Source organism: Gekko japonicus, unplaced genomic scaffold, assembly GCF_001447785.1.
Source record: "Gekko japonicus isolate JY-2015 unplaced genomic scaffold, Gekko_japonicus_V1.1 scaffold591, whole genome shotgun sequence".
NCBI lineage: Eukaryota > Metazoa > Chordata > Lepidosauria > Squamata > Gekkonidae > Gekko > Gekko japonicus.
Window position 1 is genome coordinate 425,315 of NW_015171521.1, and position 63,157 is coordinate 488,471.

Genomic DNA, 63,157 nt, shown 5'->3' on the forward strand with positions numbered 1-63,157 from the left:
CTAAGCTCACCTCAAAAGCAAAAGATTTTGAAGTTTAAAAGACTTCAGGTGCTGACATGGCTTATTATAAGAGACCGGCAAACTATAAAACAAAGAACAAAATAGCTCTTTTAAAAGTGGACGCTGCTTTCAGCTTTTGTATTGTCATAGTCCTGAGAAGCACTTCCCAGAGAAAAAAGGTGATGCCAGTCTCTCTTAAAACCTTTTCAGTTCCTTGAAGTGATAGTTATAACTGGGAGACAACCAACCTGACAAAAAAACACTGCATTGTTAGCTGTTTGCATTCATACAAAATGGCTGACCGTCAGCCATTTTGTCGTTTAGATTTGTCTATAGGAAAGGCTGCAGCAATTTAATATCAATTTATTTTTTCTGATTACCCACAATAGAAGGAATAAATATCTGAAGCTTTAAAAATTATCATCGTTGTACTATTACTGTGTGCCTTTTGAGTATTTTATAGACCATATTCCTTAGATAAGCTTTGGTTTAAAAGCCACATTAGCACTGAAACCATTATGCATTTCCTTCTGTGTGAGCCCAGTTGAAGCATTACACCGATCCCCCTCCTTTGCTTCCTAATGAGACAAATTAAGTCAGATAATGCCAAATTGAATCCTTTATGGCCAGGGTGAAAATTCAAACCATGGAAGTTCTAAGATAGAAAAAAGGGGAAGTATCAGTAAAACATTTAGGTCCTTTATAGAAAACAATAAAAAACCTATATATATATAGGCACAACCATATAAACACACACAATTTAAAATAATTATATCTGTCCTCACAAAATAAATATCTTTAAGTTACTTACAAAATAAAAGAAACTTCAAATATATCCAGTTGTTTATTCCTAATAACCATATCACAAAATGCATGTAGGTAAAACAGCCAAATCACCAACATTGTCTATTAAGCAGGGGAAAAAGTAAAAATGAGCATGAAGCAACACGAACAGCTGGAAAATAAGAGTAAGATGCTCCATTATAGAGATATAATACTGTGTCTTATTAGGTACCACTTTGGTGGGAAGGTAACAGCGTTCCGTGCGCCTTGGTGTTTAGTCATGCCGGCCACATGACCACGGAAACGTCTTCAGACAGCGCTGGCTCTTCGGCTTTGAAACGGAGATGAGCACCGCAACCCTAGAGTCGGATTCGACTGGCTTTCGAGCAAGGGAACCTTTACCTTTACCTTTAAGAGCAAGATTGCACCTTTAATTCCGTTGTTCTATGTACAATGACAATAAAGTATATTATTATTATTAATGATAATGATGATGATGATGATGATGATGATAATAATAATAATAATAATAATAATAATAATAATAATAATAATAATAAGCCTTTGGGTCTGGCAGTGGTAATTATCTTTGTTTTGGTGCGTTTGTCAATGAATTTAGCTATTATGTCCCAGGGGAAGTTGCTTTGGCGCGCGCGGGCATTAGCTGCTTTGAGAGCTTTTTTGACTGGCAAGTAAGGTGAAAATATGTAAAAACAGAAAGCAGATCACAGCCATGCTCTCCCAACTATGTTAAGTGATTGCATGAATACTCCTGTGATGGAGTATTACACCAGGAAGTATAAAATAAAAACAAAAACTGTCAAGGAAGTTCATAAATGCCACTGGCCCTAGTATGAATGTGGGTGCGCTCTCTCTCTCTCTCTCTCTCTATGTGACCAATGATATCACTAGCTTTATCCATTAAGAGCCTATGATGCTTGCACAATTCCATTCCACATAGGGTCGCCAAGTGTATCTTCGCCGGGAGCGGGGGGCTCCCGGCTGGCGTCTTGTGCGTGCGCAACGCACGTCACCCGGAGGTGACAGGAGGACGCCAGGCACGCTGGGGGCAGGACCACGGCCATAGAGTTTTCCCTTGTATGGCCGTGGCCCCGCCCCCAGCGTGCTCGGCATGCCCACATCACTTCCTGGTCACGCACATGCCAGGGTGGGGTTTCCCCCGGGGCCTGATTCCGCGGCGGCAGAAATTGGGCCTCCAAAGCGGGGGTTTACCCGCCCCCACTTGGCAGCCCTAATTCCACATGGCAAAGGCAAAAGCAATTAATGCAGATACTTCCCAGAAACATGGCATGGTAATCAGACAGATGGGAAAATGCAACATCCCTGCAACAGAAACAGAAATCTGGAAGGAAAATATCTGGATTACCACAACAAGCAAGCGTCAACTGCACATTTCTTGCACTAATAAAGGCCCTCAGAAGTCGCCCATAGACATCATTTGGGATGCCTTTAAAGCAGGGGTCCTCAAACTTTTTAAACAGGGGGCCAGTTCACTGTCCCTCAGACCGTTGGAGGGCCGGACTATAGTTTAAAAAAAAACTATGAACAAATTCCTATGCACACTGCACATATCTTATTTTGAAGTAAAAAAAACAAAATGGGAACAAATCGACTTGGCAGTGGTTGCTAACTGGGCCTCCATTGTTAAGGTGACATCCAGGAGCATTCCCAAACTCCTGACCTCTGGCACTGGCACCAATAGCGCCCCATCAAAGGCTGGGAGAGGGATCCCTACCCCCCGGCCCGCCCCGACTCAGGCACAGGACCTCCGTCTTCGTCGGATTCAATTTCAGCCAGCTCAGCCTAAGCCAACCAGCCACGGCTTGCAACGCCAGGTCAAGATCTTCCGATTTGGAGTTGGACCGGCCGCCCAATAGCAGATAGAGCTGAGTGTCATCCACATACTGGTGACAACCCAGCCCATACCTCCAGGCAATCTGGGCAAGAGGGCGCATATAGATGTTAAAAAGCATTGGGGACAACACTGCTCCTTGAGGCACACCACATTCAAGTGGGTGCCTTCGGGATAGTTGGTCCCCTAGCACCACTCTTTGTCCCTGACCTTGGAGAAAGGAAACAAGCCATTGCAAGGCCAGTCCCTGTACTCCAATGTCGGCGAGGCGGCGGGTCAGTAGCTGATGATTGACCATGTCGAACGCAGCCAACAGATCTAAGAACAGCAGCACTGCCAATCTGCCTCGATCCAGGTGCCTCCAGAGGTCATCTGTGAGGGCAACCAGTGCCGTCTCTGTCCCGTGACCCGGGAAGAAGCCGGACTGGAAGGGATCTAGAATGGAAGCGTCATCCAGAAAGCCCTGTAACTGAATTGCCACTGCCCTCTCTATTATTTTGCACAAATAGGGCAAGTTGGAGACCGGCCAACAGTTGGCCAATTTGGCCAGGTCCAGTGATGACTTTTTCAAGAGGGGGCGTACCACTGCTTCCTTAAGTGCATCCGGGAATAGCCCCTGAGCAAGGGACATGTTAATTATCTCCTGCAGTGCACCTTGAAACCCTTCGTGGCCTGCTTTAATTAGCCACGAGGGGCCCGGATCAAGGGAGCATATGGTAGGGCATACAGTTAAGAGCAATCTGTCGACTTCCTCAAAGCTGAGCGGGCCAAAATAATCCAAGATGTGACAAGAAGACGTGCATGGAGCCTCGAGTTCCTTTACTGTATCAACTGTGGCGGGGAGGTCACGATTTAATGCTGGGATGACGTGCTTTTGTTTGGTACCAAAAAAGTGGTAACCAAAAGTATTTCAAGCAACATATTCTGAGAGCAGCATTAATTAAGGAATGGGAGCAAGTTCAGAAATTGTATTATAATAAGATACCAAAATGGGTCTCCCCATTAGAAGCCTTTACAAATCCAATGACATTGACAAAGCAACAGTTGTGGAGATACCAAGACTTGTTAGATAGCCAACACAAATTAATTCAGCAAGAAAAGCTAAAAGAAAAAGGTATCAACCTGAAGTGGTGGGAAAGAGCACAAATAGATTCTAGACATGTGGAAGTTAAGATGATGGGATTTTGTGATGTACCTGTATAAATAGATAAATTTTTGTGCTATGTTGAAGGGAAATACATAAAATTATTTTATAAGTTGTTATTAGAGAGGTGGTAAAAGAAGCAATTATTAAATGGGCACAAAACATAGGTCATAACATACAACTAGAACAATGGGAAAAGGTATGGAAAGTTAACATAAAGCTCACTAAAGCTGTGTCTTATAAAGAAAATATATACAAAATGTTTTATAGATGGCATATGACACCTGAAAACTTAGCTAAATGGTATCCAAGTATGTCAAATGTATGTTGGAAATCTAAACGAAAAACTGGCTCTTTTTACCATATGTGATGGACATGTGATGTTGTTAAAAATATTGGATATGGATACATGAGATAGTACAAAAAATACTTTACACAAATGTACCATTCATACCAGAATTGTTTTTATTAAATACTGTCACACAAAATTTTAATATACAAGATGTATATATGATTATACAAATTGTAACTGCAGTTAGAATTTTATATGCAAAATATTGGAAAAAAGAAGAGACACCGGCAAAGGGAACTTTGAAAGAAAATGGGCGAGATTTTATAATTGGATGCAAAATTATCTTGGAGAACTCAAATCATGGATCCCAACAAAAACCTTATAGACACAGCGTAGAAAACTTAGAGTCTATAATTACATTGTAACTAAAGCTGATTTATGAGTATCCATTCTGTTAGATGTTTTCTATTCTATTTCTTATGTTTTTTCTTTTCGTTTTCATTTTTCTGTAGTATCTTTCTATGAAACTAATAAAAACTGTTAATAAAAAAGTCACCCATTAGCTATCACTGTAGGAAAATAAATAGAAGAAGAAGAGAAGAAGAGATTGGATTTATACCCCGCCCTTCACTCAGAGTCTCAGAGAGGCTTATAGACTCCTTTCCCTTCCCGTCCCCACAACAGACACCCTGTGAGGTAGGTGGGGCTGAGAGAGCTCTTTCCAGAACTGCCCTTGAGAGAACAGCCCTGACAGAACTATGGCTTGCCCAAGGTCATCCAGGAGTGGGAATCAAACCTGGTTCTCCCAGATTAGAGTCCACACACTTAACCAGTACACCAAACTGGTATATATCCGATTCTCTAGGCTTTTCAACAATTCAACAACAAAACAATGAGACTAATCTCCATTATGCTAGGTTTAAAAACAGGACTTGGTGAAAGTGCATAATCAAATTTACTTCACATACGAAGTTAATTTTACATTTCTACAGGTAAAAAATCAGAAACAATTTGAACAGCTGATAAACTGAGTTAAATATATTGTGGGAATTTCCTGTATCATTTTCAGAAGCTTTAACTTCAGACATCCATACCACATTAATTAATCCTTCATTTGTCATGCACAAGCTATTTATAAGTGTAAATGTAGCACAAATAATAGTTGTAAACTAGATGTACTCACTGTACCACATATTTCAAGTATTTATTCTATAAGCTAACTTCCCCTGCTAAAGAGGCATTTAGAATGTAATTTCATGGTACACACAGCTGCCTTCTACTTAATCTACTGGTCTATCAAGGTCAGTATTGTCTATTTTGACTGGCACTGGCTCCCCAAGATCTTAGGCAGAGGTCTGTCATATCACCTGCTATCTGATCCTTTTAAAAATTGAAGATATTTTGGATTTGGGACCTTTTGCATGACAGAAGCTCTACCACTGCACCAGTGTCCCTACCCAGTAGTCACTGGCAATTATGATAGAAATAAGAGCTCAAAAGGAAGCTTGCTATATACTGTATGAAACACATCTGGAGCATTTTAATTATTGTTCACCTTTAGTATTTCATGTCCAAACACACAGAGTTTTGCACCTCATAATCCAGGGCCTCCCCTATTCTGGAAAAGCAGCTCTTGTAGTCAGTGTTATCTTCTTTCCCCATTTCCAGGTATCAGTATATTCTATTGCACACCAATTCATTGCCCAGTTATAGGGACAGAGAGGAATTTTCCATATTCTCATTTGCAGGCATTTTCCCCCCCAATCCAGAGCAACTATTCAGATGACAGATATCAGAATTGCAATTGCTGCAGTGGTTACAAATGTAGTGCCAGACATAGTCATTTAGATAGGGAAATAAAGATATTCTTTGAAAGAGCCCCTTGTTTCTGTTGCTAAAGTAAGTTATTAACATTGTTTAAATTTAAACATTTTCCAGCAGATATTCACAAGAGAAACATGAGTTTGTGTCTTCTCTAACCCAAGTTTGTTTGTTTGTTTGGCCAGCAGTTGACATCGCTCCATTATATAGCTGAATAGACACAACCCACACTGCTATTTACAGTGCTGCAGACATTGCACTGTACAGAGACACTCAAAGATCATAACTTTTCCTTAGGTAACTCAGATTTTCTTTATATGACACATGCCACAGAATCTCATCAATGATAAAAGGACATGTAGATATTACTATAGGATTTTTTTCTTATGATGCCCTTTCCACTCTGACCATAAGCTGCTCTAAAACGGTGGCACCTGAAAAGACACAACAGCATTTTTTAAAAGTAAAAAACTGGATCTCTCCCAAGCAGAACTCTTTGAAAGGAAAGAAGTATTTATAGATAAACAGTCTGGTCAACAGGCTTAGACCAGCAAACGGAAAGGCTGTTGGCACAGAGATATAATCAAATCCTGTTTTCAGAAATGAATAACAAGAAAGGAAGTGGGATAAATTAAATCCTACCCTATGGTATGGCCCATTATAATCACATTGACCAAGCACACAAAATTGTTTGCAATTCTAGTACTTAAACAGCAATTGATGATACAACATTCAAGAAACATATAAGACAAACCGTTTCCTTTGATACTGTGAATAACTCTTCCCAGCCGGTTCTGGGCAAAGCCCCACAACCCTGGCCGTACTGAGTAACGTTACACCGATAACACAATAGCTCAGTTTGGCAACCCAGCCAATTTGCAACACTCAGCTTATGCCAAAACTACCCACACTGTGTCTACAACTCTGGTCTTATTCCAAACTGGCTTTCTTGTTTTTTTTACAGATGGTGCCACGTAGAGATGAAATAGTTAGGCTCAGCCATGGCCACAGATACCCAAAAGCACCACGCCCCAGCCCTTTCGCTTCCCTGTCCAGACAGAAGCCGACTTGGCCAGGCAGCAGCCATTTTGCATGCCTCGGAACAAGGAGGGGAAAACGAAAGGGGGGGGAGAGAAGGGCTCTGTGAGACTGGCCAGTTAGAAAGGAATCAAAGCTCCACAGAGATACCTTGTTACACGGTTTCCTTCTTGCTCTGAGGGCAGAAGAGCTAAGCCTAAAGAAATCAGTTCCTGAGGCTTCTAATATGCTATTGCTGATGAAGTTTGAATATTCTGATCTTAAAGGCGAAACGCATCTTTCCTAGGTCTAGCTTGTTGCTGGCACAAGCAGAAGCATGACTCAGCTTGTACTTCTTGGCCAAAAAGGGACACACACACACACACACACACACAAATTCTGTGGAAAATTTCCCAATGGGAAGAGAGCGTGGTAATGGAAACCACCTGGCAGTAGACTTTACTGACCTCCCCCTGGTAGACTGCACAAATAATATTTGATTTAAGGCACAGTAAGGGTCTCCCTCAGCAGAGGTCTTTGGCCAGTTTCTAAATGGCTTCTAAAGCCACTTGGAGAAGGTCATGGAAAGGAACCCCCCCCCCAACAATCATTGTAAAGACCATGCTATGCTGCCTTTCATAAACAACCATTTCTAATGCAGTAGCAGTAATTACTAGTTCGGCATAACAAACATTGTGGCTTTGCTGTTAGCTGCTATCTTGTTTTGGAACTACAGACTTCAGTGTATCATTAAAAGTACCTGCAGTTTCATAATGAAATAACAAAAGGAATTAATGCATGGAGACGTTTGAAAGTGACAGATGTGCCTGACACAATCCTCACTGTGCCAAATCTCTGTGCAGATCTCATTAAGCCCAAATGGACTGCCTAGCTCAGGTTGGATAGCTCACAACTGTGGCACAAAAGCAATGGTAGTGACAACCTCTCAAGATAATTGTTGGTACTTCTGGAAGTGCTTTAATTTTCTTTTGAACATAATTGTCAGTGCTTGGGATTAGTCCTCTGTTAATTGTCCACCCACATACAGATAAACAGACATCATCATATGGAGTCACAAATTATGAAAACTCTATCCTATTGTTATGGTTAACCAGTCATTTAGGTACGTTTGCAGCCAAAGAAGCAATTACCCAAGATCTTAATGACTGTTTGATGGCACAAGTCAGAAAAGGATGAAGGAGGCCATCCATGTAAAGGCAGATCCCAAGACTGGAAAGTGGCAAAGAAAATATTACATGAATTGTGAATTCCTCTAAACTAAAACCCAAAGCCTCAAAATACAAGATTAGGTCTTATTAAAGTGAACAGAATGTGCTGGATTCAAGAGAGTCACTGCATGAAACTTTTGCTATCCTTTGGATCTAAACTATTATGCAGAATTAGTCTCATTTTGATACTGAAAAAATGTGACGTTTTAGCAGTTAATACTCCAATAACCCATAAAGAGCTCTTCTGTGAGACGTGTAGCTTGTTTATTGACTACTTACTAGATGCTACATTGACTACTTGTTAATGTGTCACACTGGAGAGAAGGTGATCCATGTACTGGGGCACTTAAATGCAGCGGTAACTGGGAATGACACCTTGAAGTCACTATTCTAAATGCTCTCTGGCCACATGTCTATAAGGAACAGCCTTGATGCTCACTGAAAACAAATTCAGAGGACATTTTTACAAGCTATCACACCCTTTTATTAAGGTGGGTAGCCGTGTTGGTCTGAAGCAGCAGAACAAAGTTTGAGTCCAGTGGCACCTTTAAGACCAACAAAGTTTTATTCAAGGTATGAACAAGCACACTTCTTCACATGAAAGCTTATATCCTGAATATGACTTTGTAGGTCTTAAAGGTGCCAACAACTTTGTTCTACCATGTTATTAATAACAGATGAAATCCTCTAGACCTGAGGTATCAAACTAATTCGTTATGAGGGCCAGATTTGACACAAATGTTACTTTATTGGGCCAGGCCATGTATGCCATAAAATGTAATACCAGGTACTGGAGATATAAACTTTATAAAGGACACAGGCAAACCAATTTATTGATCGATCAAGATGGGTAGCTGTGTTAGTCTGTCTGTAGCAGTAGAAAAGAGCAAGAGTCCAGTAGCACCTTAAAGACTAACAAAATTTGTGGCAGGGTATGAGGTTTTGTGAACCGTGACTCACAAAAGCTCATACCAAAAACCATATTTTTTTACTCAAAATACAAACATGTTTAAAACATTAATATTCTTACAGTATTTCCTTACAGTATCTCTCTGATGCCCACCCTCCCACTGGCCGTTACACATTAGCACTAGGACAATATACAGGGACATAATGCACATCTGTCAATAAAGGTAATCAGTTGCTTACAGGCTGGATAAGAGTCCTGGAGGGGCCAGTTCTGGCTTGCAGGCCGTATGTTTGACAACCCCTGCTCTAGACAAAATTGAGTAAAACTAAGTTCTTTCCAATAGCAGAATTAACATAGACTGTATGTGAGATTGCCAATCTCCAGGTGGTAGCTAGAGATCTCCTGGGATAACAACTGATTTCCAGACAACAGAGATCAGTTCACAATGAGAAAAGTAGAAGGTGAACTCTATGGCATTATATCCCACTGAAGTCCCTCATAGAATCATAGAATCACAGCATTGGATGGGCCATACAGGCCATCTAGTTCAACCCCCTGCTCAATGCAGCATCAGCCTAGAGCATCCCTGACAAGTGTTTATCCTCCCCTCCCCAAATCCCGCCCTCCTCAGGCTTCACGCCCAAAATTTCCAGGTATTTCCCAAACTGCATCTGGCAACTTTAACTGTATGGCAAGTTATGTTACTGAATAAGCTGATATATTTTATGGCCCTTGGAGAAAGAAACAAACCATGCATTACTGGGCCAAGGCCAATCCTTTCTATCTTGGACTGAATGAGAATCTGCCCTGCCTGTTAACCTGCAGGATTCTTGAAAGTGGCTTTACATATTCACTTGCAATTAATTATTAGATAGTTTTTAGCATTGTTGATGCTATTTTAATTTATACTGTAATAAAATATTAATTTAAAAGGCCACATCTCTGATAAAGTCTTCTGGCTTAATCCAAAAGAAGGATGGCTTGATAAGGTAACTCTTCCAAATGACCTTATTTAGCTGCTTATTTATTTAGCTAGTTCTGCCACTGAGGCCTTTCCTGAGCTAGAGAGAACCTTGTATAGCTAATGGTGGATTTATTATAAATGAGGAAGTGCTTGCTCTGGGAGTAATCTCCCGGTTTCATCACAGCTGTGTGACAACATAACCCAGATTAACTCTTATTGTAGCTTGTTTGGCAGGGAGGGAAGTGAGATGCAGGGATAATATAATGCTTCAGAGCCTGAAATGTTTCAGATTTAGACCTTGGCAGAACAGGTTTTTTTTTTTGGGGGGGGTAGAACCAAATATTTAGTGATTTGGATCCAAATATAACCCTGGAGATGAAGTCTTAATCCATTCGTAGGGTTCCATTGATGCAGAATTGAGGAGAATGGCCATTGCAAAGACCATACTTTGTACACAGAAGGTCCCAGGTTCAACCTTTAGCACTCCACCCAGTTAAAAGACACTCTGTTTGGTGGGAAACGCACACACACACTCTGCCTGAGTCCCTGGAGAGCCATTCAGAGTAGACAACACTAAAATAGATGGACCTATGGTCTGATTCAGGATAAGGCAACTTTATATTTAGAATTAAGTTGTTTGCTTTTTCCTAAGAAGATGTTATGGGCCTGCTCATCTCTTTTGGAAACAGAACAGACAAGGGCTATGTGTCATGTGGCATAAAGCAGTGAGTCTGGCTTGATCTTGTAAACAATATTAACTGGCTCCTAAACCCTAGTCTGATACTCGATATTACATGTATTTGGCTCTGACTTGTTCTTATCCAAGATTGACTTCTTGCAATTTGCAAGCTTCATTAGCCAAAGTCATCCCAAGTTCGGGCGAGACGGGGAGTTCCAGACGAGACCTCGAAGACTGGATGTACGAACCGTTGGGTGAGGGAGCCGGTGCTGGCCTCCAGGGGTCTGAAGACTATGACCCGCCACCCGACTACCAACCTCGAGAGCCGATACCGGAAGAGACTACCGGGGAACGGTTGGATGAACTGGAATGCTCGGTGAGAGACCTGATGAGGACGGTCCATGACGTGATGGAAGCCCTGCCGGGGATGTTGGACGTCCGGATGGCTAACTTTCTCGCTACTCAAGCCGCGCAACAGCAGCCGGTCCCAGCACCGGGAGTTCCTGCGCCGCCTTTGCCTGTCCAGCCACCGGGAGTTCCCGCGCCGCCTTTGCCTGCTCAGCCACCGGCCGGACCTCAGCCGCCAGCAGGGCCTGCACACCCGCCGATGCCGGGAGGTCCGCCGGGACCGGGTCTGCCGCCACCGATGAGGCCACTGCCAGCGGGACCACCGGCTGGGCAGGGACTTCCTCTCGGGGGAGTTCCGGGCCAGCTGGGGCCGCTGGTGCGAACTCCACGGCCCAGACCCAAGGACTTACTGGAAGCTACTTTTGACGGCAACCCAGATGAACTCGCTTTCTTCACGGTGAGGGTGCATAAATTCGTGGAGGAGAGCCGACACCTCTTCCGCAATGAAGGTGCCCTTATCGATGTCATCTCGGCAAGGCTGAAGGGGGATGCCGCCACATGGTATGTTGGACTGCACAATGATCGCGGTCCGGAACTTTTTAATTTACGGGCATTCATGTGGGCGCTTCGGGCTCGGTTTGAAGATGTCAACGCGAGCCAAAGGGCGAAAGCATTTCTCCGCACCTATCGTCAAAACCGGAAATCGGTCCGCGAATACACGCTGGAATTCCACAAGCAGGCAGCCAAGCTCCGCAACTGTCCGGATCATATCTTGGCTGAGATGTATCGATTGGGGCTCAACGCGGAAATCCGAGAAACAGTTTTGAGGACTGTCAACCCCATCTCCCTGATGGCCTGGACTCAAGAAGCGGAAAACGCAGAGGATCGCCTCAACACCATCAAACTCGACTTGGCTGCTACGACCGGCAGACCCGCTACTTCCAGTGTCTCCAGACCCAAGACTCAACGCCTATCGGAATCGGCACGAGACCTACGCATGAAGATGGGACTTTGTCTAAAGTGCGGGGAGAAAGGGCATTTCGCCGTGGATTGTGGCAGTAGTCAAGCAAAAGACAAGCCTCCTACTCCGAAGCCAAAAACTCCACTGCAGGGGAAGAAGGGAATGGCTAAACCAAGATTCTCTAAAGCTCTGCAAGCAGCCCAAGGTCTAGAAGGAACCGAATCAGCGACTGCCGAGTCAGGGGAAGAAGTGGAAGCTGAACCGGCGGAAAACGACAACGGCCTGTTGTGAGGGGCGCAAAACGACACGGCCGTTCTAACACTGCGCCTAAGGTGGTGAGAGAAACCCCTTCCCTGTTTTTCGTGACTGTCTCTTTAATGAATCCGCTCCTGGGTACCCACGTCCGGGTGAGAGCGTTGATTGATTCTGGGTGTGGGAGGGATCTCATCAGCCCTAAAGTACTTTTGTCTCTGGAAGCTGGGATAGTCCCCTTAAAATCCCCCATCATTTTTACCCAAATGGATGGGGCACCCATGGAACCGTGTACGCACGAGACTATGGCTTTGCGGTTGGGGGCTGGCGATCATTGGGAATCCAGAACCTTCATTGTTACCCCTAAATCGCAGTTCGATTTGGTGCTGGGGAGTCCCTGGCTTTTTAACCATGACCCTTACATCCTTTGGGAGGAAGGGGTTGTCAAATTCGTGTCTCCGAAATGCGTTGAACACTGCTGGTTAGATTCGTGGGGAGACCGGCCGGCCGCGCAGTTTCCTTGCGGAGCTTTGCAGCCGGAAGAGTTAGCATCTTTGCCCCGGGAGTATAGAGACTTAGCGGGGGCTTTTGGCGAAGAGGAAGCTAACGAACTTCCCCCCCATCACTCTACTGACTGTGCTATTGAACTGTTGCCTAATTGTAAATTGCCAAAAGGTAAAATCTATGCGATGGGACCAGCTGAGAAAGTTGAACTGCGGAATTTTATTGACAAAAACCTGGCCCGCGGTTTCATTCGTCCGGCTTCCTCCCCTTTCGCAGCACCAGTACTCTTCCGGAAGAAGAAAGACGGGGGGCTCCGATTATGCACGGATTATAGGGGTTTGAATGCTGTTTCATTGTCCAATGCATACCCCCTCCCACTCATCAAAGACTTGGTAGCTGAGGCCACCAAAGGCAAAATCTTCTCAAAACTTGACTTACGGGATGCATATTTCCGGGTACGCATTCGGGAGGGGGATGAAAGCAAGACTGCATTTAATACCCCCTTGGGGCAGTTCGAGTACCTCGTTATGCCCTTCGGACTTCAGGGGGCTCCGGGGGTCTTCATGAACTTAATCAATGAGGTCCTACATGAATTTTTGTTCAAAGGGGTGGTTCTTTACCTTGATGATGTGTGTAGGGTTCCATTGATGCAGAATTGAGGAGAATGGCCATTGCAAAGACCATACTTTGTACACAGAAGGTCCCAGGTTCAACCTTTAGCACTCCACCCAGTTAAAAGACACTCTGTTTGGTGGGGAACACACACACACACACACTCTGCCTGAGTCCCTGGAGAGCCATTCAGAGTAGACAACACTAAGATAGATGGACCTATGGTCTGATTCAGGATAAGGCAACTTTATATTTAGAATTAAGTTGTTTGCTTTTTCCTAAGAAGATGTTATGGGCCTGCTCATCTCTTTTGGAAACAGAACAGACAAGGGCTATGTGTCATGTGGCATAAAGCAGTGAGTCTGGCTTGATCTTGTAAACAATATTAACTGGCTCCTAAATCCTAGTCTGATACTCGATATTACACGTATTTGGCTCTGACTTGTTCTTATCCAAGATTGACTTCTTGCAATTTGCAAGCTTCATTAGCCAAAGTCATCCTAGATACCTTGCAGACATTACCTCACAAACTAAAGTCTAATAATTTTAGTAGTAGGAATAATAAAAATCATATTGTAAATACTTCCCACTCAAATGTAAAGCACTGAATGGATATAACTGTTCCCCTTCAAGGCACAACAAGGAGAGAGAGATTCAAGGTGTGTCCACCAATTTTAATTCTATTGGCTTAAACACTGCTTGAAAGACTATTTTGCGATATTATCGATTTTATGTACTGGTTCAAGAAGCACCACACAGATGGCAATCCTTATGTGTTCTATTTCTTACAGAGAGGTAATGAAGAGCACCCCTCACATTCTTCCTGCTGCAAATGGCCAGGTGGCCAGCAGGCATAATTGCCTGATTTTTATACTCATTGTTGGAGGGAAAGCCCTTGCTCCTTATTTCATTCATTATAATTATTTTCTAGGTAGAAAATGATCATATAGGAAGCCAAACTAGATCTTTTTGCACCTCAATGCTGCCACTGTTTCCCAGCAAGTTGAATCCCCAACTGATGCTCCAACTCTGAGGCACCCCTTCCACAAAAGGGCATTTATTTTGGGGATTTTTCCCCATAAATTAGGATCTGACTCTCCCCATGTGTTCTGCACTTCCTCTGAAAAGGGGTTGTGAGGCTGTGTCACCATGTACTTTGTCAGTAACAGAACCTCCTTTTTCGTGCATGTACAGTAACATTATAACATCACAACACTGTAAAAAAAAAGGCTGAATGTATGGCAGGGAACAGCATGGTTGCTGCCATTTCAAAGGTCCCCCCCCTTAGTTGCCAACTAAGAAAATGGCTGACAATCATCAAACTGGATACACGAATTCATAACAGTGTTATTCAGTAATTATGAAGCACGCTAAATGTGTCCTCATGTACTTCATCAGCAACGGAACCTCCAGTTTTTGCATATGCAGTAATGTTATAACATCGTAATATGGAAAGAAAGAAAGAAAGAAAGAAAGAAAGAAAGAAAGAAAGAAAGAAAGAAAGAAAGAAAGAAAGAAAGAAAGAAAGAACACTTGGAGCTGGTGTCAAAACCTATCCACCAAAAAAAAAAAGAAAAGAAAAAAAAAGAAAGGAAAGGAAAGGAAAGGAAAGGAAAGGAAAGGAAAGGAAAGGAAAGGAAAGGAACTTCATGGATGGGTAATTGAATGGAGAAAGCTACATGAAACCTCACTGCATGTTTTGTCCCAACATTATAACGTTGCTATATTATAATAAAAAACATTTGCATTGTAACACAATCAACAGTATGCTTTAAAAAATTCGCAGATTGCTCAGGTGATAACCTGAGGGGGTGGGAGGGGGGTGAACACACAACACTGATGACAGAAAAGGATGGAAGGAAACAAACTTTTATATCAATTCCTTACTGGAAAACTGCGAGTTCAGATCCAAAGGAAAAAATTGCTGGAAAAGTGCATTTGGAAAACACTGGGTTGTGGGACACTAAATTTGAATCTACTCCGGGGAAGGCAAAACGTTTTGCCAAAAGTTTTACAAACTTCAATTATTTAAGAACGCCAATGCGGATGTTTGCACTTGTGCAGAAATGGTCCTAGTTATAAACAGAGCACTTTACAGCATCCCAAATTCCATTTTCCTCAAAGAACCTTCTACTCTGTGAGAGGATATTAAAAAGAGGAGGAGGTGCAGAGTGCTTGTTTTTCCCCTCACACAGTTTGATTGTTTATTTGCTTATTAGATTTTTAGACTTCCTTTCCTCCAAGGAGCTCAGGAATACATATATTACAACAATAATCTTCTGATGTAGTTTAGGATGATAGCAACTGCTGGCCCACAGTTATCAAGTAAGTTTCATGGCAGGGTGGAATTTGAACCTGACATTCTGGCCACTATACTACATGAGCTTGGCCATGCCTTATTGTTACCTAAGACTGGCTTCCTCCTGTTCATCCATTAGTAAGTGGACACTTGAGACACCCAGTTAAAGAAGTTAAAGATGAAAAGGCATCATACTGAGTACTTCATTCCCTCATGTGTGTTGATCAGAGAAACATGTATACCTCAACTATGCTAAAATAGCTTGGGATAAATACACTGTTTCTTTTCATATGTAAATCTGCAAGTTAGAAAGATATAGAAATATCTATATGTTCCTATATCTGTAATAAATATGGGAATTTATTAGTATGTGAATAGAAGAGGAATGGGCATGAACTGGGAAAAATTCTGGCACGAACCACCATGAACCTCCCCATTTACTGAACTGGTTTGGTTTGTGAGGTTCGAGGGAAGATCTCAGATCTTCCCTCCCTCCTTTCTGCTGGGACAGCTCCCCAAGGCCAGCAGAATAGAGGGGGGGATCTTGGGGGATCGTCCCTCCCTCCTTTCTGCTGGTGGTGGCTCCCTGAGGCCAGCAAAATGGAAAGGGGGAAGATATTGCGAAAGCCATTGAAAGGGAACATTCCCCTTATATGGCTTTTGCAAGAGGGCACCACACGCGAGTGAAGTCTAAGCAGCAAGTTCACCACTTGGGTGAACTTGCTACTTGCACTTCACTCATGTGTGGCGTCTGCCTGCAAAAGCCATTTAAAGGGAATGTTCCCTTTAAATGGCTTTTGCAAGCCATTTCAGTGAGCCCTCTTGCTCCTCCCATGCTTCCCACCATGAACCCCATGAACCTCTGAAACCACGTGGAAGGTTATGAGAGGGTCATGGATAGGGATGGGCACAAACCTCTGTTTTATGAACCACAAACCAGCTATGTTTGTCATGAAATTAGGTTCATGCCCATCCCTAGAACAGAGCAACAGTGCAGAACCTTGCTAAAGGTCAGCTTGGGTTATATACCACACAGGTAGCATCCTTTCTGCCTAGGTGCTGTGAGGAGTACAGAGACCAAAGAATTCTGAATGACACAACTATGGTTTGAGAAACTCATACATTATAATAAGAATCAACTTGTCATAGAACTTTTTATCTGCTCAGCATGTTTTGCGAAATCAGAGCAGTTAATTCAAGTGGCTATGTGCACAGATATTTTAGAATTATTGATGTACATAAACAAATATGAACAAGAAATGTAGAAAGGAAATGTTCAAGAATCAGTGATGGACACCATATACTAATGAATCTTCAAATAATTAATGAGGTTTAGAATCCAAGAAGTGACTGAACCCATGAAAAAGATGTTTAAGGTGAGATATGGGAGTAAGATCATATAAATGCCACTGTAATCAAGAGAAATACTGAATTTCTCACATTTACTTCAGACTGTGTCATACTAGGAGAGGGTAAATCAGGCAGAACAAAGATTAAATGGCATATGGCAAGCAGAAATAGACCCTGGTCCAGTTGACAAATTATAGATGGGAGAACTGGAATCTAATCCTAACCTTGTCATCTATTACTAGAAACCAAATTAGGAGACTATGCAGACATCCTAAACCCCTCATTAAAAAAGCGAGATGAATAAGCCAACTGTAAGAAGCGGCATGCAAAGGGACTCCATTGAGTCTATTAGAAGTTATGTTCGGATAGCAATCTATTCAGAAGTGCAATAAAAATGTAATTCTTAAATACGCCAAGACATTTTTACAAGCCTCTCAAACCCTGTATGCGAAAATGGGAATTTTATAAGTAATAAGATGTGAGCGTGGGAACTCATTTTAAGAAATGCCCAGGGCATAACACTTCACTGATGTAACTATTGCCTTCTGTGTTCTTTCTGAATCTTTTGCTTTCCCAAATAATTTCAATAGCACAGCAGCCAGAAGGTGGCCATGGCATGGTTACAGATGGAAGCTAGTGGTCCACCAGTTGATCTTTCACTACGTCTTGAGCTTAAGAAACCTGGCTTTGGCATGGTCTTTACTGATACTAAGACCAATGTTCCCTCTAATCCCTCCCCCCCACTGAGCAGAGCAGTTCACATCCTGAGCAGAATACAACTGCTGTAACCTTAAAATGGGCAATGGGTAGTGCAAGACCCTGCGTGGCTCCAGATTGCTGCTGAGTGGGGCTTCCTGTGTTAATGGGTGGTCGCTCAGGCACACAGTTTACAGGGAAAACTGATGAAGACACCTTCCCGTTATCCACAATAACAGCCATGGTCACTTTTGCACCAGCAGCTGTCTCCTGCTGTGATGTTGTGCAAAGGGTCCTGTATAGTGCCAGTAGGTGCAAAGGCAAGGACAGCACCCTTACTCTGCTTCCTAAGACATCAATATTTGAAACAACTACTCGCCTTTTACCTTATGAAAAGGTATTATGTTCCCCTTCTTGAGAATGGGATTATGCTTTGGATGCAGTGGTGGGTTCAAGTTCTTATTTGTACTCTCACAGCTAAAGCTGATGACTAGGATTAGGCTGGAAATATATCAGTTAGGGGCACTTGAGCTATAGAATTTTCTGTCCCATTGTGAAAAGGGTCAAACAGATGACCAATTAGTGGTCTTTACATGTCTGTGATCAGAAACAGAGTTCCATTCCTTTATGCCCTGTGGAGTGGAAGAAGAATGAGATAAGCATGCAGAACTGATGAGAGGCCTTGAAAGAGTGAAGAATACACCTCAACAACTGTTATTTCCCAGGAGACATTAAAGTTCTCCAGTTGGGTCTTGAAGAAGTGAAGAATGCACCTCAACAACTGTTATTTCCCAGGAGATATTAAAGTTCTCTGATTGGGTGGAAGATGACAAGAATTGCTGTGACACCTTGGATTCTAATTGGTTTATAGCAGAGGTCATTTCGGGGGGGATTGCGGGGGATCGCAGTTCCCCCGGATGAGGTACGGGGGACGGGGCACATGACGAAGCCCCGCCCCCTGCTTCCGGCCGCCCCGCCCCCTGCTTCCGGCCGCCTCGCTTCCGGCCCTCATTCAGCCAGGAGGAGGCAGGAGAAGAGGGAGGGTAAGTTGCTTCCCCCCTGCCTCTCCCCACCCCTGCCTGCCTGGGGCCAGGGAGGGCCTTCGCGGGGCTTCCTTGCACTCCCGCCGGCCTTGCAGGTCCACCGCCGGGCCCCTCATGGGGCTCGGCAGTGGAGCTGCAAGAATGACCCCTGGTTTATAGACAAAAGCCTATTTTATCAGATGCCTAGCGATTGCTGGTGTGATCACGCTGCGCCGCTTTTTTGCCATGCTTCAGGATAGCCATGTGATCGGCACGTAACGGCCTAACCACGGGAACTCGACGGGACCAGGCCTCAGCTTATAGCAGTGTACAGATGGAAAACTGCAATAAAGAGGCCAAGGACAACACAAAGGTCTATTTCACACTCACTGAAAGCATATGAAAATAAGTCTTTCAACTTGCTGCCTAATAAATAAAAAGTAGGTGCCATATGGATCTCTCTAAAGAGGGCGTTCCATAACTAGGGTGCTACCATAGAGGTCCTGTCCCTGATAGGCACCCAGATAACCTCAGAAAGGGGTGCTTTAAGGACAGCTTCAGATGGAGGATCTCAATAAATAGACAGCTCCACACAGAACAATGCTGGTATTCAGATGCCCAGGCCCCAGTTTGTTTAAGGCTTTATGAGGAAGAACAAGTGGTTTATAATACACCTGGAAACAGAGTGAAAGCCTGTGAAAATCTTTTAAATTGTGGTGTTCAGAACTTCTGACTCTAGTTAACAATCAACTAAAAATAACTTTTTTAAGATCAGTAGAGATCATCCATGAAGTTGTGTTTAGAACAAGTCACATTCCTATTTTTAAAATACTAGTCAATGCCAGCAGTTAGGGACACTTTCAAGGAGACTGAGTAGGTGGTTAAAGCAATAAATGTTCAAGCATGCACCAAGAGTGGCATCCACCTTTGGGTACCCAATCTCAAGAATGCCAGCAGCACAGGTGCACGACAACACAGCATATGCACATAACACAACTGAATATGGAAATATACAAAAATTCTTATTTCAAGCTTGCTGTGCTTGAATTTCAACAGGAATTTTTTTTAAGAAACAAACTGCTATTTTGCTCCTTTTCATTTCCTTTAGCCTTATTTTCACTGAATTTTTCTTCCCCATTCCGTCTCTGCAATTTTATTGCAGTCATTTTTCACTTTCCCTCTTTTTACATATCCTTTTCCCTCCATTTCCCCCCCAACAGCTGTAACTGGAAATTGACCTTAATCTGAACTAGAGTTGCTCAAGGCACAACTCCAGAACCTTTCTTACTGCAGACATTCAGCTCTAGCACTTATGTAGTAGTACTAAAAGTGTCTGTGAGCTTGTATAGAGTTCCTTTTATTCAAAAATGAGTAATTACAAGCAGAAGTCACACAGTAGAGAAGGAGCCTGAAGGCAAAGGCTATGCTCTCCAGAGTAGACTTGAGCCTTGAGACATCTGGATTAAGAACTCTCTGAAATGGGAGGTGGTGCAAGAACTGGACAGATTTTCTAGGAACCATCTTAAAGAGATGGAGATCTAAGCGTGCATGAGACAAGGTCTGTTTTTCTAGCTAGTACATTCTGAATCCCACCTCCCCTTTCATTTATTGCTTTAACCACCTACTCAGTCTCCTTGAAAGTGTCCCTAACTGCTGGTATTGACTAGTACTTTTAAAAATAGGAATGTGACTTACAAGAGAATACCCTGATTCCCAACCTATAGGATCAGTTGGCTAGGAATTTCAAAATTAGAGGGGGGAAATCACATATGCCTAAGGGACATGCAAACATGGCTTTTAAAAGAAACAAATCCCAAGTGTTGTGTGGCTGCCCAGGTAGAGCTTCCTTCTTCACCCTGTTCCTGCACTACAGTCAGTGTAAGAATGTGCATGCACAAAAAATGCAAGCCAGTTGAGAACTCTAGAAAAGCAATTTTGATGTATAAAAGAAAATATTTAAAGTTGTGGAAAAATAATATTAAAATGCATATGAGGAATGATAACAAAGGCAAGAATCAGGATGAACCAAGATACTAGGGTAGGATACATTTCACTCCTCCCTCTAAACACCATTGGAAGTGGTACAGTATTCTGCTTCAGCAACAATTTAGTGGGTCAGCAAAACAGGGCAAAAAAATTCTCCCTGAATGAAGCCAGGAAGCATTTTTCTCACTTGAATTTGACTTTCTGATGTTGACATGTAGCTTTACCTGATTGGCTATGTGGAGCCATGATGACATTACATAGGCTACATTATTCAGTTGTTACCAAAGTTGTGCCAAAATTTCGTTAGCAAACTTTCCAAGGGGAAAAAAGTGGGGAAAAGGCAAAAAAGCAGAGGTGGTGCAAATAGCAGTGAAATCGTGGGGAAAGTGCAAGATTTGAGTAATAGGCATGCAGAGAATATTTAAGGCCCCTCAAACCTCCCTTTGTGTACTGAAAATATTCACCTATGAAACTTTAGCTCACTCTTGGAAAGTTCTGTGGAAGAAGAAATACATGACAAGAGCCAGTCAAGCCTTACATACTACAGCATACATAGAACAAATAGAAACCCACTTCTTGCAGCTCATGAGTCAGTCACCAGTCCCAGTTTTTCAGCTGCCAGTGATACCTGGATTTTTGCACCTCTGATTTTGACCAGGTTAGGCAACAGGCCCACCTGTCCCTCTCTGATCTAGCCACAGTAATCCATGGCTGGACTACTATAACTGTACATGGCTGGTCACCTCCAGGCTGGACTACTATAACACGCTCTATGTAGGGCTACCCTTGAGACTGATCTGGAAACTCCAACTGGTCTAGAATGTGGTGACATGGATCCTTATGGGGACCCTGTGAGCAGCACACATTTAACCTGTGCTGCGCGAGCTGCACTGGCTCCGGGTGTAGTACCAGATCAAGTTCAAGGTTTTGGTGTTAACCTTTAAGGCCCATAACGGTCCAGGAGTGTCTTTGGGACCGCCTCTCCTGGTATACCCCCCGAAGAGCACTGTGCTCAGTAGATAAGAACCTACTGGTGATCCCCGGCCCAAGAGACATCCGCTTGCCCTGGTGGATCTCTCTACCAACATCCATGCCTTGTGGGATTTAATGCAGTTCTGTAGCGCCTGTAAGGCAGAGATGTTCCTCCAGGCATTTGGTTGAGGACAGTGGCAGTTTCCATCTGCCTGGCACTCGTCTCTCGCCTCTCCCCCCTGCAAGGTAGTGGCACAATCAGAATGTTTAGCACCATCTATGTAGGTTAATGTATTATATTTCACTGTTTTTGTTATGAATTATTATATGAGTGTTGTTTATGAATGTTGTACAACACCCTGAGCCCTGTTTTCATGGGAGTGCAGTCTAGAAGGTGAATTAAATAAATAAATAAAATAATAAATATATTCATTGGAGGGTATCTAAATATGTGGATCAGAGGAATATAAATGGTTAGATTATTTTTAGGGGTACTGAGTGTCCTGTCCTGCTCATCAAGTTCAGCAGTATGTATGCACATTCATTACTGCAGTCCCATAAAACATCATGAAATGTTTTATGCATCTGCATATATTATGTTATACCAGGCGTATGATCTCAGGATTTTACTTTTTTTTTTTTTTAATGGCCATAAAGAAGCACAGGCAAGCATAGGAACAGAAGTGTACGTTTGGAGGGAAGGTACACATACCAATGGGAAGGTACATTTGAGAAAACTGCATGCCACTTTGCACACTAGATAGGATGTGATATAATTAAAACAAATGGCAAAGAATGATCAAATGTAGAGTGAGATTGTTGCCACTTGTGTGTATACTCAAGTACAGCATGCGCAGCTAACTGCATTCTCTGCTATAGCTTACAACCAATGACATCCAGACATAAGTTGGTTCCTCCTTTGATTGAAGCAGGAAGAGGAATGAGGCAGCCAAGGTACAAAATGGTAGACTTATGACAAACATGCAAGACATGAACCTGCTACAGTAGCAATCGGAGCTCACAAAGAGAGTACTATCTTGATCTCAATACCCCAAGCTATAACGAAATAAACAAAAATCAGTGACCTAACCAATTAAAAAAATCCTGCAGACAACTAGCAGGCATAGAGAAATTGAAGGTTCCATTTTGCTAGTTCCTAATGCACAACCTGCTAGGTTATAAACAGCGTGTGCAGAGGAACAAGGGATTTTCTTGCACAGTTGCTTTTGATAAGGCTGTAGAAAGAAGGGAACAGTTATACATTTTGTGAAGGGTTTATCCACTACTTAACAGGACATAGTGAGCAGTAGCACTCTCCTTGCGAGGGGCCGAGAACCAAAGTATGTCTTCAAAGCCAGAATTCCATCTTTCTGGCAATGGGAAGCAGGGAATCTAAAAGACCAAGATTCTGTGAAAGGCCCAGTTCTCCCAGAGCTGCCAAATTCACATCTAGCAGCCAAAAAAAAAAAAAAAAAGCCCCATTGAGGCTGCAGCAGTGCTGGGTCACACTGGGTTTGTTGGTTTGCATTCAGTATTTGCATTTAGCAGCTCATGCTAAAATTTCCTCTTTGTTATTATAGGTAGGAAAGAGATTTCCACCTTTTGGGGGAGGGGCTTTGATGATAACAAAATGTCTAGAAGGAAGCAGTTGTATGTAGGAGGAATCCGTTACTCTCAGGGAAACAACATTCTTTTATTACAGAAAACAAAGGCCTAAATTAAGCATGACATAAAGAGGCCAGACTTAACACAATGGCTCCTATGCCTCATTCCAACACTGTAAGGGACTCTGTTCAGTACAGTGGAGTCTATTAAAGTTTACACCAGTGGCAAGTGGAGGGAGGGGCTATCCTTAAAAGGGACAAGCCTCCCAAAATGAAGGAAAGTGGGCATCATGAAAAGGCATCCTCTTTAGTCTTTCCCGATACCTCCATGATGTATCTGAATTTCTCCCAATTTACCAGTAGCGATGTCACTCTCCAAACCCTAAGGGACATCAGGACCCCAAACTATCCTCCCAACACCTTATAAGCCTCAAACATGCCCAAGGAAAGCAAAACAAGAAGATAAATTAACCAGCATCTAAATGATAAGTCACAGAGCAGCTTCTAAATGGTTAACATTTTACAAAATACCAAGATGAGGATACCATGACCAAAACTCTTCTTCAGATAAAATCCCTCCAAATTATTCCCCAAGGGAATCATCATTTCCCTATTAGTCTAGCACCTCAGCGCTGCCACATCTCATGTCTTCCAGGGACACTGCTTGCCACGTCTTTCGACATTGCAAAGCCATACTCTCTTAGTTAGGGCTGCCATGTTGAATTGCAAGTCTGACATGATTCAACACTTTCTACTGCGTAGAGTGGCAAAAATCCAAAACACCCCAGCCTCGTAACACCCATAAGCAACACATATTAAAAGCCAAAAGAATAACCTAGTCTATGGGTGGGCCAGGGAAACAGATAATAAAATCCACCATTCAGTTTTGCTTTTTTTTTAAAAAAAAAAGAAATGGCATGTTTTAGCACCGAGGAAAGCGGGAAGGTCGGGGCAGGGAAGCAAGGATGTAGCAACAGCAAACGCCCAGAGCATTTGGACAAATAAAATGGCATTTCCAAACATTTTTAAAAAGAGCTACATTTGATTTCGTACCAAAAAGATGTACCGTGCAGGAGAAGGGTTTTGTTGTTCAGTAGCCGCTGGCTTTAGTTCCGATTATCTGGACAATCATCAGCAATGGTTTCTTTTTTCGAGAAAGGCCACTTTGAGTGAGACAGCTTTCCCCCCTCTCTTGCGTTCCCTTTTCCTTCTCATAGCAGCTCAGTGCCAAGAAATGGGCGGTGCCTGCATGCCAGGCTTCATCTGAATGAGACGCCAAGGCCGACAAGAGGCTGGCACAAAGGGAAGCTGGCAGGAATTCCAGCACTTGGAACCATTGGTTAGCATGCCCCTGGGATGGTTTCCCTTTATCAACATGGTGTTTAAAAAACCCCAAAAACTTAAAATAATACCTCATGTACTGCACCGACTTTTTGGAAGCCCATGCAGGGGAAAAGTTTCTTAGCCTTCATGAAAATACTCAAAGGAAAAAAAACAACCCCCCAACAAAAAAACCCCCACACAACACAAAGACACCACAAACCTACCAAAAGCCCTTGCTTTGGATCAATACTAGTTCAAAACAGCTGATTTTCCCCCCTTTCCTTGTATTAACAGCCCAATAAGACATATAAAACAAATCTTGGCTCCCAGTGTCCTGAACTTGAGATGCTGGAGGCGCCAGAATTCTTTAACACAGCCAAAGAGATAGACGACGAAAAACTAAAAAAAAAAAATCTTAGTTACGCAAGAAGCATTTTGCTTTCGTGAAATGCCTCATTTGCCGATTGAAAAAAACGGAGCTCAGAGAAAAACGGAGGCAGGTGAGGATGCTTTAAAAAAACAAAACAAATCAGGATATGCCAGAGAAGAACAGACAAATCCTCCCATTTTCCATTTTGTCTGTGCCAGCTAAAGAGAGACAGAGAGAGAAAAAGAGAGAGAGAAAGGAAGAGAAAGGGGCACACAGTGAATAGCTGCCTCATTCGGAAATGGGCCTACAGCCACTTCCCACTTTGGAAGCCTCGGCAATCATTCTCTCACTCGCTCTCTTTGCGTTCTCCCTGCCCACTCTGGCTTGGCTGCCAAGTCAGAGTTGGCACAGCTTCCCAGGCAGCGCGGAACAAAGCCGTCTCCCATCCCTGAACAGGCACTGACAGTAAGCAAAGTGACAGGCGCATCTTCTGCATGTTAATCCAAACGGAGGGGAGATACTGACAAGAAAATTCAACCTCTTTCACCCCTCCAAAAAAGAAATTAAAATTAAAAAGCTTTCATCAGCCCTGCAGAAAAGGATCATTTAAAAATACAGCTGGCTGCAATAAGGACCTGGGGTGGGGGGGGGAGGGAAGAAGAGGATTTACCCACCAGCACCCTGGCAAACAAGGCTGCTTTGCATCTGTTATACCTGTTCCTGTTGCCTTCCTTGCCTCTTGGAATCGTGACAAGAGAGAAAAGTCGCCTCTGGTGGGTTGCTCAAAGCTGCGGGTCTGCAGCCCTGTGCAGGAAGTTGGCACCGATCCCAGGTAGGACTTTACTCCCACATTGCTACCCTCCACCTCCTCCCGCTCGTTCCCTCCCCTTCTTCTTCTCCACCCACCCACCCACCCACCAGCTCCCTTGGCAAACCTCCCCCTGCTCTCCTTCAAGCCTGTTCTTAACTTACCTCTTTCCACTGCACCAGTGAGCGTGTGGGTACATTATGGATCCATCAGATGCATCGAGTCCAGAATTCAGGCTAAGATACATGCACACACACACACACACCCTTTAAGGGTGACCCGGGCAGCAAAGACGGCAATAGCTTCCTGCCAGCACTGGCTCCCCTAAATGCCTGTTTCAACACAAGGGTTGGGTAGTTGTTGGGTTAATTTTTTTTAATGCTACCAAGGAGACTGGACAGAACACAAGGGGGGGGGGAATACTCTGAACTCTGTACAGGGCAATGAAAGGAAAATGTTGAGCTTCGTGAAACTCCAAATCCTATCCCTCCCTCCCCCTCCTTCTTTTTTAATACTGCCTGGCTCCTGAATTGTTTGAGCCCACAATTGGGAGGGAATGTACAGTATAGACTCCCTGCAACTGGCAAGAAGAGAAAGAGAGAGAGTTCTCACAATCAAACAGCGATTCGAGCAAAGAGAAATTAACATCCAATTAGTGCCATGTTTAATGAAGGAGACAGAGGCAGCCGTTGTTTTATTGCCCTGTTCTTTTCTTTCGGCTTTGACAGGCAGTGCGAAAGGCACCCCCAGATTGTGGTGACGTCATTTTTTTAATCTCTCTTCCAAGTTTCTCAGAGGTTGCCCATCAATTTAGCTGGAAAAGTTAATTATATTTATGTCTGAAGTTCATTAAAAATAAAAATTTCTATTCTGCACAAGAAGCCAAACATTAAAATAAAAGGAAGATTTCTTCTCTCTCTCTCACCGCGTTTGTCTGTATGCCTTGCTTGTTTTCCTGCTCACTCAGCTTGTAAAAGTTTGAGCTGTGTGACACTCCACCCGGCCTCCTTTGGCAGCGTGACAAGAACTGCTTTGGTGTATCAAAGAGAACAGGCAGCTTTTAAGGAAGAAACTCAATTCAGAGAGATTAAAGAATTATAATGTTTTAATCAAGGGAGAGCAAGAGGATGAGGGGGAGGCTTTTCCTTACATCTGGATCAACATAAGTGGCCCTCTAAAGGCTGCTACAGCAATTTGGAATTAAGAATGTGGGTTGGGGGGAGAAAGAGGAGAGATACACTCAGAAGCAGGAATCCAGCATTAAAACAGTCCCACTCTTTCTCTCTCTCCACACACAACGTGAACTTCCTGGGCTGCTGTGAGGAGATGAAGAGACGCCATGACTGCAAGGCCTTTGTATTCTACTGCAGAATCCTACAGGGTGCTTAGAAACACTATTGGGCTTTTTCTGTCCAGAGTAAAACCTATTCCCATGACACATAGGATTTTCATCCATCACGGATGCCTTCCACTGCAGCTGGCTTGGGAAAATCCAGCTGTTTCCTTTTTTACCTTCGTATTATAGCTATTCCCTCCTGTCTAGCACTCTTATTTTTCCTGTCAAGAAGGAAAACAATCCTTTAGCAAGGTGTGTTTAATCCTTCAATGCCATCCTGAGCTTCTTCTTCTTTTTCTTCTTTTGCCTCTTGAATCCCATCCAAACTGCTCAGATTGGATTTCTCTAGCAGCTAGAAAGAGAGATGCTTAGGAAGAAACTGCCTGCCATATCTTAATTCAAATGATGTCTACCTATGGTAGCGGCCATTTCGGCTTGCCATTCTGTCTGGAACCAAGTCAGGGCCCCCTAGAGGCAGACAGATGTATCTTGGTATTTCAGGCTTAAGACCCTAGTTCAAATTTACTAATTTTATAAGCCCCGCACTCTTAATCAATGCTCCCACTAAGCTGTGGAGTCTTGTGAGCAAAAATTCAACTTTGTGAGCTACTGGCATTAAAGTTGTGAGCAAGCGATGTGGTTACTGCATAAATCAGTTTGCTCTAGAGCCATCCGTCCTGAGCTAAGAAAAAAAATGTGTGAGCCGGAGGCTAAAAAACTGTGAGCTAGCTCATACTAACTCAGTTTAGAGGGAACACAGCTCTTAATTTAAAAAAAAATGCTTCCAAGATGGCATACAACATACTATAACACTAAGCAATTAAATGAAAGGAAAAAACCCACCAGCATAAAAGGCAATTAGTAAGGTTATATTCCTTTTGGCAGATTTCACTGTGATGGAAACCCAACAAGACTTGATACTGCAAAGTACTGCAGACAGTGGGACGAGCAGTGGTGAGATTCAAGCAAGCCCCAGTGCAACTTCTCAGTTCATTACATCCTCCAGGCTTGGATTTTTTGTTAGTCACTGAGGTACACCAAGATGGAGTACTCTAGTAAGTAACACCTCCCACAAACAGCCAGATACTATAGAGCTGCTATTGTTAAAGTGGAGAAATATGAATGATGCTAAATATGATACATTTCTTACCAGAGCAGTGGTAAGCCAAAAAAAAAAAGAGAAGAGTCAACAGGACCATGCCAAGGTTCCTTTCCAAAGCCTAAGAGCCCTTATCGCCCATGGTATATATTCACCTTTTCTGTAGTCCTAGAGTCTTTGTCATTCAGGTTTTCTTGGCACTTCACAGAGTTTCTTGGAAAAGCCATAATTAGGTGCGAGTCAACAGGACCATGCCAAGGTTCCGTTCCAAAGCCTAAGAGCCCTTATTGCCCATGGTATATATTCACTTTTTCTGTAGTCCTAGAGTCTTTGTCATTCAGGTTTTCTTGGCACTTCACAGAGTTTCTTGGAAAAGCCATAATTAGGTGCCAGCAGCATGACCTGTGCTACTGCAATAGAAGTCATGAATAATATCATTATCCTCCATTCCATGCTTAAAGCATCTTTAAAAATTTTGTTCTTACTAAAGCTAGTCCGAGGAAGGGCACCTGCCTGCTCCAGTATTTCTCCAGCCAGTGCCAAGCTTCCGTTAGGAGTGAAATTGACTAGACTAGAAGCTGTTTGCAATTTGATCATATATTCCAGTTTCCTATCTCCTAGAATTCTGTGGGACTGGAGGGCTGATTGCAATTAGAAAAACGGAGCAAACAGGGTTTTCCCTTCAGAAAGGCTCTCCTCTCTACTCTCCAACGCTACTTTCTTGAGGGGCTTACAGGAGCTACCTATTGCTAGATAACGGCTAGTGCCACCAATGTAGTAAGAAAAAAAGTTCAGAAATAATTGTCCGTACACAGGCCAGGGCAGCTGAGCTTGCTCACTCAGGTCAGTTCTTGCATGTTCCCACTGCTACATGTTCCCTCCTTGTCTTCCTGTGCTATTACCAATCGTCCCAGCACAGACTGCCTTTTCTGTATTTATTGCTATTTGCACCACAACCAATTTCAGACAATTTCTAAGCAGAGTAGGATCACAGCAAACAAAACTGCGGAGATAAATCATTACCCAACAGCAGCCAACTTACTGGCCCTGATCTTGATAGGGCTCATTGCTTTTCACAAGTTCTTGTTAACCACTAAAATCTTTGAAGATGGGCTATTTTAGAAAAGTACTAAAATGCACTCTGCCTTCTCTCATCATTAACTGTTCATTTTAGACACCCGCTACCCTTTCCAGCTGAGTCCTAGCCCTCTTTTGAATCTGCTGTCTTTGTTCCCACATCCCTTACACTTCGTCATCTTCTGTGTACAGCATGTATCTGGGTTTGTTTGTTTTTTAGGATACCGATATGGTGGCCATGATGACCACCATTCACAAAAGCCAAGATGAATTCAATTTTCTTTTAGCAATAACATGCTGTGGAATTTATGTAAGATAAAGAGCATGTATTTTTGGACTATATACAATTCACAACAACTTTTTTCACATGCAAAAGTCCATAAATAAAGATTAGAGAGGGAAATTCTGAAAAGGCAACATTGTTTTAAAATTACTGCTACAAAAGGAACTTAGATTTACTGGAGACAAAGCCAGAGAGATCAAGAAGAGAAAGTATGAACATGGATCCAAATATTATATATTATTATTCTGAAAGAAAATACAGAATGAACTAGTTTCAGTGCTATTGTAACTGCAAAGATAGTATCAAAAAACCAGAGAGTCAATAGATGGACGAATGGTTCCATAGTCTGAGTCGAAACAGATGAACTACTGGGAGATGTACAGTTTAAAGCTTAATTACAGCTGTGTGCAATCTTGATTCAGAATTGGGACATCTGGAAAAGGAAGGGGCTTTAACCCTTTCATCCCTGCATGATTTTGCAAGTGAAAACTCGGCTTCCCATACAATTACAGCTCCATAAAGGAGAAAAAAGACTGCTACCTGTCTGTTTTCCTTTAAAAGTTTAGTAGTTCAGTTGAGTTAGTTCCATTTTGCAAAAATGTGTGGGGTGAAAAGATTAAAACCCTGTTGTCTCTGTGCAGTCACAGTCCAAATTGGGTTTTTGCATGGCTATAGCTGAGGTTAAAAAAACTTGAAATCTGTGATTTCTGTCACATCTAGTTCGACCCTGTCACACTGCAGTGATGTTCAAATTCAGAAGTCATGTGCATGTTCAAGTAAGAAAACAAAGAAATCCTTTTAGTACAAATGGATTCAGGTATATGGGGGAGAGTTAAAGCATGAAGCAAATAGGCTTCTTTTTCTCATATAGTTGGAACATGGTTTTGCAGTTTTGTCTACATTAGCCAATTGCTTTCTTTTTTAAAATGCCAGTTTATTTGCCAGCTGTACAGATCAACTAAAGTTTATTCTTCAGAAGACTAAACTCCTTGAGAGAATTTAGGTCATACTGTAGGACCAGGTGCAAATTAGCTTTCCTTTACAGTTTCCCTGACACCTTCTTCTATAGGATTTAGGAGCCTTTTACCCCCAATGTATTATTGCCAATTTGACTTGGCCTGGATTATTGATTGCCTCCTTTATAATTCCTATCCCCAAGGAAAACAGTTCCTATTAAAAAAAAGGAAAGAAAAACAATGGCCTTACAAGCTGCTGTTCATGCCATGTGCTGTTCTATTCCAACTATGCCCTTCAAGCTGCTCAGTGGGAAAGTATCAGGCCTGACCCCACCCTCCCCCTCCAGCTGGGATCTGCTGTCTTCTTGTCTACGTGCTGCCTGTTCTGGCACAGTACAACAGGAACAGAGAAAAGCAAACATTCCTATCGCTCTGGGCCAAGGGTGTGCTCCATAGCCTCAAGAATGGCTCCCCTGTTTAGCACAGGGCAGTGCGTCATCCTCAGTCCTGTTCCAGGGCTGGATATAGAATAGGCTACATAGAATAGCACATAGGTAGCTAGGGCACCAGGCAATCAGTTTTGAGCTAACTAGGTACTTTCCCCTCATTTGCTTAGAATGCAACTTTAAAGCAAGAGGGGAGACTGGGATCGAACTGAAATTTTACTCCCTGAAACTTTTGCTTAGTGAATGTTGATGTTGAATAGTCACCAGATAGTTTCTAAATATTCAGATGTTTGTGATATGTCAAAAACATCTGACCATACTTGAAAATTTGATGTTGGCTTGTCAGTGATATTTAGCTTTTAATGGTATTTGATAATTAGTAGGGCATTTTCATAAAGCGATAGGGCCACATTAGAATGATTCAGGAAGACATTTCAGTAGAGAGAATAGGACTGTGTACTACTATGTATTTTGTTGCTGTACATTTTTACTTGCTCTCATTGCATTACATTTCTACCTGTGTAATACCACTTCTTACATTAACATGTGATGTTTAATACTCCTGTCTTGTTTCAGATTTCTGCAGTCCGAGTCCTATTGCATTGTTTATTAGATATCTCTGCATTCTATTGGTTATATTCACATACATTTCATAATCTGACTTGAATCTCAGTGAGAAAGCAGACTATAAGTAACAACTAAATAAATTACTAGAGGCAGCTGAGGTAAATGGGGCAAGTAAAAAAAACAACCCTGGAACATTTTGAAAAAGGCTGAGCCTCCAGATTATACAGATTTAGAGTATAAGCAATTCTGGCACAGCACCTGTGACCTGAAAATGCAAAAGTACTCTGAGTGGTCATATGGATCAGCACATGAAGTTACTTGCATACTATAGCTGAAGACTATATATAGGAAGCACCTAAGGTGCATCTGGTTCTAGGTTATAAGCCTATGACCAGGGACTGTTTTCTCCTCACCATTTGTACCTCACCAAGATTTGTAAGCATTTTACTAATAATATGAGAGCCAGCTTGGTGTAGTGGTTAAGAGCATCGGGCTCTAATCTGGAGAACCAGATTTGATTCCCCACCCCTCCACGTGAAGCTAGCTGGGTGACCTTGGGTCAGTCACAGTTCTCTCAGAACTCTCTCAACCCCACCTACCTCACAGGGTGTCTGTTGTGGGGAGAGGAAGGGAAGGTGATTGTAAGCTGCTCCGAGACTCCTTCAGGTAGCAAAAAGTGGGGTATAAAACCAACTCTTCTTCCAACTCGTCTAATAACTGGCCTGCCCTGCAGTGCTATGAGGATATGACAACACACAACAGCATTTAGTATTTCATCCATGATAGCTTGTAAAAGTCTATATATACAATAGCTGTTCAAAATGGGGGTGGGGGGGGGGGGATGCCAGTTCTTAGATGTTGAAGTTACTGTCACAATCAGATTTTAAGTTTTCAACTGTACATAGCAAAACTGGAAATGTGGGAAATTTCAAATATTCAGTTCCTCTCTCCTCTGGCTACTGGGCATGAAAAACAGAAATCTACCTGTGCCTATTTGGTTTTGTACAGGCCTAGTAATTACCATGATGGCTAGTCATTTGACATATATATGTATTGGCCAATCATATGATACATGTATATTGGCTATACCCTTAACATCCTTTTTAACATGTACAGACAGAAGCTGTCAATGGGAGAAATACTGATTCCAGATAAGCTTCAGCATGGGGGCTCTGAAAAAAAGATGTTTACTAACCTGCATATTTTTGACAGTTAAATGAATGAGTTAATGTTTGACTTTCTGTGAGCAACTAACATGTGCATCTTCCATTGTACACTAGGCCCATTTGAAACTTTATCACCTGCACAGAATAAAAGCACATCTGTTGAACTGTGCACTGGAAGTTACCCATGGGCAGTTCTTTGGTCTCTAACGCTGGTTAAAAACAAAAGAACTGCAAGCTGTCACAACTGCAGCAAAAATGGTGAAGTGCAATATTTCTTAGCTCCAGCCTCCCACAACACAGTTACTCTCGTCACACTGGGGGTGGGGGAGAAGAGCGAGAGAAGCCATTTGCAGTGCAAGATGATCTGCCATGTCCTTCGTCACCAGACGGAAGTGGCTGCCAGAACCAGATACAAAAGGGGAAGGAAGCAGATACAAAAGGAGAGGAGCGGAGGCTGCTGCTGTTGTCCCCAGGGGCAGGTCATAGAGGGCCAACATTAGGATGTGCATATGGAAAGAGAAAATTGTATGCATTCTGTTGCATCAGTCCCACAAACTTTAGGTCAATATTAGGGAGGGGAGGGAAAAGATGCTTTCCTTTTACCCTGCTCCCTAGTAAACATGTGGGGATAAAAAGTAAAGTACTGAGCAATTTTGTTAGAAAGGGATCTCTTAGGGCACTCAAGCTGAGTCACCAAGCTCAAAAATATGAGACGAAAAGACTGCCTGGAAACAGCATTTTAGAACCGCTGAGTATGTCCTATTTCAAGGGATCTGATGCACCATTTTAGCTCTTTCTGTGCCCCTTTATTCCAGAAGTATCTGTTCCATCAATGCATAGGTGGTTTTCTACAACAAAGCTATGGAAAGGTACTCTAAGGAAAACAGAAACCAGCCTTCTCCCATAACATTTTTCCAATTTTTGGTTGTAAATTATAAGAGAACAGCCATCGCACTGAAACAGTTGTCTACACCATTGACAGAGAAGATCTGGAAATAATGTGTCATTATAATGGTTTTAGAAAACTCATACAGAGAATCTGCTTACTATATAGATAGGAAAAATTCACTCTGTGGACTGTAATCTGGGAGAACTGGGTTTGATTCCCCACTCCTCCACTTGTACCTGGCTGGATGACCTTGGGCAAGCCGTAGTTCTGATAAGAGCTGTTCTAGAAAAAGAGCAGTTTCTGTCAAGAGCTCTCTCAGCCTCACCTACCTCACAGGGTGTCTGTTGTGGGGCGGGGAAGGGAAAGGAGTTTGTAAGCCGCTCTGAGACACCTTTGGGTAGTGAAGTGCGGGGTATAAATCCAATCTCCTCCTCTTCTCTTCTTACTACTGTGCTGTTCTATTAATATCCTAATCAGTTTCTCAGCAAAGCACAGCCAGCGGTTAAACATCTAGCTGATATCATACAAATTCTTCTTCCTGTCTTTTGGAAGGTAGAAAGTGAACTACACTCTTATGGTGTCAAAAAGCAGAGCATGGTGAACAGAAGCTGTCACAATGAAAATATAAGAAGAGGATATTGGATTTATACCCCGCCCTTCACTTGGAGTCTCAGAGCGGCTTACAAACTCCTTTCCCTTCCCCTCCCCACAACAGAAACCCTGTGAGGTGGGTGGGGCTGAGAGAGCTCTGACACAAACTGCTCTTTCAGGAACAGCTGTGCCAGAGCTTGTGACTGACCCAAGGTCACATCAGCAGGTGCAAGTGGAGGAGTGGGGAATCAAACCCGGTTCTCCCAGATTAGAGTCCGCACACTTAACCACTACACCAAACTAGCCTTACATGTAGATCCTTGGACTACTGAAAGAAAGGGAGAATATATAAAATGGCCTTATTCCTACAGTCCATTTGAAGCAGAAAATTATTGTCAGATTTCCTGACCCCATGATCCTCTGACTGAAGATCCCAGGGACTGAACCTAAGCACTCATTGATGTAAAGCACTGAGCTACGGATTGTCTTCAACAAATTCAGGAAATTTAAAAGAACAGAAGGCTATCACCACAATGTTAACGATTTAGCTGACTAGCTAACTCACAATCAGTCCACCAAGAAAGTAACATGGTAGCAAAGGAGCTCTGGAAGTTTAGGTCAACTACTCATGAAAAGTTGGCAACCCTTGAACAAACACATCCCTGGCCACCTAGATTAATGACAGTAACACCAATACTAGCCGCCTGTAATGCACTCTACAAAGGTCTCCCCTCAAAATCAATTTAGAAAACCAGTTGGTGTAGAATACTACAGCTCAGTTGTTATCAGGAGCTAGGCAGAGCACACATATTAGCCCTATTCTGCAGTAACTTCTTTGGCTGCCAGTTACTGGGTTCAATTCAAGGCATTGGCTATCACATTCAGTGCTCTACATGGACTTGGACCCTCATATCTGCAGGACTGCTTCTTCCCCTATGCTCTTCTGTGACAAGCTGTGCTCATCTGACCAGGGCCTTCTGAAGGTGCCACCCTGCAAATGGGCAAGATCAATATCCATACAAGGGCATTCTCTGCTGTGGTCCCCACCTTATTGAATTGCCTGCTTGATGAGGTCAGGAAGGCTCCCACTCTCTTGACATTTTACAAGCTTCAAAACTGAATATTCAGGAGGGCATTTTTACAAGGGTAACAGGGCCTTACGGAAGTGCTTCAGGAAGAATCTCTCCTTATATATAATAACTGTGGACTATAGTACTGTGTATAGTATGTATTATCTGTTGTTGTATGTATTATCCTCTTATGTAATTTCTCTTATCATTTAATATGTCATTTTAATACTTTAGCTTTGTTTCAGCCTTGTTTCAAATTGTTACTGAGTTTTAATTTCCGCATCTTAATCCTATTACATTGCTTGTCAGATGTTCCATCCTACTAACTGCATTGATTTACACAGTGTAATCCATCTTGAGTCTCAGTGAGAAAGGAGGACTATAAATAACATTAATAAATAGAATTTTGCTAAAAGTTCTTGTTGGATACAAGCTAATGACCCATATAAAGCCAACTGGTTAGCTCATGGTACAGACAACTGTGGATCAAGGTCAGTTCCCAGTACAAATGACTCAAGCAGCTACTTGGATCACAATTTGTGGAAGGTGGTGGCATGGGCAGAAGTAACAGATGTGGCTTGCACCTGCTGTAATCCAGATCCAAGTTGTGTGTGTGGGAGGGAGGGTCACTGTCCTGAGTCCTGCCTTCCAGCAGAATTTGAGGAGGCATTGCCTGACTCTGATCTGTACTTCCATTACCCATTCCTGGTGGTTGCTCTTTCAGCTGTAGGCTGTACATATTACCTCCTGACCCATGCTGTTTGGGACTTATTTGAGGTGGTAAGTACCATGAACAGGCCCTGCTGCAGATTTATAAGTTCACACATTTAGACTGAAATCCTATGCACTCTTCCTTGGGAACGTTCTATATAACTCAATGGGATTTACTTGTAAATAAACATGTAGGATGGAGTAGATAGCCCATTGCATTACACCAGCTCTCACTTTGTTGATCATAATCTCTGCTGCCTGAAGGTTACACTGCAGTTTGTGTACTTAACTAAAGCTGCTATTTATAAGCTTATACTACTGAAGCTGTGCATCAAGACTGAGACTAAACGAAACATTGAGGGTGCATTCAGATGCGCCGTTTGATCTGGTGTCGTCACGCTTCAGAAACGGATTCCGAAATCAAGTAAGATACCGGCTTTGTGGAATGAAGCTACGATAATGTTGATTCATAAACCGAATTCTAATGAAGGGGAAATTAAAAATTATAGGCCAATATCTCTCCTGAATACAGACTACAAAATCTTTGCTAAAATTTTGGCAAATAGGTTGAAAAAAGTATTAGTTCAAATAATACATAGAGACCAATCGGGTTTTCTACCTAAAAGAAAAATACAAAATAACATTAGAAATATAATATATTAGAGTATTAGGAATTACACCCTGGAAAACCGATGTCTCTAATACTTCTAGATGCAGAGAAAGCCTTTGACAATATTAATTGGAATTATATGCTACAAAGGTTTTTGACTTGGGAATGCGGGAATAACTTCTTCTCAATGATAAAAGCTATCTACACCACTCAAATTGCAAAAATTCTAGTAAATGGAGATCCTACGAGAAATATACAAATACAGAAGGGCACTAGGCAGGGATGTCCATTATCTCCTCTACTGTTTATTTTCACTTTAGAATCTTTAAATGATAGGAAAAGGAATAATGATTTGGTGAAAGGATTAAGAATAAAAGGGGAAGTGTTTAAACTACAGGCATTTGCAGATGATCTAATTTTTGTAATAGAAGAGCCAGAAAAAGTCTTTAACTTATCTAATAGAGGATATCCAAGAATTTGGTAAAGTAGCCGGATTGAAAATCAATTTTCACAAAACCAAGATCTTAATTAAAAACTGTCCACAAAAGTTAATACAAAAAATTAAAGAGATCCCAAAAATGGGAATAGTACAAAAAGCGAAATATTTAGGAATTTGGATTACAAATAGTACAAGAACCTTATACCTTATATGAAAATAATTATTTACAACTCCTAAAAGAAGTTAGAGGAGACTTGAATCGGTGGGAGAAAATACACCTCTCATTATTGGACAGAATAGCAACGGTTAAAATGAATATTTTACCAAGATTTCTGTTTTTAGCCCAAAATTTACCAATAATTAAAAAATATCAATACTTTAAAGACTTTGGCAATCTAAAAAACCATGAATAAAAACTAAAGATCTTCAGGGAACTAAACAGAAAGGGGGATTCGCATTACCCAACTGGCAACTATACTACTTTGCAGCTTCTATGGGTTGGATTAAGGAATGGGCTAAATTAGAGGATACAAGAACATTAGCTTTAGAGGGACATGATTTGGCAATGGGATGGCATGCATAAATATCCATTCCAACTTTCATACACATATAACTAGAAGTGCCCTAAAAAAAGTGTGGAATTTAATAAAAATCAAGAACTAAAATAGAATACCAATGTGGATTTCACCTATAGAGGCATCTGCAAAATCGTCATTAATATTAGGAAAAACTAAAGAGACCTATGGTCAGTTACTAAATAAAGCAACAGAATTAAAAACGGATGAAACACTATTAAAACAAAATATAGAGCTTTCTTGGTGGGAAAAAATGTATTGAAATCGAGATACACGGAAGATAAGAAAATAGGATTTTATAATAGCCCAACTGAACTCGACAAAATATGGCTTTCATCAAACGATAAATTAATTCAGAAAATGTACAAAAAATTATTAGAAGACTTCTTAAAAGATGAGACTATAAAAACATCAGTGACAGCTTGGATGAAGGAGATTGGGCACACAATAGAGACAGATCACTGGTTAAAAACACGGAAAACGCTAAAATACATGAGAGCGACACCATACAAGGAAAATAGGTGGCATTGGACCCCTGAAAAAATTGCAAAATGTTTCCCGAAGGCATCAAACATCTATTGGAGATGTATAAAAAATATAGGTTCATATCTCCACATATAGTGGAGATGTGATAAAATTCAGATTTTCTAGAAAAAAAATTATAAAATATTTTAGAAGTATTAAAAATTAATATGCCACTAATACCAGAAACACTTACTAAATATGATACCGGAAACAATAAAAGACCATACACATAATTGTATATATACTGACAACAGCTAGAATGCTTACAGCAAAACGGTGGAAATCAAAAAGCATACCCTCTATAAAAGAAATTAAGCATAAGATTCTGGAAGTAGCAGAAATGGACAAATTAAATATAGTATTACCAAATAAACCAGAGGAGCTATTTAGGGATAGATGGGAAATAATTTATGCTTGGTTAAAGATGGAGTAGATAAAACAGGTCTAAAAATATGCTAGTTAAAGACAGATGATGTTTAAGAAGGAAAAACTTTATGTTATGTTATGAAATTTATAAGCTTTAAATGAAATTGTTTTGGTGAAAACTGAAAATAAATTTACAAAAAAGAAAAGGATTTTATATGCACGATCACACAATCAATATCTGCCTCCTATTCCCAGCCATTGGTTTCCAGCTCAAAACTACTTTAACCCAGAGTATTTTATTATCAGGTCCCAAAGTGGTGTTTTCTCAGCTCTCCCGTTTAAAGCCACATTTTTCCTGTGTGATCGCTCCTCCGGTGCCAAGCCACATCCGGTTTAAAACCCCTCCCCACTCGAAAGCTGCCCAAGGCTTCCACTTTCTGCCCACCATTTTTTTAATGCATTGGCGGTGTGTGCATAGGCGGAGCTCCGCTACCGTGTTTAGAAAACCGACATTTAAATGGTCACTTGTTTTAGAGTTTAGATGAGTTTGGGATCTCATGGAGGCCATTTTCGGGTCAAACTTTTAAAGGGAAGTCTTTTGTTGGAGGGGTTGGATTGATTTGCCCTGGTGGTTCTGCGCATGTGCCATGATAGTTCCCCCCATTCTACAAAGGGGCGCCTATGCGCATGTGCAAACAGAAAAAAATCTGAAACCCGCCGACGCACGCTCTCACGCATCAGTAGTGGAGACACCGGGGAGTGACGTGACTGCGCGGTGAGGCGGCATAAGGGAGGTAAGTGTGATCGTGATTATCCAGATTAAATATAATCCAGTTAGAACCGGAGCAGTTTAACCCGCTCTCAGCACACCGTCTGACCGCACCCTCAATGTGTCTGAGCAGCTACCAATTCAGACACGATTACTAAGACAAGAGAATTTCTACATATTCCATAACATTTGAAAATCCTGCCCAGATTGTAGTAGTAGAAAAGGAATCAATAGCACCCCTTAAATATAAGCAATAAGTTGAGGACACGTTCATCTGAATGAAAAGGAGTCCAGTTTCAAAGTTCTCCTTATGGAACAGAACTTTCTCCCTTCTTGCCAGTTGTGCCCCCCCCCAACATTACCCAAGGGACAGCCCCCCCCCCCAAGCACAGCACCGGAAGTGTGTGGTACAGTACTAACTAGTGGAATTTGCCTTATACCATGACATTAGAATGGTAAGGTATTTTCATAATTTTATTTCAGAGTGAAGTTAAATCATTTTATAATCCATTACAAAAACAGACCATGCATTTACCTTTAACATAAAACTGCATCAAAATGATGGTGAGTTAAAGGGTTAAGGAGGCAGCTATCATTCCAGATTCCACAAAAGTCATTTCACATTCTGCCCAATACATGTGCATATATGCTATACAGATGAGATCTCCAAGGCTTCAAAACAAATTTATCCAATCAAATGTCAATGTCCAGAAGCAAAAGACTAGGGGTACCAAATTTGGATAATGTGACCCCATCTTTAAGGGATTCCTGCAGCTTTCCAGCTGTAATGTGCTGACGAGAGTCTCTTCATGGGTCCAAGAATGCAGAAGATAAGGCAGATACCTCGTCACTGTATGAAATATTACCAAATTAACACACTTGCTCAGGATTCAGAAAGCATTTTCAAGCTTTGTTGAAGCTAAAACAAATGCATTTAGAGTTACTGTGTAACACATCTACAAGTACACAGAACAAAACAAAACTAGCACCATGGTGAGTAGGATGGGGATAATCATTACACATCTATACACAGCAGCACTTTAACCTGTCTCATTGTGGCACAACCCTGCTAAGCACAGTCTTATAACTGTACAAGAAGGTAATGTACTTCAGAATCCATCACTGATCATCCATTGCTGGATCTTTAGTTAATTTAACTGATGAAAAGCACATTTAATATGAGCATTAAAAAGCTGAGACAACATATTCCAAATACTTCCCCCTATGTATTAGAAATGCTGTATCAGTACAGTTCACATACCTGTCAAATTTCCTCCTACAGTAGCAACATACATAATCTATGATACAGAGCAGGACCTGGACAACTATGCCCTTGTCTCCCTGAGACAACTGCTCCTTGCTCCTGAGACCTGGCTGTTAGTTGCACAGCCTTGTCTGTTGCCTCCCCAACTTGCACCTCCACTACCCAGGTTGAAGGTTAAGATCCAGCACTAAAAAGCTGCCCCTTTCCTCTGACTGACAAAATCTTAGTCATATCGTAACCCCAGTGCAGTTGGAAAGCCAATCCAATATGCTGGGGAGACAGTCTTGCTCTTCAACTTTAACTTCAAAAATTAAAAAATGTTCAAGCAAGCTTATAGTGTTTCTTCTACAACACTTTGTTTGCCTCCCCTACTGCTGACGAGATTAATCAAAAAGGAAAGTTGCTGATGGGGATGCTCTACGGAAGAGCAAGCTGGAGCCTCTGAACAGCTGCCCCTAGGAAGAGAAGAGGAAAAGGTTTAGGGGAACTGGTTGCAGGTATCTACCCCCAAGAGCAGGCTCCCAAATGCTGCTAGAATGAGTGCTTGCAGGGACCATGAGGGCCAAGTCACAAAGGGATTCTACAGTCTGAAGCCCAAGGATTAAGCAACTGGGGTCTGGTATAAAAGTCCAAGGCCCTGTATGATTAAGTGAAGGTAAAAATTTGCAATTTTCAGTGAATTAATGTACCAAACCATATACATGATTGCATTATGTTATCTACCAGAGATATAGATGTTAAGAGGCAAGCATGCCCATTTATATCATTAACCCCTTCATGTCAAACCCAGTTGGAAATTAAGAGTGGCAAATGTTCTACACCTCTTTTCAGCCAGTTTCTTCCCCATTGCCTTTACCTGGACCACTTTTCAATACAGCTCATCACATTAGAAGGCCAGCATTCATTATCCAACAATCACCTCAAGAGAGGCTTTTAAGACTCACAATTTTTCTCGGCACATTTAAAAAATGTTATCCCTAGCAGACATTAAACTAGCAAGAAGTTGGACATTTACAGTGACTAGAAATCAGAGAGACTGTATTGTGCTTCACTCCCAGCAGTTACTTTGAAACCCTTTGCACAATGCCTGTGTTAGGAAAAATCAGTGACTCTGCAGTCACTTTACTTTACACAACTTGCTTTATTTTAATTAAAAAATTCCATTCAGTAAAAAAGTTGAATACAAAGCTTTACAAGTTCATTTCCAATTCTATAAACAAATCATACAGACATTAAGTTCATTTCTCCATGCTAGTCAAAATAATGTTTCATTTGACTTTTTACCTTGCAGCATACATGTTAGATTACTCAACTAGAAAAGGAACGTAAATCCAAGCAAAGGAATGAATACAGTTGAGTAAGTTACTTTTAGTTCATATAGTAATTGTAATGTTAATTTGTACTGCTGAGAAGACCAACACTGAGCCTTTGTTGTGCTTGAAGGGCAGAGCTGTGAAGCTCAAAGACTGGCACTCTATGCCAACAAAAATGCTGCAATTTTAGATGGTCCTCAGATAAATGCAGCAAAAAGCAAACAAAACAAAAATAAATCCTTACAAAAATCAAGAAAAAGAAGCACAGAATGTCCTCCTTCATGTAACAGAAGCTATGAACTTGGCTTTGCTACTTTGCAATATAACAGCTGCACATCACCTTCCATTCAGTGGAACTCTCCAGTGACAGAAGAACAACACAAGCTCTGGAACACCACACCTGATTCGTTTAGCGTGCAAGTGTCCCTTTTCATCACTCCTGTATTAGAAAAGTTGCTGTCCCACATGTTGGGTGACAAAGTGGACTTGGGAGAGGTCAGGAACAGATCTCTACTATGGAGTAGAGTAGGAAGATTATGGCGATAAGTAGGAAGATTATGGATACGGGTGGGGAGCAATGTTCCCTCTAGGCTGAGTTAGTGTGAGCTAGCTCACAGTTTTTTAGCCTCCGGCTCACACATTTTTGTCTTAGCTCGGGAAGGAGGGCTCCAGAGCAAACTGATTTATGCAGTAGCCAAATCGCTTGCTCACAGCTTTAATGCCAGTAGTTCACAAAGTAGAATTTCTGCTCACAAGACTCCACAGCTTAGAGGGAACATTGGTGGGGAGGAAGAGCCACTTTGATAAAAAGGAAAAATAAGGAAAACCTGTTGGGCTTCACATCAGTAGTTTCAGGAATATTGAAATGAAGGGAAGGAGATGATCGCTTGCAAGTGCAGATAAGACAAAGACAGGCTTGTCCACGTTTGGGATTAATTTAATCATACTCCAAACAAAAAAGCCAACATGTTTCTTCCCTCCTCTTACAGGGGAATTGATCATCAAGAAACCATCTCTGTCTACTCCCTTCTCAATGTAAAAATTGTTGCTGCTCACCTGAGCACTGAGATGTCTCCAACAGTGAATCCAAGAGGAAAACACAGGAGTGTATGGAGGGAGGCCAGCACGTAACCTACACAGCAAAAAAAGAGCAGTCAAGGAGAAGAATATACAGAGAATAGTATACTAAGGGAGCAAGGAACAAGCAGTGCATATACAATACTGAGCACAAACTGGGTAATATCTGCATCTAAATACTCAATTACAACTAAAGAACAATGCAGATTAAGTTCCTGCACTAAGAAAATGTCATTAAAACTGCAACACACATGCCATCTGACTGTTCGACAAACTACAGATACTTTACAATTGCTGGACTAAAAACTCATCAACCAACTGCTTTTATAAAAAGCCCAAGGTTGTAAAATTCAGAAGACACAGCCTGCTTCATATTTATTAGGCTAAAAATACAAGCTGTGCTAACAAAAATATCTGTGAGCTGTTTATATATGTACACACATACAGCCAGCCTGACATCCTCCTGAATCTGTATCTATTTACTTCATTTATACCTTCCTTTTCTCCACTGTTCTTACATTATTCTCTTGTATCAAATCCATGAACTGAATGGCGACTGTATGATTATGATCCATGTATGATTATGATCTATGCCGATAAAGGTTATGAACTTGAACTTGACATTATTCTCTTCTCTTCCATTTTATGTGTGACAGTGTTATGATCTCTGGTATGGGAAAGCTATAGGTGGACTCTGCCAAACAGGAAACAACTTGCTATATTTCTATTTAAGAGGCTGGATAGTTCTTGGGGGTTGGGGAAAGAGCAGAATCACATACCCACAGTTGTTCACTGCCATGAGATCTCCCACAAGAAGAAAAGGGTATGTCAGCATGCTCACGGCAATCTGAAACAAAGTAAGTTTAAAGCTTTTTTCCGCTGCAAAGCTGAATACAAAATGAGCAGGAAGAATCCATACCACTGAAGTCTCCCAGATTATAGTCTGACAACTCTACACTACACTGACTCTCAATATTCAGATCCACCAATTTCTATTAAAAATCTGGAATACCTGGAAAGAGACCCACATACTAAAAGGGTAAGAAGGTTAATGGCTGAGTTTCAGCCTAAACGTTGCACATTGTTGATTATGGGTTTATTTGGATCTGGGTAGGCAGTTCAGCTGTTTCTCAAGCTTCAGGGGCCACAACAGTCAGCAGCACTGTAAGCATTCAGATATAAGAACTAATTGCAAATGCAGATCTTTGAAGTCATCTAACTTGAAATGTGTCATGTTGGCCAGATTTTAAAGGGCAGATGGCTGCTCCTTTTATAAAACCCAGACCTTATAAAGTACAGGTGGCAGAGCTAGTGGTGGCTGGGGGAACTTTTGAAGAAAAGCAGGAGGGAGCCTGCATATGGCACAGAGTTAGTTTGCACAACTCTGGCTCTTCAAGGGGCTGTGCTGTGCATCTTGGGAGAAGGCTATAGACTAGCAGCAAAGTTAAGGGAGTAGATTGTACAGTAACATGCCATAAACTGGTATTCTCTCATATTTTGGAGTTGAGGCACACTTACCAAAAAACTTTGGCAAGTATGCCACCGGTCCCAAGTATGAGAGATTGGAAAGCACTACTTTAAACCACAGTAGCAAAATACAACACTTTAAACATCTCAGATCAGAAGCAACCCCCAAAACCATTTGCTGCCACTCAATGTTTAAGCCAGTGTATACATGACTGCGCATAGAATTTATTTAAGTGAATCATACAAGCAAGCCACCGAACATCTGGTAACTGCACAACAGGAAGATTTGTTTACATACCCCCATCACAAACTTGGTGTAACTCCGGATCACAGAGGCTTGGTTGAACTGAAAGAAAGAAATCAGACTGTCTGATGCCTAGGCCACCGTATAGATTAAGTGAATACAGGAAGATCAAGTAATCCATACTGCTATTTTTAAAAAAGCAAAGAGAAACTGGCAGAGGACTTCCCACAGCTATAAACTGACTTGTATCTGACTTGTACATGCAGCAAGGCAATTTTGGTTTCTCCAAAGAACCCATTGACCTGGAGCTTTTGAAGTTACAACTTCTCTAAAAGGAAACCCAAGCCCCCAGAGTCATTACCTTATTCTATGCAGGTCAGCCTACTCTTTCACAAAAAGAGCCTTTGGTCACACACCACCTAGCTTAATACTTGAGGCCATGCACAAGAGGGAATAGATTTCATGAGCCATATTAAAAAACAGTTTGAGAAATCAGTTTGAGTGTTTTCTTTAGACTCAGTATGTTGTAACTGACAACAGAAAATTAATCTGAGCAAAGCAATGCCGTCCAAAAGAAACCATGTGCACAGGGCAGAAACAGCTGGATGACCCATTATAGGATTTTTTTTAATGGTGAAACATAGATACAATCAAAGCAAAAATTGAAGCATAGATATAATCAAAGAAAAATAATTATTTTAAATACTTTTGCCATCAACCTACACTCTTTTACATGATAGAAAGAAAACAGATTACAGTTCATTTAATTCAGATGTCATACACCTTCAACTGAGATAAAGTTCATAAGTCTTCAGCCAGGTTCCTAATATGTCAGTGAAAATTTATTTCTTCCACTCTCCTTTTACCGCCAAATGTCTTATTTTTGTAGTTCAACCATTAATCAGCCTGCTAAAATCTTCAGAGTCACACTCATGATATGAACCACAAAACAGCCCCTCAGAGTTCAAAAAGGCTAACACTTACGTTGTCATCCACTGCGTAGGTGTTAATGAAGTGAGCCAGAAGGTTGCAGCACCATAGGAAAACAACATCACCTAGAATATGTGGAATTAAACCTCTGGGAAAGCAAGAATAAAGGCTGGATTAAAAAAAAGAACTCTTCAATTAACCTCAAAGGGTTTGAAGATTCCACAATCATGCCTATAACATTATAATCTCACCTTTGTACTTAGAATACAGAACACATACTGGGGATACAAAATGCTGAACTAAAGTATTAAATCAAAACCTGGGCCACCAACACAGAAAAAAGGAACAATATGAAGTTTCCCACTTGCTTATAAACTGTTGGTCCTTGAGGGGAGAAAGGAGAAAAGGAGCTCAGACCAGATGTCAATGCACTGAGAATGCAGAACTTCAAAGAGACAGCACAGCAGGTGATTTTGGAGTAATAAATCATTATCATCTTGTACCAGATTATATTGGTACATTAGTACAGCTGATCATTTCCAAGAGGTAACTAATACTGGCAAGAAAAAATGGTCTGTTTCCATAGTATTCACCTAATGGCAAGAAAAATGTTACCATACCACCAGAACTATATGTTTGTCCGTATTCAAACATACAGAATGATTTTTAAAATGAGTCCACAAATATTAATAACAATACAAATTTGGAAAAGGCAGGCTTAAATTACAGGAATTTCATCCTTAATTATCATTATGCCTCCCAACTGAAGTCCATTGTTCAATGGACAAAATTGGACACGAAAAAATGTGATTTGCTTTGGAAGAAGAATATGTAAAATTTCCATCAGGAACTCTACCATGGTACATAGATCACCTTTAAAAAGATTAAATGCTTTCTTTATATTCAGTGCCTTGCACTATTATAGTGGTACAGGCAATGGATAAGACCAAGAAGTCATTAAGTCTAGCAATATTATCATCATCTATTACCTGGAATGATACATTTTCTCTTGGTGGAGACACTACCAAATGAAAACAAATGCCATTCGATTCAATCTAGTCATTATCTGTTCAAAACCAAAAGGTCATTAATGAAAGTGCCATGCATAAACACACAAGGACCAGTTATTCCAAGGTAGGCAGTATCAATGAGACAGTGTTCAGATTAATCTATGCAGTCACAGTAATAATGGTTATATTAAATGGTCTACATAGCAGGAAACAGCAACAGATTTCACAAGTTTACAAGATGTGTTTGTTACAGGTTACCCAGGCAAACAAAGATACTGTAACATCTTTATCTAGATTATGGAACAAAATATCTGCACCACTCAGTCCAGGGTACCCATCAAGGATATCTTTCAGTACCCTACCTATGGGAGCGCTATTTAGGATACATCATATAATGTATAATAATCTCAATTTTCCTTGGTCATAAATACAAAAACATTCATCTACTAGTATTTTAGAGTATTTTCCACTGCGACGCATGCTGCAGACATGGTCTTAAACTCAAGTCTTGTGAATGTTTTTGGAGTAGATAATCTTTCAGATAAATTTACAACATTTATTTAATTCAACAATGCATTACTTTATAATTCAACAACTTTAAAATTACATATTTCCAATTAAGGAGCTATATTATCACTAAGAATGAAGGAAAACTGACATGAGAAATGACAGTATTTTAATTGCCGGTACATATTATAAAGGACTGGAAAGAAGCACTGTCAAAAATGTATAGTATGTTACAGGATATGAAAAATGTGTTGGATAACAACAAACTGTAAATGGAAAAACATGTTGAATACCCTAATCTCAATTGTAATATGACAAACTATTTGATTTGAGGTGTTGCTCTTCTGTTACGTATAAACTGGAGAAAGCAAGACTATAAACTGATGTAACTGTTAGTATTTAACAGCTTATCAATTAAGGGAAATATTATCATAACGGAAGTGGAAAGTACTGGTGCTTGCAAAGCATGTATGGTTGGCAGATTCCAAAATTAAAATGTTTTGGAAGAAAATTTAAGGTGATTGATAAAGTATATTTTATTATCTAATCCACTAAATGTCTTATTAAGGGTTCTAGTATTGTGAACTAATTGAGAATCTGCTTGTGGCTAAGATCTTGATAGCAAATAAGTGGTGTCACCATCATCCTCTGCCAATGGAAGAATAAGAAAGATTTGGAAGACTTCTGATAAGGCAAAACTGACGGAATATGCCTCTCAGGTATAAAAGAAAAAGCATAGACTATTCAAACATTTTCTTAGGTGTTCCAAGTTCAAGAGTCCACGAGGACACTACATCCTTTTCTTTAACTTATGTACACATTTTAATATATTTAAATAACCTTTGCTCTTCTAAGCAAATGATAAATAGAATGTTTATAAACTTACAAGACATCTAGAAGTTCATTCTTAATGTGGTTCCAAATGACTGCTACTACTACTGGCATTCATTGCCAGCAGGGGATAAAAGAGCTGCCTAAAGAGCTAACAGGATACCCTGCTTCCAATTGCATTGTGCCAATCGCAGACATCATTCTCTGTGTCTCAGCTGTCCAAAAGGATTGTTAGAACCCGCATACCTTTTATACTTCTGTTCCAAGCACCTCACTCTTTCATTAGACAGAAGACTACCTTGTCATTGGATTTTTTTTACAGAATTCATAAAGGTTTCACTAGGTCACATTGGTGAGTATCTTCCTTAATCCTTGTCATATTTTAAAGATTTTTCTCCTGTTACAAAGAGGGACTAGAGTAGTATATTTGCATTTAAAACTGAACCACCACTGATAACTCAATGAATTTGTTATTCATAGTGAGCACAAAACTTGGGATTTTGCTCTATCTCTAATCTAGTATAGATCTCTCTGTCCTGCAGTTCCATGAAAGGACAGCACTCAGTGACTGCAAAGACTATTAAACACTGACTGCAAATATGAGGTTTAGCCACTTTACTGCTGATCTAAAAGCAATCACAGATAAAGTAAGATTTGCTAATCTTCTTATCACTATTTTGATTGAGCCAGTTGTAGTTAACTCCTGTTATTTAAATAAGGCTTGCACTCCTTTCCTTTATAGGCTTTGAGTTTATGAAGGGAGAAGATCCAGGGTTGAGAAGCAGTCAAATACGCACTGCACTCATATAATTTTTACTTGTCGTAACAGGCAAAAGCCTTTCCTGTATTCTATCAGATGAACACTGTGGACCTGAACTATGAGGGTGGAAACAGTAACCTCCTCTTCTGCTAGCAGATTCTTATTCTGGATCTGAGGCCACCCTGAATATGTAATGCCTGATCATGAATAGCAACAGAATGGGTTCAAATTAAACACATTTGATAGGAATTTACTTAGACTCACGTACACGAAGAATCCCCAGAACCCTTCTTCTTTCAAAATGGTCTCAATGGAGCGCAATACACCCCTGCTGAGAAAGGGAAAGGCTCAGGGAAAGGCTCTCATTACCCCCTCTTGAATCTGCAGATTATTGCAGTTGCTACCATCATCCTTCCACATGGGAAAGAATCATATATTTCCTTGACATAATGGATCTGCAAACTCATCATGAACAGTAGCCACCAGTGCTATAACTTTACTGCATGGACCAGGGAAAGAAGGAACAAAAGTGTTCCCACTCTTGAAATCTCTGGTCACTTTTAAGTAAATTCAAAGTATTCAAAAGTGTCATAAACATGGTAGCAGAGAACCATTTACTAGTGGCATTCTTAAAATTAACAGTTTAGCCTAATTCTGCTAAGACGATTCTCAAAGGAAGAAGGTCATCCTTCCTTCTTAAGAGAACAGTGATGATAAAGATTTAACCGCTGTCACAATTATGCAGCATAAACATAGCAGACATTCATTCAGAAGTTTTATGCAAAGAAAGCTTAGAAAATTATGCTTTTATGGTGTTAGTATGAGATATTACATTTTTCAGTTGACCCCATAATGTACAAGTACCCCCATTATCATCTAAGTGTGTAGTTTAGGTAGCACTAATTCATGCAGCAAAATTACATCAGTGCTGACATGGTACACTGAAGGACATAGAACCATGCTGCATTTCCATCAAGTCTCACCATTGTGTGGAATGCACACCTACATGGCATGACACCAAGGCTAGTCTTTCAGCATTCTATGGTTTAAGAGTCAGGTTCTATGGTTTGAGAGCATGGTTCCCATGCACAGTGCTTACTATCTTCCCTGCGTCCTCCCCTTTGAGATTCCTGAACATGTGCATTTCAGTACAGTATATTCTGAAATGGTATCATGTGTCTGCCCATGTTCTGAGGGGGCTATTTACACAATGTGTGGGATATCTGGCACTTCTGGCTTCAAGTGGGGGTTGGGAGATATATAGGGGCAAAGATGCAGCTGACTATGGGGAAACTGTGTGAATATCAATGTTGAAGCTCTGCAGTTTATATTGATAAAATGATACACCTGACAGTTCTTCCTAGCCTTTACTTTAAACATCCAACTCAAGAACACCAAGAGATTCTCACCCATATTTAACTTCCCGTCCTATAAACTGGACCATACAACGCATAGAGATTACTGTGAAAGAGAGAAATGAACACAGAAGCAAAGTTTGCCATTGCACAAAGTTCTGTGAACATGGCCACAATACAAAACCAACATCGTATCAGATAGTTCTCCACTCACCATTCTGAATCAAGGTACAAAAGCCTACTTCAACATTCCTCCACACTAGCAAACCACCACCAAAAGGGGTGTATGATTTATACCAATTTCTCCCTCACTGTTCTTACTGTACACATTTGGTTCAACACAAAAATGAGATAAACTGCAACCATTTTCAATAGGTAAGCAGTTGGTCCTGCTACTTACAAATATTTTCCCTTGTACCTTATGTAGCAAGAAGCTCTCCACTGCTGAAGGAGGCTCTTCTACTGGTGCTCAAGAAAAACTACCAGCAGAAAAATTTCATAGGGACCAACCTTTAGACTTGAAAGGACTTCATTTGGCCTCCTGATTAAAATCCATAACAGTAATAACAGATTCCAAATAACTGCTGCAGCTACGATTGGGGGAAAGAGGTAGCAGCTAAGAATGGGGGAGAGAAAGTTATTCTATGGACAACATCCAATTTTTAAGTGGCAGTCCAGGAGTAGTCTGAATAAGCATTTCAAATACACAATCAAGTGCCTGGATACAGTTTTTGCAGACCTTTTGGTGGTTTGGATCCCACAGTGTTTTTCCTCCAATGGGAAAGGGGAGAAGATGCTTATAGATTTGCCGATCATGCTGTTTCTGGGGTACCTTGTCTCCCAGTTTGTCTCCCAGGAGCAGCATTTCAGGAGGCAGTGGAAGGAGGGAGTCTAATAAGCCCCATTCTGCTGATGGAGATGCCTTCTGTTAGCAGAGATTTACCGCAGGATCCAAGCCAGTGAATATCCCTAGGTACAAGATGTTGTTATTGATTCACTCTAATTTTTATCACACTCTTTTTGAAGGCTACTGGTTATAAGGATCCTTCTGAAATTATCCAAATATAAATTGGTTTACTAAATACCATTTTATGTTCCAAATCATGCAACAGTATCACTCCAGCCTGGTACATCAAGAAAGACAGGTATTTTGTATATGTACATGCTTTGAGTAACCATGCGTTCCAAGTTAGTGTCCATTTCTCTCATGTTAAGTGTATATATCGTACCAGTGCTCCATCAAGGTCTGTACTGTCTTCTCAAACTGGCAGCAGCTCTCCAGGGTCTCAGGCAGAGGTCTTTCACATCACCTACTGACTGGTCCTTTAAACTGGAGACTTCAGGGATTGAACATGAGACCTTCAGCATGCCAAATGGATGCTCTATCACTAAGCTACGGCCTTGCCAATGTATTCAAATTCCAAGCACATTTTTCAGTAAGACATGACAAAATAAAAACCAATGGTTCTTGATCAGGCTACAAGATTAATGTTCAAGCAGAGAAAGGGACTGAAAAAACGCAAACCCTGCACAGCTCACCATGCAGCGGATGGGAGATAACCCGGGACACACACTGCATCATCATCTCATGGGAGGTCTAATAAAATATAAACACAACACAAATCACCTTCTGATAAAATGGCATCACCTGGCTGTAACTGACTCTACAGTTAGTTGCATAGGGAAATTTGTTTTAATGGAACATATCTTAAATTATTTTCAAATTACAAAATTGTTTGCTTGACTACATAGAATGCTGCAACTTCCACTGTCTCTTCATTATGTTAAGTCACTCCCTGTCTCCCACACAGTCTTGCTTCAAGGTAACTGTATCCCCGTTCATTCAGATAAGTGAGATTGTGAAACTGAACTGTAATTAGAAGCCAAGGGAACATGGACAACTTTACCTCTGATGTACATCCAGGTTGCAGATGTATAATGAGCTAAGTCTAAAGGCAAAAATTCATTTTCTTGAAATTTCTCAAGCCTTCTAGCTTCATATATTCTCTTTAATTAAGCAATTTTACTTTGTTTCCTGAATGCCAAGTATGCCAATCTCTTAACCAAATCAGACTGACCCCATTTATTAGTAGGAAAATGTAAGATACAAACAGTCTTAACACTACCACTCATACAGAGTGTCCTATCTTCTCAGCATCAGAGGGACAACAAATCAACCTCCACACTGAACACCCGGGATTATTCACTAAACTATAAAGCTATTAGATGAAGTTGCTCTTTTCAAGTACAAGATAAAAAAAAGCCTTTGTGGGTTCCACCTCTTTCACCACTTTCCTGAGGGAAGTTTTCACATCATCCTTGTTCGAAACATGCTCCATATCCTCCAAAGGAAAGGCCTGGAGTATAAAAGAGAAAACACAAAGACATCAAACTAGTTTCCCTCCACATGCCTTTCTATGATTAGCAATGGCAAGTGATGAAGTCATGCAAAAAACGATCAGATTTTGGGGCAGAGAGGCATGGAAATTTAAAGTAAAAATAAATTCTACAGTTTCTTATCAAATCTAATTTTTACTACTTTAACAGCATAAAATGCATAATTTAAACACTGTACTATTTGGCATATTTATACAATTTAAAAGTTAGTTTTCTAGTTACTTAGTTTTCTAACTTTTTGTTTGTTGTAGTTTTTTTACAATCAAAACTGTGAACACACCCAATATATAAGAAAAAGAGCAGCAAACTGTTGCACTCTATACTACCTTAGCCATGCATATCTTAGTTTTTGTCATCTGAGAGGTAGGAAAAAGTTAAAATTAACAGAAATCAGTTTTTCTAGTAAACAAATGGAAGTGTATTATTGGGACAGAAACAGTCTCATACAGTCACAATTTTATCAGCAGCATATCTGGATATGACGTAAAGCATAACATGGAAAACAAAACTCTTCAATAATGTATTATTGTATATGTAATATCTTATTAATTAAACAAAATCAGTTGCCTTCAAGCACTGTATTTTTGAAAATTATGTTATATGTGTCTATAGAAATTATAATCTCCTACTGAAAGAAGTCTTACATAGAAAAAGCTTTAAAATGCATTCCACTCAATCTAAAAGAGAAAAATATTTCATAGGACTTTGTTTTCAGAGCACCCCAAAATGTCCATTTTTTTGGTTGGAAAAACAGAAGACAATCCTAAGAGGACCCCCCCCATTTTCCCAAAAGAAGAAGGAGGAGGAGGACGAGGAGATTGGATTTATACTTTGCCTTTCACTACCCAAAGGTGTCTCAGAGCGGTTTACAAACTCCTCTCCCCACAACAGACACCCTGTGAGGAAGGTGGGGCTGAGCGAGCTCTGACAGAAACTGCTGTTTTTCAAGAACAGCTCTTATCAGAGCTACGACTTGCCCAAGGTCATCCAGCCAGGTACAAGTGGAGGAGTGGGGAATCAAACCCGGTTCTCCCAGATTAGAGTCCGCACACTTAACCACTACACCAAACTGGCTCACACAACACCCAACCAGAGTACAGAACTCTGGCATACTAACAAAGTGCAAGTAGTGGTCAAATGCCCTGTTTAAGCAAGATGCTGCACATATGCAATAAACTATGGCTAAGGGGGACAGGTTATCACATCCTGCCTTCCCCCAAACAGCTCAGGGTTGCATACATGGAGCAAGTTCAGATCAGCCCAGCTATCTTCAGAACAAGCCAATGCAGTAAGGTAAATGTGAGACAGTGATGACCAAAGCCACCCAGTGTGGTCAACAGTAGAGCAGGGATTTGAACTCAGGCAACCACAGTGACGTTCACATCTCCTTCTCAACTCCCTTCTTCACCATGTTTTTGCTGAATAATTCCTTCCACTCTCCAGAAATAGAAGAAGATGAGATTGGATTTATACCCCACCCTTCACTCGGAGTCTCAGAGCAGCTTACAAACTCCTTTCCCTTCCCCTCCCCACAACAGACACCCTGTGAGGTAGGCGGGGCTAAGAGAGCTCTTTCCAGAACTGTCCTTGAGAGAACATCTCTGACAGAACTATGACTTGCCCAAGGTCATCCAGCAGCTGCAAGTGGAGGAATGGGGAATCAAACCCGGTTCTCCCAGATTAGAGTCTGCACACTTAACCACTACATCAAACAGAAGGAAACTGCTGTACTTTTCTGAAACTCTCAGCTGGGAAATATGTAAAGGTCTCTTGTTGATCGCCAAGTGCTTGAAGCAAACCGTGGCATTAAAAAGTATGCACCCCAAACTCCGTGGAGCTTGCATGAGCTTCTCCATCCCCACACACTTCTAAACAACGCACAGAAGGGAGTGGGGTGGCAACCTGTTGACATTTCTTAACCGTACATTAGAGCAGACAGTGCTGAGCTGCCTTGCTTTCAGAGCTTTCTTGCACACAGCAGGAGGAGACAGAGTGGAAGGCAGCCAACTTATCTTGGCAGGAGACAGAACAGCACTTCTCCCATCCTTAATGAGGAGCTGTCACTGAAGATTAGAAAAATGCAATCAACAGCACCACTGTCAAAAGCAGAACAGGCCAAGAAGTGTCAAACTAAAACTTTCACAAGAAATAAAGGGTCACTGTGAAAGGATCAGCACCTCATTATTTTAGTGAGCTTGAAGGCATTCAGACATACTTAAAACCATTTGATGGTGACTTAATTAATTTAAAATATGGTCCATGAATGCCATCAGCATTTGATTGTGATAAAAAATGCTCCGGACTCACAAAATTAAAAGAATGTATAGAGAGGCTCCAATTACCATGAGGCCAGCTGCTGAAAGGCTTTCAAAATGGGTTTCTGTCTTTGGTTGAAGGAGAGAAGCTACTTACTACTGTTCTTGATATCTACTCCTTCCAAGATTACCTGAAAATACTTTATAGCTTGGAGCAATTCATAAGTAGCATTCAAGACACTGATTCTGGAAGGCAATTTGTTCCTTACCTTCTTCACTCGCCCTCGAGTTACAGTTGATAAAGAGCTAGAGATGATTCGAGGTATAAGGCCACGGAACAAGCCTTTTTTCCCATCCACTTTCACAATGTGTCTGGCTAGGGAATAAAAAATAGTGGTATCACTCCATCATTGGTCTTCTGGACCGCTAACTTTAAACTGACCAAAAATCTTCCTAAAATTCATATCTCAGGGGCATTAACCTATCCAAGAGCCCACAGCTCTTCGTAAAATGGATACAACCCCTGGCACTTTCAACTAGTCTATTGACTACTGTCAGCCTACCTGAAAGAGTTACACTGGATTTATTGGGTAAGGTCAGAGTGTGAAGATTCCTTTAACTCATGCTTAGTTGTGCTGCATCTTTCCACCCCAAAGGGTTCAGGTTATAATCTGCAAAATGTTTCGAAAGGAATTGCATAAAGCCTAAGTTATTATAAAGATCAGTTGGTCAGAGAAAGGAAAAACTCAAAGCAACCCTACTGTAATTAATATACTGTAACACCTCTGAAGTTAGCTGCACCAATACTAGTAAGATTGCCCCGTCTTTTTTTTAGCCTTTGAGGTCAAATGCTACCATTTTGTTTGCACTTGCATATTTTTCCAGCACAGCCTTCTACTGATGTACAAAACTCTTGCACTGATGCAAGAACTTCTCATATAAACACACTGTTTTTGCACCAAAGGAACATGTGGTTGCCAATGGAATAAAATTGAAGGATCCAGCCCTTGGAATACCAGACTAAAAGCTACCATGCTAAGAAACAAATGAGATAACATGACCTCTATTACCCAGCTATATTATTCAGTCCTTCAGTTGATCAAGTGATGTTCACTGTATAAAGCTACGACAATCAGAAAGCAGGACAAAATATAACAGACATTGCTAGCGAAGTCATCAGAATATAATTAGAGAGATCTAAAAGTAGGGGATCAGTTAGCAAAACAAATCATCCCTCACACAGAGCAACAATTTCATACCAAAAAACCAATTCATGAATCAATCTGTGATGTACATAAGTATCTTGCTACTCTACTGAATACATTTCTATCCTCATGTTTCTATTCTACCCCTTCACCTTGTGCAATATAGATCGCTAATGGATTTTTTAAAAGAGATGCCAAATATTTCTCTTGGGGAATTACCTAAATGGCATGATAGTAGGTTACGTGTTATATCCTCAGCCACCACGTAGGCTTTGGATATGTAGCTTTCAGATAAAGGGACTCTTAACATGATACTGAAGGCATGGCTCTATCTTTCAAGGAAGTATCTTTTTTTTAACTAAAGGATGACCACTGTGCATTTTAAATTATATCTTAAAAATAAAATTATGTCTTAGAAATAAAAATGATGTGTAGCGGCACAAGACATATTTAATGGCATATATAACATTTACACATCCATGAACTGAACAATTTCTCAAACCATTGTTCCACCAATCACATTAAGCATTCCCATTTCTATTATGAAACCAGTATCAGAACAAAATTGCATAAAACTACAGGCTGCAAAAAAGAATAACCAAATTTATCTATCACCCAATTGAAACCACTCAAAATGTAGCTTGTACTCACACACTTGCTGGCATCTTACATTAATAACTCACCCCCCCTTTCTTGTTTAAGATGGCACTGATTGTGGATTTTTACCAATGTAAAATTCTATGCATCAAATTATAACAATCCAGTGATTGTCAAAAACGTCAAGCAGAAAACAAAAAACTCCAACTACATTAACGACAGGGTTGCATTTCATGCTTGTTTCTTTGAAAAGCAATAAATAAAGAAATTGTGCTCTTTGTAAAAGATAACATTTCTTAAAATCAGAGAGATGTATCTGAATCATATGAACATTTGATCTACCAATCGGGTTTGAACTCTGCATGGTCTTTACTAGGAAATTCACAAAACCTTACTTGCTTTAGTAGGACATGCTCACCATATGTAAAAAAGCCAGGAAGGTATAATACTTTTCTCCCCAACAAGTTTCTCCCAAGGGTTGGAGGCAGAGGTTCGTGCCCGACCTTTAAAAGAAATATCAATCAGGCAACTTCTCCTTACAAGTGTTCTCTGGAAACTACTGATCTTTACTTATAAGTTTATGTTGTTGTTGTTGTCACACAGTCAAGTCCGACTCTTCGTGACCCCATGGACCACATCACGCCAGGCCTTCCTGTCTTCCATCATGCTCCGGAGTTTGCTTAATTTCATTATAACTTTACCTATATAAAAACTTAAGATTTTCCATTTGCTGCAAAACAGAAAGACCGCTCAGTGTCCCTCAAACAGAACTCTTCATCTGCCAGCCCAGAGTCCCACTAAACTTTCTTTCTTTCTTTCATTAGATTTATATACCGCCCTCCCCAAATGGGCTCAGGGTGGTGTACAACAGTTAAATAATACAATTAAAACAGTATTAAAATAACAATTTACACATAAAATATCATAAAATAAGTAAAATAAAAATCATAAAATACCATGTAACTATAAAAAAGGTAAAGGTTCCCTTGCTCAAAAGCCAGTCGAGTCTGACTCTAGGGTTGCGGTGCTCATCTCCGTTTCAAAGCCGAAGAGTCAGCGCTGTCTGAAGACGTTTCCGTGGTCATATGGCTGGCATGACTAAACACCAAGGTGCACGGAATGCTGTTACCTTCCCACCAAAGTGGTACCTATTTAGCTACTTGCAATTTCTTGCTTTCGAACTGCTAGGTTGGCAGGAGCTGGAACTAGAGATGGGAGCTCACTCCGTCATGCGGCACACTCAGGTCTTGAACTGCTGAACTACTGACCTTCCACAGCCTGCAGTTCAGCGTCTTAACCACTTGAGCCACCGCAGCTTCTATGGGAATCCATCCATACACAACTGAAGGTTCAGTTGAAGCCACCCTGGGGAACAGCACACCACGCTAGCATTCCATTCCCATGCATTCCACAACTGCAGGCCCCAGAGGGGGGAAACTGCTTGTGGGAAGACCCACCAGCAAATAAACATTCCTGTCTGCCATTCCAAGAGGCAGGCTGGGCAACACCCTGGCTCGCTGGCAATCAGCACTACTGATTACAAGCAGACCTGTGAGATGACTTCTAGAGCCTGCCATATTTAAGTAGCCACTTTACAGGGCCAATACATTTTAAAACACCTGAACATCCATCCAAAGCAGCATTGTGAACAGTGCAACAAACCCTGGAAACAGAGGCCTAATCAGCAATAGTTCCAGGAGTGATATGGAAATAGCATCATTCCTGGAGATACTCTGGGACAATGCAGAGACCCCTCCCACTACAATTTACTGTGAGAGGCAAATTAGAGTAGATCAGTAACCAGCAGGCAAAGCCACCAAGCTTTATGCCCAAGTGGTGATTTAAACACTGATGCTCATCTCCCATTGGTCGGGAACCAAACTTTCGCGATTCTAGGATTCTGCCTCGCTATTTCTGAGAACCTGGAAGAGGCAGCGGCCCAAAGAAACCCCTCAGAGGCTTAAACCTTGCCCACGCGTTATTGGCAACCTGGGACTCTGACCCAACCGCACCTGCACCAGGAGCTTCACATAAAGCAGCGGATGGCTCAGGGACGTGAAACCGGCGCTTAATGCCACGAAGAGCACGTCCGCCCCCTCGGCTGGGCCCGGTCCTGCTCCCGGCCCAGCTGCAGGGGGAGGCACCCCGGGACCAACAGAAGCCACCGCCATTCCCAACTCCCAAACCAATGAGGAAGCCTACTTCCGGGTTCGACTCCCTTCCCTTGTCACATGATCAGATCCGTCGGGACATGGAGTTTATACGTAACACGTCACGCTTGGCAAAGAGGTATACATCCCCTCAGCCTTTAGCGCCATTTCCGGACTAACGGCCAATGCAAAGAATGGCGGGGTATTATCATAGAGACGTTAGGGGGTAGTGCGTCCGTGGTGAAAAGAGCGGGAAAGGAACTAGTTTTTCCCGCCCTCTTCCTCCCGACAGTTATGTGTCATTAGGCGATACCATTATGAAGGCACAGAGACGATATGAAATTAGAATGAGAAAACTGCTAGTTTCCCTTCAACCAGGTTTCCTCCTGACTGTTCTTAAGACGACCCTAACCCTGTGGAGTGTTATTGAAGGAGATTCCTGCAGAGTCTCGGGGGAGTTCTGTGAAAATCGACCCCCCTCAGAATTATATTGGAAATTACCTTTCGAACGGTGTTCTGTGCAGTAAGGTAGTGGCGCCCTTTAGCGTTCTTAGGTGTTATTGTATGAGCTTGGCTAGTTTTAGAGCTAATGAACCATTGCGATTGCTGAGCAGCAGCAAATGTTATACGTATATTTTGTACTCCAAATACAAATGAAGATAGAGGCATAATGAAATGAAAACGACAGTTAATAATACAACAAATAAATGAATTCATTATTCAGCATCCAAGTGCTTGTGGAGGGAAAACCAATGCAATATTGTTTGTTAAAATTAACTCTGTGTCCATGGCAATTGGTGATGTGTGTGTGTTTGCCCTCACACAGTAAGTGCACATAAGAGCTGGGTATTTGGTTGCACGGCAAGTAGAGTAAAACAGGATAAGAAGATCAGAATTGGCATACCTTAACATTTAAAGGCTAGGGGGAAACCACATGGACTAGCTAAATATAGCAATACTTTCAAACACTAGCAAAAATATTAAATGAACCCAACATTCTCAGATGCAGATCAGGTACAATAGTTTTGCCATTTAAGAACATAAGAGAAGCCAGTGTTGGATCAGGCCAATGGCCCATCCAGTCCAACACTCTTGTCACACAGTGGCCAAAAATACCCAGTGCCATCAAGCGGTCCACCAGTGGGGCCAGGACACTAGAAGCCCTCCCACTGTTGCTCCCCCCCAAGCATCAAGAATACAAAGCATCACTTGCCCCAGACTGAGACTTCCTATCTATACCTTGTGGCTAATAGCCACTGATGGACCTCTGCTCCATATGTTTATCCAATTCCCTCTTGAAGCCATCCATGCTTGTAGCCACCACCACTTCCTGTGGCAGTGAATTCCATGTGCTAATCACTCTTTGAGTGAAGTACTTCCTTTTATCTGTTTGTTTCCTATTAATTAGCCAGTTTTTGATCCACAAGAGGACTTGTCCTTTTATCCCATGACTACTGAGCTTATTTAGGAGGCTTTGATGAGGAACTTTATCAAAAGCTTTCTGGAAGTCAAGGTAAACAACATCTATTGGGTCCCCCTTGTCCAGAAATAACTTGAAAACACTTGATCTCAAAGAGAATAGATCCAATTCAGGCAAAGAGATGTTGAGTAGGCAAGGGGATTGTTTGGTGGAAACAAAATCCTGCCTGGAAAAAACCCGCGATTCTGTTTTGCTGTGCTGATTTGCCAGGTCCCCCTATCCACCGGCAGGGAATGGTGGCATAGGGTTGCCAGATCCAGGTTGGGAAACCCCTGGAGATTTGGGGATGGAGCCTGGGAAGGACAGGGACCTAGGGTTGCCAGGTCTGGGTAGGAAAATACCTGTAGACCTTGGGGGTGGATCTAGGAGAGGGCAAGGTTTGGGGAGGGAAGGGGCCTCAGCATGGTACAGTGCCATAGAGTCCACCCTCCAAAGAAGCCATTTTGTCCAGGGGAACTGGTCTCTGTCAGCTGGGGATCAGTTGTAAAACTGGGAGAGCTCAAAGCCCCACCTGGGGGCTGGTAACCCTACAGGGACCTCAGTGGGATACAAAGCATCCATTTTCTCTAGGAGAACTGATCTCTATAGTCTGGAGATAAGCTGATCTGTAATTCCAGGGGATCCCCAGGTTCCACCTGGAGGCTGGCATCCCTACCTCCCCATCCCCTGCCAGTGGCCTGCGGGATCCAATGCCCTCCTGGCGGCTCATTAAATGAACTTGTAGAGGACTGGCATAGCCGACTCTCGGCAGCCATCAATGAGATCACTCCCTGATGCTCTTTGTGCCCTCGCTCTAGGCTCGCTCCCTGGTTCACCCAGGAGCTGCGGCTTATGAAGCAAAGGCTAAAATGGCTAGAGAGATGGTGGCGGTATTATAACAAGAAAGTAACACAAAACCCCAAGGAAATCACAGGGGCCTTTGAGAAATTTTACAAAGACCTGTATAAAAAGAAGAATATAGTGGACTTTCAGGAGGAAATTAGCCAAACAATAGAAGAAACAGAGAGAGGAAAACTGAGGGATGAGATTACGGCCCAAGAAATAAGGGAAGTAATTAGAGAACTTAAGAGGGGCAACTCTCCTGGGTTAGATGGTTTTACGGGGGAATTTTACAAAGAAATGATGGATATCTTGATACCGGAACTTCAGGTACTGTTTAATGAAGTTCTGGAGGGTAAAAGCGCTCCGGGCTCAAGGAGGATGACCGAAATAATACTGATCCTTAAACCTCAGAAAGACCCTAAAGAAGTAGGATCATGTAGACCCATAAGTCTCCTAAACCAAGACTATAGGATCTTTGCAAAAATAATGGCAAACAGACTAAAGAAGGTAATACCATCCATAATAAAAGGTGATCAGTATGGGTTCGTAAAAGGTAGAAGCATAGCGCACCCTATAAGGAATATCCTAAATGTGTTATACCATGGACACCAGAAGAAGATAGGATTACTAAAATTAGACGTTTACAAAGCCTTTGACACTCTAGCTCATGAATACCTATGGCAAATAATGAGTAAAGTGGGAATCGAAAAGGAATTCCTAGAGGCAATTAAGGAAATATATAAAGGAGGGAAGGCAATAGTGAGAGTAAATAATGAGCACTCACAAGCATTCCCTATACAAAGAGGGGAACGGCAAGGGTGCCCATTGTCACCGCTACTCTTCATAATGGCAGTAGAACAGTTAGCGGAAAGAATCCGGAATTCTGGAAGAATAGAAGGTTACAAGATAGGGAAGACGGAAATGAAAATTAATTTGTTTGCAGATGACATCATAATCATCATGACAAATCCTAAAGAGGGAGTTAAGGAAGTTAAGATTATTTTAGAGGATTTCGAAAAAAACTCAGGGCTAAGTGTAAATATGGAAAAATCCGAAATTTTATACGTAAATGTAAATAGAGAAGAAAAGAAAGAAATAAACAGAAGTACAAACATAGGGCTAGGAGTTAAGAAATTTAAATATTTAGGAATAGTAATACAGAAAAATTTGGATAAGATGATAAAGGAAAATTATGATAAAATTTGGAAGAAAATAGAGAAGGATATGAGAAGGTGGAAAAACAAAACAATAGGGATATCCTCTAAGATTAGAAGTGTTAAAATGTTCTGGGTACCAAAAATATTGTACTTACTCCAAACACTACCAGTGGGAGCAATGGAAAATAAAATTACTCAGTGGAACAGATTATTAAAAGAGTGGATTTTCGGCAACAAAAAATGTAGGTTTCATAAAGGGATAGTATACAGCCATAAATCAGAACTGGGATGGGGAGTTCCAGACTTAAATAGGTACTATGAGGCATTCCAACTTAAATCATTACTGGAATTAAGTGAGGAAAAAGAACTGAAATGGGTTAAATTTGAGGATGAGATTAATAACAATATAGGAAGATTAGGTATGTTTCACAAAGTTAAGGCTAATGAACTAAAATTAACAATAGGCCCTAGAAGATCAACATTAGAAGTCTGGAGGAAGTGGCAACCGCATTGGCTAAGGAGACCCTCTAGATGGGCGCCATTGGAAACTATCATAGAAAAGGAGCAAGAAATCAAATGGTGGGAAATTTTAAGGTCTAAAGGATATCATAGAGTGGAGGATATGTTTAGAGGGAAAATCCTCAAGTCACTCCAAGAAGTAACAGAGGAGATAGGTAAACAACACTGGTTAAAAATAGCAGGTCTCTATAAGGCTATAAAGGAGATCTATGAAAAAGAAGACATGTGGATAGACGAACCAATGGAAGAAATATATAAAGAAATGGTTGTGAAGAAACAAGGTCTAGTAGGGAAAATGTATAAAAAGATGATATTAAATAAAGATAAAATGATAGAATATTTACAACAAGTGTGGAGTAGAGAAGGAAGGATAACAGAGAGGATGGCAGGTAAAATTATGAGAGGAATAGACAAAATTAAGGTATTTAGATTCAAAGAATTGGAATATAAATTTCTCACGAAATGGTATAAGACACCGGCTCAACTGGCTAACATGTTCCCAGGATCAAGTTCACTTTGCTGG

The 63,157-nt window shown here is 41.3% G+C and overlaps 1 protein-coding gene across 1 annotated transcript; it reads right to left on the reverse strand.

The window, feature by feature from the left end:
• Positions 1-40,394: 40,394 nt before the first annotated feature.
• MTCH1 (mitochondrial carrier 1) lies at positions 40,395-58,707 on the reverse strand. The gene is made up of 12 exons (XM_015419456.1): positions 58,519-58,707; positions 56,925-57,009; positions 54,974-55,080; positions 52,332-52,409; positions 51,592-51,649; positions 50,107-50,158; positions 48,966-49,025; positions 45,644-45,737; positions 44,714-44,761; positions 43,728-43,795; positions 42,928-43,003; positions 40,395-41,013 (listed from the first exon to the last, which is right to left on the reverse strand). The coding sequence occupies exons 1-12, from the start codon at positions 58,675-58,677 to the stop codon at positions 40,942-40,944; spliced, it is 957 nt and encodes a 318-aa protein (XP_015274942.1). The 5' UTR covers positions 58,678-58,707; the 3' UTR covers positions 40,395-40,941.
• Positions 58,708-63,157: the final 4,450 nt, after the last annotated feature.

What these genes read in the sequence shown, in the direction of transcription:
- MTCH1 (XM_015419456.1), bottom strand. Translation starts at nt 58,677, where the DNA reads ATGGCGGTGGCTTCTGTTGGTCCCGGGGTGCCTCCCCCTGCAGCTGGG. An exon ending in CTCGAGGGCGAGTGAAGAAG is followed by an intron (nt 52,410 to 54,973) that starts GTAAGGAACAAA and finishes TTTATACTCCAG; the next exon opens with GCCTTTCCTTTGGAGGATAT. An exon ending in GGAGACATCTCAGTGCTCAG is followed by an intron (nt 41,014 to 42,927) that starts GTGAGCAGCAAC and finishes TTCTCTTCCTAG; the next exon opens with GGGCAGCTGTTCAGAGGCTC.